Source organism: Staurois parvus, unplaced genomic scaffold (genome assembly GCF_062004578.1).
Source record: "Staurois parvus isolate SC_StPar_1 unplaced genomic scaffold, SC_StPar_1.0 ptg001080l, whole genome shotgun sequence".
Taxonomy (NCBI): domain Eukaryota; kingdom Metazoa; phylum Chordata; class Amphibia; order Anura; family Ranidae; genus Staurois; species Staurois parvus.
Genome location: NW_028318876.1, coordinates 6866 through 78954, shown reverse-complemented (window position 1 = coordinate 78954; position 72089 = coordinate 6866). Strand labels below are relative to the sequence as shown.

General features: G+C 49.3%; 1 protein-coding gene across 1 annotated transcript; it reads left to right on the top strand.

Annotated features, from left to right (window-relative positions):
• The first annotated feature begins 45321 nt into the window (after positions 1 to 45321).
• Positions 45322 to 63135, top strand: LOC149440456 (uncharacterized). Its single transcript, XM_089658588.1, has 2 exons — positions 45322 to 45686; positions 59841 to 63135. The coding sequence occupies exon 2, from the start codon at positions 60080 to 60082 to the stop codon at positions 60500 to 60502; it is 423 nt and encodes a 140-aa protein (XP_089514714.1). The 5' UTR covers positions 45322 to 45686; positions 59841 to 60079; the 3' UTR covers positions 60503 to 63135.
• The last annotated feature ends 8954 nt before the right edge of the window (positions 63136 to 72089 follow it).

Here is a 72089-nt window from a genome sequence, read left to right as displayed (position 1 = left end):
GGTATTCAAACTTCACACCAGCAGACAGTCCCATCAGGAGGGAGGGCTGCTGGAGACACCCCCCACCAACCAATACACACAAACACATACATCCCATAATAGTTTACTCCCAAGCCAGACAGACAATAGAACAATGGGATGCAATCACATGGCATTAAACAATGAACAACCCCCCCACCCTACCTATACATGTCTACACAATATCAGGACATCTCACCCTGAACCCCTAACAGGCACAGGGTGACTTACACATAAGAGGGATATGGGTGCTGAGACAGGGGTCTCCCCATCTCTCAAAAGTGAGCTGGGTTCCATGGGCCCCGCACCCAAAAAGCCCTCCCCAACTTCTCACCCCTCCTCCATACACATCCCTCCCAGCTTCTCACCCCTCCCCCATACATATCCCCTCCTAGCTTCTCACACCTCCCCCATACATATCCCCTCCCAGCTTCTCACCCCTCCTCAACTTCTCACCCCTCCCCATATACATTAATCCCCATCTTCTCCCCTCTCCCCCCATTCACATACCTCCCATCTTCTCACCCCTCTCCCATACATATCCCTCCCAGCATCTCACCCCTCTCCCATACATACCTGGTGTCTCTCCTGTTATTCTGTCTCGGACACATCAGAGGAACATGGTGGGAGATCGGCCTGAATGTCCTTCCTAGGAGGGAATACCGGAGCCATTCTGAGGCCCATTTAATGGCCGGCAATGAGGAGGAAACCAACACTGAGAAGTAGATGCTGAGATATATACAGCACGGGGCAGCACAGTGGCTGAGTGGTTAGCACTTCCACCTGGCAGTACTCGGGTTGTTGGTTCAAATCCCAACCATGGCACCACCTGCCTGGAGTTTGCATGTTGTCCCTGTGCTTGCGTAGGTTTCGTCCGGGTACTCCGGTTTCCTCCTATACTACAAAGACATGCTGGGAGGTGAATTGTCTCCTAAGTTGTCCCTAGTATGTGTATGTATGAATGTGAGTTAGGGCCCCTAGATTGTACGCTCCTCGGGGGCGGGGACTTATGGGAATTATTATTATTATTATACAGTATTTATATGGCGGCAGAAGGTTCGCTCAGCGCTGTACATTATAGTGGGGACAGAACATGAGACAATACAGTAACAATACAATACACGAGGGGGGGGAGGGCCCTGATCCTGGGAGCTTACAATCTAGGAGGGAGGGGAGAGTGGTACAGGAGGAAGTGGTTGTGGGGGATGGAGTGGTAGGAGATCGGCTGTTAGGTGAGGGTGGGGTAGGCTTCCCTGAAGAGATGGGTTTTCAGGGTGCGCCTGAAGGTGAGGAGGGTGGGTGACAGTCTGATGGATTGGGGTAGGGAGTTCCAGAAGATGGGGGAAGTCCTGCAGTCGGGCGTGGGAGGTGGAGACCAGTGGAGGGAATGACAGAGGGGGGTGGCAGAAGCAGAGCGGTTGGTGAGGTGGATGAGTCTGGTCGCTGAGTTCAGGATAGACTGAAGCGGGGATAGTCTGTGAGGAGGGAGGTGAGGGAGGTGTCTGGGGTGAGGAATGAACGTATTTTGGAGATGTTGCGGAGGTGGAGCCTGCATGAGTTTGCCAACGATTGGACATGAAGTTGGAAGGACAGGTTTGAGTCCAGGGTGACACCCAGGACTTTGGCTTGTGGGGTGGGACTGATGGTGACGTTGTTAGTCGTGATGGAGAGTATGGGGGTGGGGGCACGGGCTGGGGGGAAAATCAGGAGCTCGGTTTTGGAAAGGTTCAATTTGAGGAAATGGAGCGACATCCAGTTTGATATGTCGTTCAGTAGGTGGGTGATACGGGCAGAGACTGAAGGGGTGAGGGGTGAAGAGATAGATTTGTGTGTCGTCGGCATAGAGGTGGTAGTTGAAGCCGTGGGAGTGTATCAGTTTGCCGAGGGAGGAGGTGTAGATGGAGAAGAGGAGGGGCCCGAGGACAGAGCCTTGAGGGACCCCAACAGAGAGGGGGAGGTGGTAGCGTTATAGGTAACGCTGAAGGAGCGCTGGGATAGATAGGAGGAGAGCCAGGAGAGGGCGGAGTCTCTGAGGCCGAGAGAGTGTAGTTTATTAAGGAGGAGGGGGTGGTTGACGGTGTCGAAGGCCGAGGAGAGGTCGAGGAGTAGGAGGACTGAGTGGTGGCCATTGGCTTTAGTGGTTAGCAGGTCGGTGATTTGAGTAAGGCGGTTTCGGTGGAGTGTAAGGCAGTTTCGGTGGAGTGTAGGGCGGGTTCGGTGGAGTGTAGGGCGGGTTCGGTGGAGTGTAGGGGGGTTTCGGTGGAGTGTAGGGCGGGTTCGGTGGAGTGTAGGGCGGTTTCGGTGGAGTGTAGGGGATGGAAGCCGGACTGTAGGGGATCGAGGAGGTTGTTGTCAGTGAGGTGGGAGCTCAGATGATTGTAGACGAGGCGCTCAAGGAGCTTGGAAGTAAATGGCAGCAGGGAGATGGGTCTGAGGTTGTTCAGGTCGGTGGAGTCCAGGGAGGGATGAGTATGGGGGTGATGTGCACGTGCTTTAGGGGGGAGGGGAATGCTCCAGTAGAGAGGGAGAGATTGAAGATGTGGGTGAGGGAGCGTAGGATGGAGGGGGAAGGAGGTCGTAGGAGTTGTGAGGGGATGAGGTCAAGGAATGTACAATATAGATATAAACTGACGGCGCTATACAAGTACCTGGAATAAATAATAATAATACACCCAGATCATCGATGACGAGGAGGAAGGTTCGGTCACAGATGATTGGTCCGTCTATAGCAGGGACAGGAGCCGGGACCAGGAATAGGAGATCCACCTGACTTACCCGTGTGCTCTGACATGGAGAAGATCCCATGCTGGCCCTATGGTGGCCGTGTGTTCAGGATGGAGACCGACAATCACAGGACCTTCTAGAAGCCGATCTAAAATGGCTGAGAGGAGGAAAGTGTTCCCGGGACAGGAAGTGACACAAGACAGGAAGTGACCCCAGACAGATTTATACAGAGGGTGCAGTATGGAGAGCAGACACTAGATGGTGCTGGTCGAAAAAACCTCTGAATAGCATAAAACAGGGAAAGCCATCAAGTCATCTCATTACAGTGCAGTGGATTAGAGCTTTGTCCTCCATTCTGTTGTAGCCCGCCTGTCCCTCCTCCGGCAGCCATTTTTCCTTGGTCTGATATCTATGACACACCGTTATCACATTACAGTGCAGTGGATTAGGTCTCCCGCCTCCATTTTGTTGTAGCCCGCCTGTCCCTCCTCCGGAGGCCATTTTCCCTTAGTCTGATATGAATGCTGGCACATTTTGTCCCCTGATATTAGACATTAGCCGGGTGATTGTATACACACAGCGGGCAGATCTCAATCAATGTCACCCACTAGTCTATACTGTCACGGGGTTGGCCAGCCAATCATGTGGCTCCAATTCTGTCCTTCCAATGACCATTCCTAGTACATAGGACTCATCTTCCATACTACATTCATGATACAACAAGATGGAAACTCCCAATATACAGAGAAAATCTCCCATAAAATACATAGAAATCACATCTGCCCTAAAGGGCCATAAACATAAGAAGATTGCCCCCGACGCCCCCAGATTCATCTACAATACTAGCCAAGGTGTCATTGGTCCCCCTAATACACGGATAGTACCCCAATCCTGCATTCATACATGTGACAATACACCATGGATTCCTCCCGCTCTATATTATGTCTCCATACAAATCAGTCGCCATCCAATCCATCCATCTCACAAAAGCTCCAATACCCAGCAAATGTTTCCGTCTCCTCCTAGTAATAACCATGTGATCTCCATGAGAATAAAGCGCCAATTTGTGTCCTTATCCCCTCCCCCTACGCAGGATGTACACCCCTTCATGGCCACGCCTCTTTATGTAACTGACAATTGCGCGGTCGTGCAACGCTGCACCCAAACTAAATATCCGTCCTTTCTTCACACAAATAGAGCTTTCTGTCGGTGGGATGTCATCACCTGTGCGCTTTTTATTTTTCACGCTATAAACAAAGGAAGACCAAAAGTTTTGAAGAAAAACGATATTTTTTACTTTCGTCTATAAAATATATAAAGTAACCTCAAAATTAGTTATAAATTTCACCAAAATGTCTCCCACTCCATGTTGTCCTCAAATACAACTCCAACCTCCATGCTGCTAAGCAAACCTACTACAACTCTCATCAAGACCCTCTCATCCAATCCTCATCACTCTTCTCTACCCTTAATCCCTTACTCCGCCCCCCACTTCCTCCGCCCACCAACTTACTGCACAGGAGATTGCCAGTCACTTCAAGAAGATGGACACAATTCGTGACGAGATCTCCAGTGTCAAGCTTCCTCCTCCAACCAACATACCAGACCCAACACCAAACTCAAGTGTCGCGGTGTGCCAGGCTGTGCGCTCTCCCTCCTCTCAGCTCCACCCACCTCTCCCTCCTCTCAGCTCCACCCACCTCTCCCTCCTCTCAGCTCCACCCACCTCTCCCCCCTCTCATCATGTCACGGCCCTTTGAAGCCGGGCCATCCAGGGTGAGAGGTGTGACTCCTGTCACCTCTCTATCCCTATCCAGAGCAGCTGGAGGGGGAGAGATGGTTCCCTGAGGTGAGGTTCACACCCCTCCAGTCATCCAGCAGGAGAAGGGGCGGACCCCCCGCAGGGATGTTCTGGGCCGTGGCAGTCAGCATGGCCCCGGCGAGTACAGCATGGGCTCAGGAGTTTCCCATGCCTGCACTCACCGACTGAAAAAGGCCGTGCTCTCGTGAGCGTGGCCCATGTCATGGGGGTGTGCCTCGTTGCCGGGCAATGCGGCACACCGCCCCACGGTTGCCAGGATGACTGGGAGCGCCCTACACTGGTCTTAAGAAGGCCGGTGAGGAGCGTCCCAGGTCGTTCTGTTCACTACACAGCTGCTGGGAGGTCCGCGGTGAAGCAAGACCCCCACAGCCACTCTGCAAAGACCCCGGGATCGGGAGGATTATTACCAGCCGACACTCTGCAGTAATACCGGGATCGGGAGGATTATTACCCGCCGACACTCTGCGGTAATACCGGGATCGGGAGGATTATTACCCGCCGACACTCTGCGGTAATACCGGGATCGGGAGGATTATTACCCGCCGACACTCTGCGGTAATACCGGGATCGGGAGGATTATTACCCGCCGACACTCTGCAGGAATACCGGGATCGGGAGGATTATTACCAGCCGACACTCTGCGGTAATACCGGGATCGGGAGGATTATTACCAGCCGACACTCTGCGGTAATACCGGGATCGGGAGGATTATTACCAGCCGACACTCTGCGGTAATACCGGGATCGGGAGGATTATTACCAGCCGACACTCTGCGGTAATACCGGGATCGGGAGGATTATTACCCGCCGACACTCTGCGGTAATACCGGGATCGGGAGGATTATTACCCGCCGACACTCTGCGGTAATACCGGGATCGGGAGGATTATTACCGGCCGACACTCTGCGGTAATACCGGGATCGGGAGGATTATTACCGGCCGACACTCTGCGGTAATACCGGGATCGGGAGGATTATTACCGGCCGAAACTCTCCGGTAATACCGGGATCGGGAGGATTATTACCGGCCGACACTCTCCGGTAATACCGGGATCGGGAGGATTATTACCGGCCGACACTCTGCGGTAATACCGGGATCGGGAGGATTATTACCGGCCGACACTCTGCGGTAATACCGGGATCGGGAGGATTATTACCGGCCGACACTCTGCGGTAATACCGGGATCGGGAGGATTATTACCGGCCGACACTCTGCGGTAATACCGGGATCGGGAGGATTATTACCGGCCGACACTCTGCGGTAATACCGGGATCGGGAGGATTATTACCGGCCGACACTCTGCGGTAATACCGGGATCGGGAGGATTATTACCGGCCGACACTCTGCGGTAATACCGGGATCGGGAGGATTATTACCGGCCGACACTCTGCGGTAATACCGGGATCGGGAGGATTATTACCGGCCGACACTCTGCGGTAATACCGGGATCGGGAGGATTATTACCGGCCGACACTCTGCGGTAATACCGGGATCGGGAGGATTATTACCGGCCGACACTCTGCGGTAATACCGGGATCGGGAGGATTATTACCGGCCGACACTCTGCGGTAATACCGGGATCGGGAGGATTATTACCGGCCGACACTCTGCGGTAATACCGGGATCGGGAGGATTATTACCGGCCGACACTCTGCGGTAATACCGGGATCGGGAGGATTATTACCGGCCGACACTCTGCGGTAATACCGGGATCGGGAGGATTATTACCGGCCGACACTCTGCGGTAATACCGGGATCGGGAGGATTATTACCGGCCGACACTCTGCGGTAATACCGGGATCGGGAGGATTATTACCGGCCGACACTCTGCGGTAATACCGGGATCGGGAGGATTATTACCGGCCGAAACTCTGCGGTAATACCGGGATCGGGAGGATTATTACCGGCCGAAACTCTGCGGTAATACCGGGATCGGGAGGATTATTACCGGCCGACACTCTGCGGTAATACCGGGATCGGGAGGATTATTACCGGCCGACACTCTGCGGTAATACCGGGATCGGGAGGATTATTACCGGCCGACACTCTGCGGTAATACCGGGATCGGGAGGATTATTACCGGCCGACACTCTGCGGTAATACCGGGATCGGGAGGATTATTACCGGCCGACACTCTGCGGTAATACCGGGATCGGGAGGATTATTACCGGCCGACACTCTGCGGTAATACCGGGATCGGGAGGATTATTACCGGCCGACACTCTGCGGTAATACCGGGATCGGGAGGATTATTACCGGCCGACACTCTGCGGTAATACCGGGATCGGGAGGATTATTACCGGCCGACACTCTGCGGTAATACCGGGATCGGGAGGATTATTACCGGCCGACACTCTGCGGTAATACCGGGATCGGGAGGATTATTACTTGCTGACACTCTGCGGTAATACCGGGATCGGGAGGATTATTACCGGCCGACACTCTGCGGTAATACCGGGATCGGGAGGATTATTACCGGCCGACACTCTGCGGTAATACCGGGATCGGGAGGATTATTACCAGCCGACACTCTGCGGTAATACCGGGATCGGGAGGATTATTACCAGCCGACACTCTGCGGTAATACCGGGATCGGGAGGATTATTACCGGCCGACACTCTGCGGTAATACCGGGATCGGGAGGACTATTACCAGCCGACACTCTGCGGTAATACCGGGATTTACAGTATTATTACCCGCTGGGCACGCTGCCATACTCCAAGGACTGCTCTGCTGTGGCCCCACGATACTCTGCCTAATACTCTGGGGCCCGGATTATCCGCTGTTGCTGTTTTATAAGACTACCTGTTGTGGGCCCCCCTATACTCTAATACTCTGGGGCCCGGATTACCCGCTGTTGCTGTGTGCTGAGGAGGGTCGCCCCCTGCTGTCGTCTGCTGTGAGCCAGGACATCCCTGCTGGACCCGTGAGTGTCTGCACCCGTTTTATTCCCCTATGGACTGTCCATGAACTCTCCCCCCTTTCTCTTCCCTGTTTGGATTACAAACTGCCAGAGACTCTGACTTTGCCCCCTGGGGCCGGATTACAATTGTTTTGGGCCCTCTCCCTGCTCTTCCCCTACACTGGGCACTGAGACGCTACCTGCTGACCCCAATTGAGTGATTGTCATTCTTTCAATAAAGCTTTGTGTGTTTATCATCTGCTCTGTGTCTTCTGTCCTGCCCCCCCCCTGTCACAGGGGGTGTGTACTGTCCTGTCCTGGTATTTGGGGGTGTTTGTCCTGTCCTGCCTACCCCCCATCACAGGGGGTGTGTACTGTCCTGTCCTGGTATTTGGGGGTGTTTGTCCCATCCTGGTATTTGGGGGTGTTTGTCCCATCCTGGTATTTGGGGGTGTTTGTCCCATCCTGGTATTTGGGGGTGTTTGTACCATCCTGGTATTTGGGGGTGTTTGTCCTGTCCTGCCTACCCCCCGTCACAGGGAGTGTGTACTGTCCTGTCCTGGTATTTGGGGGTGTTTGTCCTGTCCTGGTATTTGGGGGTGTTTGTCCTGTCCTGCCTACCCCCCGTCACAGGGGGTGTGTACTGTCCTGTCCTGGTATTTGGGGGTGTTTGTCCTGTCCTGCCTACCCCCCATCACAGGGGGTGTGTACTGTCCTGTCCTGGTATTTGGGGGTGTTTGTCCTGTCCTGGTATTTGGGGGTGTTTGTCCTGTCCTGCTTACCCCCCGTCACAGGGGGTGTTTGTACTCTCCTGGTATTTGGGGGTGTTTGTCCTGTCCTACCTACCCCCCGTCACAGGGGGTGTGTACTGTCCTGTCCTGGTATTTGGGGGTGCTTGTCCTGTCTACCCCCGTCACAGGGGGTGTGTACTGTCCTGTCCTGGTATTTGGGGGTGCTTGTCCTGTCCTGCCTGCCCCCCATCACAGGGGGTGTGTACTGTCCTGTCCTGGTATTTGGGGGTGCTTGTCCTGTCTGCCCCCCATCACAGGGGGTGTGTACTGTCCTGTCCTGGTATTTGGGGGTGCTTGTCCTGTCCTGCCTGCCCCCCATCACAGGGGGTGTGTACTGTCCTGTCCTGGTATTTGGGGGTGCTTGTCCTGTCTGCCCCCCATCACAGGGGGTGTGTACTGTCCTGTCCTGGTATTTGGGGGTGTTTGTCCTGTCCTGCCTACCCCCCATCACAGGGGGTGTGTACTGTCCTGTCCTGGTATTTGGGGGTGCTTGTCCTGTCCTGCCTGCCCCCCATCACAGGGGGTGCTTGTCCTGTCCTGCCTACCCCCATCACAGGGGGTGTGTACTGTCCTGTCCTGGTATTTGGGGGTGCTTGTCCTGTCCTGCCTGCCCCCCATCACAGGGGGTGTGTACTGTCCTGGTATTTGGGGGTGCTTGTCCTGCCTGCCCCCCATCACAGGGGGTGTTTGTCCCGTCCTTATTTCAATGATACAACAACATGGTGACCTCATTCTCCTCATGACTGCACTGTGTCTGGTATGGTGCTCTGTATATATATATATAGTAAAGCATATAAACACTTCATACGTTAGGGACGGGGCGTATTTACCGCAAACAAGGCGCTTGCCTTGGGCGGCATTTTTTAGGGACTCATGTGACAGGTGACAGAAAATGGGGACCAAGTGAGCTCAGCCATGGGATGGGAGAGAGTCTGTGGGCTTCTGGAGGGTGTAGAGGCCGACTCTGGTTCCCACACATGGGTGACACTGGGGATGGCTGGCTGCTTTATTTCCGGAGAGGTGCAGGTGAGTGCTAGAAGAACGCATCTCTAGAAAAGAACTATGAACTGTTTTGTCTCATAAACAGTGAAAGAAGTGGAGTTCTCTCTCAGCCGACCTCTCTCTGTATTTGTTTCTCCCATAGAGAGAACCCCGAGAGTCCTGGATGGGAACGATTGGTTTCCCGTTTCCACAGACAATCAGCAGAGCTCTGCATACAAAGAGTGTCGTTTTCTCACCGAGAGATGAAGAGATTTTGTCTCTTAGTTATAAAACTGGTTGGTTGGCTAATGACTGCAAACAGAGAAAGATTTGGGATTTGTTTCTGCTTCAACAAATGCCTGAATTAGTTCCAAGCAGGGGCGGACTGACAACTCATGGGGCCCCCCGGGAAACAGGAGATCATGGGGCCCCTGGGAAACAGGAGATCATGGGGCCCCTGTGTCCTTGCCCACACTCAAAAAAGCCTATAAAAAAGGTACCAGGAGCATTTCATGGGGCCCCCTACTGACCCCGGGCAGTGCCCGAGTGCTGGAATGGCCAGCCCGCCCCTGGTTCCAAGTTACAAAAAGCAATGGAGCCGTGAAAAAAGCAAAACTTGGACAAAGACCAGAGACTCTGTTTGCTGACTTCTCCGGTAATGATGATGAGAGAAGTAAATGTATTTCCTATTCCATCCTGAGAACATGGCGGCGGGGCCTACAGCTTTCTGCAAATACTACAGGAATATTACAAAGGACGGTGTCAGCAAGGGCCGGCAGACCAAGGTCAGGGATGAGGAAGATGAATGTGCGGTACTCTCCCTGAACATACACCACAATGGCACCATCAGGGCACAAGGCACCCAGGAAAATTAGAGGTCTTCCCCTAAATTAAAGGTCAGGCCAACATCTAGAAGGTACAACAACTGGCCACTGCCCCAGTCTATAACTGGCCTTCACAGGAACACATGGAAGGGCGACGCATGTCAGACAATAAAAGAGAACAATTCCCAGCTCAACGTACCAACCAGCCTGCAAACAAACCGCATTGTCCTGTCTAACAGTATGTGTTACACACAGGGGTTCACTTAGCACACATTTACAAATACATGTAGAAGCTGCACAGCCTCTTTGCTGCACCCCGATATTCTGCACTTCCAAACTCTACAAATTTTGAGAGCCCCCATAGTAGAGGCACATGTATTGGATGGATAGACCGAGGGCAGGTGAACCTGAGGGAGCCCACCCCTCCTTAAAGGTACAGGAGCGCACTGGACACCCAGCATATAGCACAATGGCAGCTAAGGTGTCCAGTGCGCCCCCCTCACCAACATCTAGAAGGATCTACAAACTTCAGATAGAAATTGTGAGGAAAGATGCCAACTGAGACATTGTCCAAAGACATGCCTGCCTCATGTCCCAAATAGCAATGCCCCCCAACTCCTCAGACTGCTTACCTCATATAGGGAGAGACATTGTACAATACATGGAATGACTTTATAGACAGGTGACATAAATGTAAGGCAGCCCATACATGCTGGGATTTTCTTTCCTGCAACCATGGAAAATGACTTGATTCCCCTATCCACATAGTAAGTATTGATGGGGCAATCCATCCCGTGGAGCGATTGTGTTCTCCCAGTGGCACTCCCAGGGTCTTGTAGGATAGACACAGGTCTGTCCTACAGGAAATTCCACCTACAATGTAACTATTCCAACAAGAAAATACTCAATTGATGGAAGAGACAATGACCCTGAAAACACAAATGCAGCTCCACAGTCAGGAAGACAAAGTGCCCCTCAAGGAACAACAGACCGGTGAGACTAATCAATGTCCAACAATGACCGAGACAAAGATCAGCGACAGCCAAGACAAGTCCGATAATCCTGAGACCACAGACAGACAATCACCAAACCACAAGAACAGACAACATACTCCTGAAATTGTCCTAATAATAGACTCCAATGGGAAATATCTAAACACCAAACGCCTCTTCCCAGGAAGAAGAGTCTCCAACATTCACCGTTCAACAATTGAATGATTAGTAGGAGTCATTAATAATCCATATTTCACCAACACCAAACATATCATCATACACACAGACCCGAACATCATCCAGGGACAACAGGAAGTCATCGGCCACAAACTGTCACAACTAGCAGACATTGCACAGCAAAAATGTCCCCATTCCAAAGTAATCCTGTCCTCCCGACTTCTGAGGAAGGACACAGCAAACACCATAATCCAACGTATCAACACAGAGCTGGCAGACAAAACCAGGTCAGAGCCTGCCATTCACCTGGCACACCATCCCTCCATATACCCCAACACCTGATACACACCAGTCTCTTGTTGTTTCATCACATCAGCAGCAGTGCACCACAAGGACCAGCCAGCCTGCTCTGTTTATAGACCTGCTCAAGGTATGTGCTCTTGTTCCTGAACTTTCTGCAGTCATCACATGTGAACTGATTGCCCCGCTATCTGCTCCTGGCCTGACATTATCACCGGCCTTATCAATAAGACTCGGTCCCAAGGTGAATAAGGCCGGGATCAATAAATTATCATCTTCTTGAGGAGCAGAAGACTTAAAGCGGAGCTCCACCCAAAAGGGGAAGTTCTGCTTTAAGGACTGCTCCCCCGCTCCCCATTAAGGATTGGCACCTTTGGGGGCGGGGGGAGGAGCGGTACCCGAATTTGACAGGTACCCGCTCCCACTTCCGGACTTATCGCCTGGCTGATCGGAAACGGAAGGTGTCCTCCCTCCCTGTAGTCTTTTGGGACACGTGACAGGTCCCAGAAGACTACAGGACCATTCATGAAGCGAAGCACTACTCGTGAATGCGCAGTGGGTACCCGGCTGTGAAGCCGCAAGCTATCACAGCCGGGTGCCCACACTGAAGATGCCGGCCTCCTGGAATACAGGACAACTGGTGAAACGGGCTGAGGGGGACACACCGCGGGACCGAGGGACAGGTAAGTGGCTGATTTTTAGAAGTCAACAGTTACAGTTTTTGGAGCTGCTGACTTAGTTTTTGACAGGGTGAGTGGACTCCACTTTAAGCTGACCTCCCCACCATCACCTACGTCCTGGATTTTACCGGATGTGTGGGGCAAGAGCGAGGTATATCACCCTTGAGGCCACAATATACACAGAGTCCTATGTTGTGTTATAATCACAGATATGAACCCTTCACTCATCAATGTCCTTACAGTGGTAGACTATGCCATCACAGATATGAGGCCTTCACTCATCAATGTCCTTACAGTGGTAGACTATGTCATCACAGATACGAGGCCTTCACTCGTCAATGTCCTTACAGTGGTAGACTATGTCATCACAGATATGAACCCATCACTCGTCAATGTCCTTACAGTGGTAGACTATGCCATCACAGATATGAGGCCTTCACTCATCAATGTCCTTACAGTGGTAGACTATGTCATCACAGATATGAACCCATCACTCGTCAATGTCCTTACAGTGGTAGACTATGCCATCACAGATACGAACCCTTCACTCATCAATGTCCTTACAGTGGTAGACTATGCCATCACAGATATGAACCCTTCACTCATCAATGTCCTTATAGTGGTAGACTATGCCATCACAGATATGAGGCCTTCACTCATCAATGTCCTTACAGTGGTAGACTATGCCATCACAGATATGAGGCCTTCACTCATCAATGTCCTTACAGTGGTAGACTATGCCATCACAGATATGAAGCCTTCACTCGTCAATGTCCTTACAGTGGCAGACTATGCCATCACAGATATGAGGCCTTCACTCGTCAATGTCCTTAGAGTGGTAGACTATGCCATCACAGATATGAAGCCTTCACTCGTCAATGTCCTTACAGTGGCAGACTATGCCATCACAGATATGAGGCCTTCACTCATCAATGTCCTTACAGTGGTAGACTATGCCATCACAGATATGAACCCATCACTCGTCAATGTCCTTACAGAGGTAGACTATGTCATCACAGATACGAACCCTTCACTCATCAATGTCCTTACAGTGGTAGACTATGCCATCACAGATATGAACCCTTCACTCATCAATGTCTTTACAGAGGTAGACTATGCCCTCACAGATACGAACCCTTCACTCATCAATGTCCTTACAGAGGTAGACTATGCCATCACAGATGTGAGCCCTTCACTCGTCAATGTCCTTACAGTGGTAGACTATGCCATCACAGATACGAACCCTTCACTAGTCAATGTCCTTACAGTGGTAGACTATGCCATCACAGATGTGAGCCCTTCACTCGTCAATGTCCTTACAGTGGTAGACTATGCCATCACAGATACGAACCCTTCACTCATCAATGTCCTTACAGTGGTAGACTATGCCATCACAGATATGAACCCATCACTCGTCAATGTCCTTACAGAGGTAGACTATGTCATCACAGATACGAACCCTTCACTCATCAATGTCCTTACAGTGGTAGACTATGCCATCACAGATACGAACCCTTCACTAGTCAATGTCCTTACAGTGGTGGACTATGCCATCACAGATACGAGGCCTTCACTCATCAATGTCCTTACAGTGGTAGACTATGCCATCACAGATATGAACCCATCACTCGTCAATGTCCTTACAGAGGTAGACTATGTCATCACAGATACGAACCCTTCACTCATCAATGTCCTTACAGTGGTAGACTATGCCATCACAGATATGAACCCTTCACTCATCAATGTCCTTACAGTGGTAGACTATGCCATCACAGATATGAACCCTTCACTCATCAATGTCCTTACAGTGGTAGACTATGCCATCACAGATATGAACCCTTCACTCATCAATGTCCTTACAGTGGTAGACTATGCCATCACAGATACGAACCCTTCACTAGTCAATGTCCTTACAGTGGTGGACTATGCCATCACAGATACGAGGCCTTCACTCATCAATGTCCTTACAGTGGTAGACTATGCCATCACAGATACGAGGCCTTCACTCATCAATGTCCTTACAGTGGTAGACTATGCCATCACAGATATGAGGCCTTCACTCATCAATGTCCTTACAGTGGTAGACTATGCCATCACAGATACGAACCCTTCATTCATCAATGTCCTTACAGAGGTAGACTATGCCATCACAGATACGAACCCTTCACTCATCAATGTCCTTACAGTGGTAGACTATGTCATCACAGATATGAAGCCTTCACTCGTCAATGTCCTTACAGTGGCAGACTATGCCATCACAGAGATGAGGCCTTCACTCATCAATGTCCTTACAGAGATAGACTATGCCATCACAGATATGAGGCCTTCACTCATCAATGTCCTTACAGAGGTAGACTATGCCATCACAGATATGAACCCATCACTCATCAATGTCCTTACAGTGGTAGACTATGCCATCACAGATATGAGGCCATCACTCATCAATGTCCTTACAGTGGTAGACTTTGCCATCACAGATATGAGGCCTTCACTCGTCAATGTCCTTACAGTGGTAGACTATGCCATCACAGATACGAAACCATCACTCGTCAATGTCCTTACAATGGTAGACTATGCCATCACAGATACGAACCCTTCACTCATCAATGTCCTTACAGTGGTAGACTATGCCATCACAGATATGAACCCTTCACTCGTCAATGTCCTTACAGTGGTAGACTATGCCATCACAGATACGAACCCTTCACTAGTCAATGTCCTTACAGTGGTGGACTATGCCATCACAGATACGAGGCCTTCACTCATCAATGTCCTTACAGTGGTAGACTATGCCATCACAGATACGAGGCCTTCACTCATCAATGTCCTTACAGTGGTAGACTATGCCATCACAGATACGAGGCCTTCACTCATCAATGTCCTTACAGTGGTAGACTATGCCATCACAGATACGAGGCCTTCACTCATCAATGTCCTTACAGTGGTAGACTATGCCATCACAGATACGAGGCCTTCACTCATCAATGTCCTTACAGTGGTAGACTATGCCATCACAGATATGAGGCCTTCACTCATCAATGTCCTTACAGAGGTAGACTATGCCATCACAGATATTAACCCATCACTCGTCAATGTCCTTACAGTGGTAGACTATGCCATCACAGATATTAACCCATCACTCCTCAATGTCCTTACAGTGGTAGACTATGCCATCACAGATACGAACCCTTCACTAGTCAATGTCCTTACAGTGGTGGACTATGCCATCACAGATACGAGGCCTTCACTCATCAATGTCCTTACAGTGGTAGACTATGCCATCACAGATACGAGGCCTTCACTCATCAATGTCCTTACAGTGGTAGACTTTGCCATCACAGATATGAGGCCTTCACTCGTCAATGTCCTTACAGTGGTAGACTATGCCATCACAGATATGAGGCCTTCACTCGTCAATGTCCTTACAGTGGTAGACTATGCCATCACAGATATTAACCCATCACTCGTCAATGTCCTTACAGTGGTAGACTATGCCATCACAGATATGAGGCCTTCACTCATCAATGTCCTTACAGAGGTAGACTATGCCATCACAGATATTAACCCATCACTCGTCAATGTCCTTACAGTGGTAGACTATGCCATCACAGATATGAGGCCATCACTCATCAATGTCCTTACAGTGGTAGACTATGTCATCACAGATATGAGGCCATCACTCATCAATGTCCTTACAGTGGTAGACTATGCCATCACAGATACGAAACCATCACTCGTCAATGTCCTTACAGTGGTAGACTATGCCATCACAGATACGAACCCTTCACTCATCAATGTCCTTACAGTGGTAGACTATGCCATCACAGATATGAACCCTTCACTCGTCAATGTCCTTACAGTGGTAGACTATGCCATCACAGATACGAACCCTTCACTAGTCAATGTCCTTACAGTGGTGGACTATGCCATCACAGATACGAGGCCTTCACTCATCAATGTCCTTACAGTGGTAGACTATGCCATCACAGATACGAGGCCTTCACTCATCAATGTCCTTACAGTGGTAGACTATGCCATCACAGATACGAGGCCTTCACTCATCAATGTCCTTACAGTGGTAGACTATGCCATCACAGATACGAGGCCTTCACTCATCAATGTCCTTACAGTGGTAGACTATGCCATCACAGATACGAGGCCTTCACTCATCAATGTCCTTACAGTGGTAGACTATGCCATCACAGATATGAGGCCTTCACTCATCAATGTCCTTACAGAGGTAGACTATGCCATCACAGATATTAACCCATCACTCGTCAATGTCCTTACAGTGGTAGACTATGCCATCACAGATATTAACCCATCACTCCTCAATGTCCTTACAGTGGTAGACTATGCCATCACAGATACGAACCCTTCACTAGTCAATGTCCTTACAGTGGTGGACTATGCCATCACAGATACGAGGCCTTCACTCATCAATGTCCTTACAGTGGTAGACTATGCCATCACAGATACGAGGCCTTCACTCATCAATGTCCTTACAGTGGTAGACTATGCCATCACAGATACGAGGCCTTCACTCATCAATGTCCTTACAGTGGTAGACTATGCCATCACAGATACGAGGCCTTCACTCATCAATGTCCTTACAGTGGTAGACTATGCCATCACAGATATGAGGCCATCACTCATCAATGTCCTTACAGTGGTAGACTTTGCCATCACAGATATGAGGCCATCACTCATCAATGTCCTTACAGTGGTAGACTATGCCATCACAGATACGAGCCCATCACTCGTCAATGTCCTTACAGTGGTAGACTATGTCATCACAGATATGAGGCCTTCACTCGTCAATGTCCTTACAGTGGTAGACTATGCCATCACAGATACGAGGCCTTCACTCGTCAATGTCCTTACAGTGGTAGACTATGCCATCACAGATATGAACCCTTCACTCATCAATGTCCTTACAGTGGTAGACTATGCCAGCACAGATATGAGGCCTTCACTCATCAATGTCCTTACAGTGGTAGACTATGCCATCACAGATACGAACCCTTCACTAGTCAATGTCCTTACAGTGGTAGACTATGCCATCACAGATGTGAGCCCTTCACTCGTCAATGTCCTTACAGTGGTAGACTATGCCATCACAGATACGAACCCATCACTCGTCAATGTCCTTACAGAGGTAGACTATGTCATCACAGATACGAACCCTTCACTCATCAATGTCCTTACAGTGGTAGACTATGCCATCACAGATACGAACCCTTCACTCATCAATGTCCTTACAGAGGTAGACTATGCCATCACAGATACGAACCCTTCACTCATCAATGTCCTTACAGTGGTAGACTATGCCATCACAGATATGAACCCTTCACTCATCAATGTCCTTACAGTGGTAGACTATGCCATCACAGATACGAACCCTTCACTAGTCAATGTCCTTACAGTGGTGGACTATGCCATCACAGATACGAGGCCTTCACTCATCAATGTCCTTAAAGTGGTAGACTATGCCATCACAGATACGAGGCCTCCACTCATCAATGTCCTTACAGTGGTAGACTATGCCATCACAGATACGAACCCTTCACTCAATGTCCTTACAGTGGTAGACTATGCCATCACAGATACGAACCCTTCACTCATCAATGTCCTTACAGTGGTAGACTATGCCATCACAGATACGAACCCTTCACTAGTCAATGTCCTTACAGTGGTAGACTATGTCATCACAGATATGAGGCCTTCACTCATCAATGTCCTTACAGTGGTAGACTATGCCATCACAGATATGAACCCATCACTCATCAATGTCCTTACAGAGGTAGACTATGTCATCACAGATACGAGGCCATCACTCGTCAATGTCCTTACAGTGGTAGACTATGCCATCACAGATACGAACCCTTCACTCGTCAATGTCCTTACAGAGGTGGACTATGCCATCACAGATACGAACCCTTCACTCGTCAATGTCCTTACAGTGGTAGACTATGCCATCACAGATACGAACCCTTCACTCGTCAATGTCCTTACAGTGGTAGACTATGCCATCACAGATACGAACCCTTCACTAGTCAATGTCCTTACAGTGGTAGACTATGCCATCACAGATACGAGGCCTTCACTCATCAATGTCCTTACAGTGGTAGACTATGCCATCACAGATATGAGGCCTTCACTCATCAATGTCCTTACAGTGGTAGACTATGCCATCACAGATACGAACCCTTCACTCATCAATGTCCTTACAGTGGTAGACTATGCCATCACAGATATGAGGCCTCCACTCATCAATGTCCTTACAGTGGTAGACTATGCCATCACAGATACGAACCCTTCACTCATCAATGTCCTTACAGTGGTAGACTATGCCATCACAGATACGAACCCTTCACTCATCAATGTCCTTACAGTGGTAGACTATGCCATCACAGATATGAGGCCTTCACTCATCAATGTCCTTACATTGGTAGACTATGCCATCACAGATACGAACCCTTCACTAGTCAATGTCCTTACAGTGGTAGACTATGCCATCACAGATACGAGGCCTTCACTCGTCAATGTCCTTACAGTGGTAGACTATGCCATCACAGATACGAACCCTTCACTCGTCAATGTCCTTACAGTGGTAGACTATGCCATCACAGATACGAACCCTTCACTAGTCAATGTCCTTACAGTGGTAGACTATGCCATCACAGATACGAGGCCTTCACTCATCAATGTCCTTACAGTGGTAGACTATGCCATCACAGATATGAGGCCTTCACTCATCAATGTCCTTACAGTGGTAGACTATGCCATCACAGATACGAACCCTTCACTCATCAATGTCCTTACAGTGGTAGACTATGCCATCACAGATATGAGGCCTTCACTCATCAATGTCCTTACAGTGGTAGACTATGCCATCACAGATATGAACCCTTCACTCATCAATGTCCTTACAGTGGTAGACTATGCCATCACAGATATGAGGCCTTCACTCATCAATGTCCTTACAGTGGTAGACTATGCCATCACAGATACGAACCCTTCACTCATCAATGTCCTTACAGTGGTAGACTATGCCATCACAGATACGAGGCCTTCACTCATCAATGTCCTTACAGAGGTAGACTATGTCATCACAGATACGAGGCCATCACTCATCAATGTCCTTACAGTGGTAGACTATGCCATCACAGATACGAGGCCTTCACTCATCAATGTCCTTACAGTGGTAGACTATGCCATCACAGATACGAGGCCTTCACTCATCAATGTCTTTACAGTGGTAGACTATGCCATCACAGATATGAACCCATCACTCATCAATGTCCTTACAGTGGTAGACTATGCCATCACAGATATGAGGCCTTCACTCATCAATGTCCTTACAGTGGTAGGCTATGCCATCACAGATATGAACCCTTCACTCATCAATGTCCTTACAGTGGTAGACTATGCCATCACAGATATGAGGCCTCCACTCATCAATGTCCTTACAGTGGTAGACTATGCCATCACAGATATGAACCCTTCACTCATCAATGTCCTTACAGTGGTAGACTATGCCATCACAGATACGAACCCTTCACTCATCAATGTCCTTACAGTGGTAGACTATGCCATCACAGATATGAGGCCTTCACTCATCAATGTCCTTACAGTGGTAGACTATGCCATCACAGATACGAACCCTTCACTAGTCAATGTCCTTACAGTGGTAGACTATGCCATCACAGATACGAGGCCTTCACTCGTCAATGTCCTTACAGAGGTAGACTATGCCATCACAGATATGAGGCCTTCACTCATCAATGTCCTTACAGTGGTAGACTATGCCATCACAGATACGAACCCTTCACTCGTCAATGTCCTTACAGTGGTAGACTATGCCATCACAGATATGAACCCATCACTCGTCAATGTCCTTACAGTGGTAGACTATGCCATCACAGATACGAACCCTTCACTCGTCAATGTCCTTACAGAGGTAGACTATGCCATCACAGATACGAACCCTTCACTCGTCAATGTCCTTACAGTGGTAGACTATGCCATCACAGATACGAACCCTTCACTAGTCAATGTCCTTACAGTGGTAGACTATGCCATCACAGATACGAGGCCTTCACTCATCAATGTCCGTACAGTGGTAGACTATGCCATCACAGATATGAACCCTTCACTAGTCAATGTCCTTACAGTGGTAGACTATGCCATCACAGATACGAGGCCTTCACTCATCAATGTCCTTACAGTGGTAGACTATGCCATCACAGATATGAGGCCTTCACTCATCAATGTCCTTACAGTGGTAGACTATGCCATCACAGATACGAACCCTTCACTCATCAATGTCCTTACAGTGGTAGACTATGCCATCACAGATATGAGGCCTTCACTCATCAATGTCCTTACAGTGGTAGACTATGCCATCACAGATATGAACCCTTCACTCATCAATGTCCTTACAGTGGTAGACTATGCCATCACAGATACGAGGCCTTCACTCATCAATGTCCTTACAGTGGTAGACTATGCCATCACAGATATGAGGCCTTCACTCATCAATGTCCTTACAGTGGTAGACTATGCCATCACAGATACGAACCCTTCACTCATCAATGTCCTTACAGTGGTAGACTATGCCATCACAGATACGAGGCCTTCACTCATCAATGTCCTTACAGAGGTAGACTATGTCATCACAGATACGAGGCCATCACTCATCAATGTCCTTACAGTGGTAGACTATGCCATCACAGATACGAGGCCTTCACTCATCAATGTCCTTACAGTGGTAGACTATGCCATCACAGATACGAGGCCTTCACTCATCAATGTCTTTACAGTGGTAGACTATGCCATCACAGATATGAACCCATCACTCATCAATGTCCTTACAGTGGTAGACTATGCCATCACAGATATGAACCCATCACTCATCAATGTCCTTACAGTGGTAGACTATGCCATCACAGATACGAACCCTTCACTCAATGTCCTTACAGTGGTAGACTATGCCATCACAGATATGAACCCATCACTCGTCAATGTCCTTACAGTGGTAGACTATGCCATCACAGATATGAACCCATCACTCATCAATGTCCTTACAGTGGTAGACTATGCCATCACAGATACGAACCCTTCACTCAATGTCCTTACAGTGGTAGACTATGCCATCACAGATATGAACCCATCACTCGTCAATGTCCTTACAGTGGTAGACTATGCCATCACAGATGTGAACCCTTCACTCATCAATGTCCTTACAGTGGTAGACTATGCCATCACAGATGTGAACCCTTCACTCATCAATGTCCTTACAGTGGCAGACTATGCCATCACAGATGTGAGCCCTTCACTCATCAATGTCCTTACAGTGGTAGACTATGCCATCAAAGATATGAGGCCTTCACTCATCAATGTCCTTACAGTGGCAGACTATGCCATCACAGATGTGAGCCCTTCACTCATCAATGTCCTTACAGTGGTAGACTATGCCATCACAGATATGAGGCCTTCACTCATCAATGTCCTTACAGTGGCAGACTATGCCATCACAGATGTGAGCCCTTCACTCATCAATGTCCTTACAGTGGTAGACTATGCCATCACAGATATGAGGCCTTCACTCATCAATGTCCTTACAGTGGTAGACTATGCCATCACAGATATGAACCCTTCACTCATCAATGTCGTTACAGTGGTAGACTATGCCATCACAGATATGAACCCTTCACTCATCAATGTCCTTACAGTGGTAGACTATGCCATCACAGATATGAGGCCTCCACTCATCAATGTCCTTACAGTGGTAGACTATGCCATCACAGATACGAACCCTTCACTCATCAATGTCCTTACAGTGGTAGACTATGCCATCACAGATACGAACCCTTCACTCATCAATGTCCTTACAGTGGTAGACTATGCCATCACAGATACGAACCCTTCACTCATCAATGTCCTTACAGTGGTAGACTATGCCATCACAGATACGAACCCTTCACTCGTCAATGTCCTTACAGAGGTAGACTATGCCATCACAGATATGAGGCCTTCACTCATCAATGTCCTTACAGTGGTAGACTATGCCATCACAGATACGAACCCTTCACTCGTCAATGTCCTTACAGTGGTAGACTATGCCATCACAGATACGAACCCTTCACTCGTCAATGTCCTTACAGAGGTAGACTATGCCATCACAGATACGAACCCTTCACTCGTCAATGTCCTTACAGTGGTAGACTATGCCATCACAGATACGAACCCTTCACTAGTCAATGTCCTTACAGTGGTAGACTATGCCATCACAGATACGAGGCCTTCACTCATCAATGTCCTTACAGTGGTAGACTATGCCATCACAGATATGAACCCTTCACTAGTCAATGTCCTTACAGTGGTAGACTATGCCATCACAGATACGAGGCCTTCACTCATCAATGTCCTTACAGTGGTAGACTATGCCATCACAGATATGAGGCCTTCACTCATCAATGTCCTTACAGTGGTAGACTATGCCATCACAGATACGAACCCTTCACTCATCAATGTCCTTACAGTGGTAGACTATGCCATCACAGATATGAGGCCTTCACTCATCAATGTCCTTACAGTGGTAGACTATGCCATCACAGATATGAACCCTTCACTCATCAATGTCCTTACAGTGGTAGACTATGCCATCACAGATATGAGGCCTTCACTCATCAATGTCCTTACAGTGGTAGACTATGCCATCACAGATACGAACCCTTCACTCATCAATGTCCTTACAGTGGTAGACTATGCCATCACAGATACGAGGCCTTCACTCATCAATGTCCTTACAGAGGTAGACTATGTCATCACAGATACGAGGCCATCACTCATCAATGTCCTTACAGTGGTAGACTATGCCATCACAGATATGAGGCCTTCACTCATCAATGTCCTTACAGTGGTAGACTATGCCATCACAGATACGAGGCCTTCACTCATCAATGTCTTTACAGTGGTAGACTATGCCATCACAGATATGAACCCATCACTCATCAATGTCCTTACAGAGGTAGACTATGTCATCACAGATACGAGGCCATCACTCATCAATGTCCTTACAGTGGTAGACTATGCCATCACAGATACGAGGCCTTCACTCATCAATGTCCTTACAGTGGTAGACTATGCCATCACAGATACGAGGCCTTCACTCATCAATGTCTTTACAGTGGTAGACTATGCCATCACAGATATGAACCCATCACTCATCAATGTCCTTACAGTGGTAGACTATGCCATCACAGATATGAGGCCTTCACTCATCAATGTCCTTACAGTGGTAGGCTATGCCATCACAGATATGAACCCTTCACTCATCAATGTCCTTACAGTGGTAGACTATGCCATCACAGATATGAGGCCTCCACTCATCAATGTCCTTACAGTGGTAGACTATGCCATCACAGATATGAACCCTTCACTCATCAATGTCCTTACAGTGGTAGACTATGCCATCACAGATACGAACCCTTCACTCATCAATGTCCTTACAGTGGTAGACTATGCCATCACAGATATGAGGCCTTCACTCATCAATGTCCTTACAGTGGTAGACTATGCCATCACAGATACGAACCCTTCACTAGTCAATGTCCTTACAGTGGTAGACTATGCCATCACAGATACGAGGCCTTCACTCGTCAATGTCCTTACAGAGGTAGACTATGCCATCACAGATATGAGGCCTTCACTCATCAATGTCCTTACAGTGGTAGACTATGCCATCACAGATACGAACCCTTCACTCGTCAATGTCCTTACAGTGGTAGACTATGCCATCACAGATATGAACCCATCACTCGTCAATGTCCTTACAGTGGTAGACTATGCCATCACAGATACGAACCCTTCACTCGTCAATGTCCTTACAGAGGTAGACTATGCCATCACAGATACGAACCCTTCACTCGTCAATGTCCTTACAGAGGTAGACTATGCCATCACAGATACGAACCCTTCACTCGTCAATGTCCTTACAGTGGTAGACTATGCCATCACAGATATGAACCCTTCACTAGTCAATGTCCTTACAGTGGTAGACTATGCCATCACAGATACGAGGCCTTCACTCATCAATGTCCTTACAGTGGTAGACTATGCCATCACAGATACGAACCCTTCACTCATCAATGTCCTTACAGTGGTAGACTATGCCATCACAGATATGAGGTCTTCACTCGTCAATGTCCTTACAGTGGTAGACTATGCCATCACAGATACGAACCCTTCACTAGTCAATGTCCTTACAGTGGTAGACTATGCCATCACAGATACGAGGCCTTCACTCATCAATGTCCTTACAGTGGTAGACTATGCCATCACAGATATGAGGCCTTCACTCATCAATGTCCTTACAGTGGTAGACTATGCCATCACAGATATGAGGCCTTCACTCATCAATGTCCTTACAGTGGTAGGCTATGCCATCACAGATATGAGGCCTTCACTCATCAATGTCCTTACAGTGGTAGGCTATGCCATCACAGATATGAGGCCTTCACTCATCAATGTCCTTACAGTGGTAGACTATGCCATCACAGATATGAGGCCTTCACTCATCAATGTCCTTACAGTGGTAGGCTATGCCATCACAGATATGAACCCTTCACTCATCAATGTCCTTACAGTGGTAGACTATGTCATCACAGATACGAACCCTTCACTCATCAATGTCCTTACAGTGGTAGACTATGCCATCACAGATATGAGGCCTCCACTCATCAATGTCCTTACAGTGGTAGACTATGCCATCACAGATACGAACCCTTCACTCATCAATGTCCTTACAGTGGTAGACTATGCCATCACAGATACGAACCCTTCACTCATCAATGTCCTTACAGTGGTAGACTATGCCATCACAGATATGAGGCCTTCACTCGTCAATGTCCTTACAGTGGTAGACTATGCCATCACAGATACGAGGCCTTCACTAGTCAATGTCCTTACAGTGGTAGACTATGCCATCACAGATACGAGGCCTTCACTCGTCAATGTCCTTACAGAGGTAGACTATGCCATCACAGATACGAGGCCTTCACTCATCAATGTCCTTACAGTGGTAGACTATGCCATCACAGATACGAGGCCTTCACTCATCAATGTCCTTACAGTGGTAGACTATGCCATCACAGATATGAGGCCTTCACTCATCAATGTCCTTACAGTGGTAGACTATGCCATCACAGATATGAACCCATCACTCATCAATGTCCTTACAGAGGTAGACTATGTCATCACAGATACGAGGCCATCACTCGTCAATGTCCTTACAGTGGTAGACTATGCCATCACAGATATGAGCCCTTCACTCATCAATGTCCTTACAGTGGTAGACTATGCCATCACAGATACGAGGCCTTCACTCATCAATGTTTTTACAGTGGTAGACTATGCCATCACAGATATGAACCCATCACTCATCAATGTCCTTACAGTGGTAGACTATGCCATCACAGATATGAACCCATCACTCATCAATGTCCTTACAGTGGTAGACTATGCCATCACAGATATGAACCCATCACTCATCAATGTCCTTACAGTGGTAGACTATGCCATCACAGATGTGAACCCTTCACTCATCAATGTCCTTACAGTGGTAGACTATGCCATCACAGATACGAACCCTTCACTCATCAATGTCCTTACAGTGGCAGACTATGCCATCACAGATGTGAGCCCTTCACTCATCAATGTCCTTACAGTGGTAGACTATGCCATCACAGATATGAGGCCTTCACTCATCAATGTCCTTACAGTGGCAGACTATGCCATCACAGATGTGAGCCCTTCACTCATCAATGTCCTTACAGTGGTAGACTATGCCATCACAGATATGAGGCCTTCACTCATCAATGTCCTTACAGTGGTAGACTATGCCATCACAGATATGAACCCTTCACTCATCAATGTCGTTACAGTGGTAGACTATGCCATCACAGATATGAGGCCTTCACTCATCAATGTCCTTACAGTGGTAGACTATGCCATCACAGATATGAACCCTTCACTCATCAATGTCGTTACAGTGGCAGACTATGCCATCACAGATGTGAGCCCTTCACTCATCAATGTCCTTACAGTGGTAGACTATGCCATCACAGATATGAGGCCTTCACTCATCAATGTCCTTACAGTGGTAGACTATGCCATCACAGATATGAACCCTTCACTCATCAATGTCCTTACAGTGGTAGACTATGCCATCACAGATATGAGGCCTCCACTCATCAATGTCCTTACAGTGGTAGACTATGCCATCACAGATATGAGGCCTTCACTCATCAATGTCCTTACAGTGGCAGACTATGCCATCACAGATGTGAGCCCTTCACTCATCAATGTCCTTACAGTGGTAGACTATGCCATCACAGATATGAGGCCTTCACTCATCAATGTCCTTACAGTGGTAGACTATGCCATCACAGATATGAACCCTTCACTCATCAATGTCGTTACAGTGGCAGACTATGCCATCACAGATGTGAGCCCTTCACTCATCAATGTCCTTACAGTGGTAGACTATGCCATCACAGATACGAACCCTTCACTCATCAATGTCCTTACAGTGGTAGACTATGCCATCACAGATACGAGGCCTTCACTCATCAATGTCCTTACAGTGGTAGACTATGCCATCACAGATATGAGGCCTTCACTCATCAATGTCCTTACAGTGGTAGACTATGCCATCACAGATATGAACCCTTCACTCATCAATGTCCTTACAGTGGTAGACTATGCCATCACAGATATGAACCCTTCACTCATCAATGTCGTTACAGTGGCAGACTATGCCATCACAGATGTGAGCCCTTCACTCATCAATGTCTTTACAGTGGTAGACTATGCCATCACAGATATGAGGCCTTCACTCATCAATGTCCTTACAGTGGTAGACTATGCCATCACAGATATGAACCCTTCACTCATCAATGTCCTTACAGTGGTAGACTATGCCATCACAGATGTGAGCCCTTCACTCATCAATGTCCTTACAGTGGTAGACTATGCCATCACAGATATGAGGCCTCCACTCATCAATGTCCTTACAGTGGTAGACTATGCCATCACAGATACGAACCCTTCACTCATCAATGTCCTTACAGTGGTAGACTATGCCATCACAGATACGAACCCTTCACTCATCAATGTCCTTACAGTGGTAGACTATGCCATCACAGATACGAACCCTTCACTCATCAATGTCCTTACAGTGGTAGACTATGCCATCACAGATATGAGGCCTTCACTCGTCAATGTCCTTACAGTGGTAGACTATGCCATCACAGATACGAACCCTTCACTAGTCAATGTCCTTACAGTGGTAGACTATGCCATCACAGATACGAGGCCTTCACTCGTCAATGTCCTTACAGAGGTAGACTATGCCATCACAGATATGAGGCCTTCACTCATCAATGTCCTTACAGTGGTAGACTATGCCATCACAGATATGAACCCTTCACTCATCAATGTCCTTACAGTGGTAGACTATGCCATCACAGATACGAGGCCTTCACTCGTCAATGTCCTTACAGAGGTAGACTATGCCATCACAGATATGAGGCCTTCACTCATCAATGTCCTTACAGTGGTAGACTATGCCATCACAGATATGAACCCTTCACTAGTCAATGTCCTTACAGTGGTAGACTATGCCATCACAGATACGAGGCCTTCACTCATCAATGTCCTTACAGTGGTAGACTATGCCATCACAGATATGAGGCCTTCACTCATCAATGTCCTTACAGTGGTAGACTATGCCATCACAGATACGAACCCTTCACTCATCAATGTCCTTACAGTGGTAGACTATGCCATCACAGATATGAGGCCTTCACTCGTCAATGTCCTTACAGTGGTAGACTATGCCATCACAGATACGAGGCCTTCACTCATCAATGTCCTTACAGTGGTAGACTATGCCATCACAGATACGAGGCCTTCACTCATCAATGTCCTTACAGAGGTAGACTATGTCATCACAGATACGAGGCTATCACTCATCAATGTCCTTACAGTGGTAGACTATGCCATCACAGATATGAACCCTTCACTCATCAATGTCCTTACAGTGGTAGACTATGCCATCACAGATGTGAACCCTTCACTCATCAATGTCCTTACAGTGGTAGACTATGCCATCACAGATGTGAACCCTTCACTCATCAACGTCCTTACATTGGTAGACTATGCCATCACAGATATGAGGCCTTCACTCATCAATGTCCTTACAGTTAATCCACAAACACCTATCAGACCACAACCAACTACTTCTATATAAAATAAATCTTCAAACAAACCATCTCTAAACCTCCAGACTTATCTCTGCAACCTGCCACTATTATTTAAATGGTCCAAACAAACAGTCTACCACAAAATACAGAGAGGTAACTGAAACTGAAAATCAAAAAACTGCCAGAAAACTACACCTATGAGGTAAGTGCACGAGGTGTGAACCCAGCAGCAAAGAACCTCCATAAAATATCACACACCATTGTAGAAACATCCCAGCTGAGAAAAGTCATCCACAAGAAACCATCCAACAAACAACCCAATAAATGGATCAACAGAGAATACAAAGCATTAAGGAACACCTTACAGACTGTCTCCAATAACAAACACTGAGACCCCGACAACACCGACCTAAGGAGAGCCCATGGCATCCTACAGAAAGATAAAACACGGAGACCCCGACGACACCGACCTAAGGAGGGCCCATGGCATCCTACAGAAAGATACAAACACCGAGACCCCGACGACACCGACCTAAGGAGAGCCCATGGCATCCTACAGAAAGATACAAACACCGGGACCCCGACGACACCGACCTAAGGAGGGCCCATGGCATCCTACAGAAAGATACAAACACCGGGACCCCGACGACACCGACCTAAGGAGAGCCCATGGCATCCTACAGAAAGATACAAACACTGAGACCCCGACGACACCGACCTAAGGAGAGCCCATGGCATCCTACAGAAAGATACAAACACCGGGACCCCGATGACACCGACCTAAGGAGGGCCCATGGCATCCTACAGAAAGATACAAACACCGAGACCCCGACGACACCGACCTAAGGAGAGCCCATGGCATCCTACAGAAAGATACAAACACAGGGACCCCGATGACACCGACCTAAGGATGGCCCATGGCATCCTACAAAAAGATATAAACACCGGGACCCCGACGACACCGACCTAAGGAGGGCCCATGGCATCCTACAGAAAGATATAAACACCGAGAAACTGACAACACTGACCTAAGGAGAGCCCATGGCATCCTACAGAAAGATACAAACACCGAGACCCCGACAACACCGACCTAAGGAGAGCCCATGGCATCCTACAGGAGGATACAAACACCGAGACCCCGACAACACCGACCTAAGGAGAGCCCATGGCATCCTACAGGAGGATACAAACACTGGGACCCCGACGACACCGACCTAAGGAGGGCCCATGGCATCCTACAGAAAGATACAAACAAATCCTTCCATAAATGTCCAAATCTCCCAGGAATAGAGATCTCATCTTACTAAACAAATCTGCTGCACCCTGACATAGGCTTTAGTTTTCTGTACCAGAGGTGACGGCACCTTATCAGGTAAAGTATCTGCTGGAAAATATAAAGATCCCCCTCCCCCCACTACTGACCTACCTGGTGGGAAGGGTGGAGGTTTCTGTATCTTAGGTAATGTATATAATAGCAGTGTAATGGGATGTTGTGTCCATAAATCCTCTGAAATATCCTTTGAAATGCCCCCCTTCCTCAGCCCTCCATCTAATATAGATCTCAATGTTCTCTGTAGACCTAATACAGGGTCACCTGACAATTTCTCATATACATGTAAATCAGATGATTGTCACATGACCTCATTGTCATCATATGCTGTGTCCAGAATGACAACCCATCCCCCTTATCAGCTGGCTTCATTGTTATATCTCCCCTTGCTGCTAATGATGACAATGCACCTTTCTCCTCAATGGTCCCATGATTAGGACATGACCCCATAGTTCCTGATTATAGACTGTCATACTTTACCATCCAAATGAAGGAACATTTCTGCTGCTGCATATGTAGTGGGTGGTGGAAACTTCCATTTTGTGTGTAAACCTCAGACAGACCTACTCAGTGGTGTGACTACAGGTGGTCCCTCAATATGGCCTCTCCAGGAATAATGTCCCTTCAATCTAATATTCCTGAAACATCTATACAAGTTCTGTGCCAACAAAACTTCATGATACCTTTAGGGCTAAAGCCCAAACCTTTCCCCAGAAGGTCCATCTTACCCAATGTCAGTCCAGCGGAGGTGAAGGTGACAATTCCGTCTATTTCTGTTGATGATGAATCATCTGTTGGGATGGTGGGATGAGTGGGAGATCCCTTGTTGCAGCGTTGATGTTTCCTACCTCCCCTATGGCCGGATCTCTGCTGTTTCCTTGATTCTGATGGACAATACAAGGTGGGTGTCGTCCCTCTATAGATCCTAATAAAGCTCCACCAGCAGAGGAGGGAAGTGATGGCTCAGAGGCTGTAGAAGAAGGTCTAGTGAGCAGTCTAGATGGACGAGGTGAGTCTTGTGTAGGTGGTGCTCCAAGAGTACGCCTGATTAGTAGACGTTTAGATGTTGGACTCCTTCAGCTGCTCGGCTGACAATGCAGACTGCAGTGTAGACTCCACCTGTGTGATCTGTACAGCCAGAGCAGCTTCTTCCTTCTTGGGAAATGAGAACAATGGAGCTTTTGTTCAGGACTTGTGCAAACAGACCATTGGACTCCTCCCTGTCCACAAACAGACCATTGGACTCCTCCCTGTCCGCAAACAAAGCTGGGTTCAGTTGGCCTCCTAGCCCCCTTGGAATACGCGGTGCTGTCTAATGTTCAGCTAAAGTTCTGCCATGTCACCCCAATGACCCTTGTCTTCTCAGGAACTTCTCAGGAGGATTTAAATCTGGTGTTATTTCCCCCCAAGAAAACCTCCATCTCCTCCACTGAAGACACCCCCTCTCCCCCCCACAGAAGACACCCCTCCCCCATCTTTTCCTGCACTAGAGGACACCCCTCCCCCTCTTACATGGAGCTGCAGTCGGAGACAGACAAGAAGCTGAAGAAGAAATGTCTGGAGAGATCAGGATGGAAGAAGCCATAGAGGGAGACTACTGGGGTCACAGCAGCTATTGAAGGGAAAGAGGGGAACCATGGGGGGGCAATGTTGTGTCACTAAGTGGGGGGGCAATGTGGTGTCACTAAGTGGGGGGGTACCATGGTGGGGCAATGTGGTGTCATTAAAAGAAAAGGAGAGAGGAACTATGGAGGGCAAAGTAGGGTCATCATAATGGAGGGAAGGAACTATGGAGGATAATGTGGGGGGTCATCATAATGGAGGGGAGGAACTATGGAGGACAATGTGGGGTCATCATAATGGAGGGGAGGAACTGTGGAGGACAATGTGGGGGTCATCATAATGGAGGGGAGGAACTATGGAGGACAATGTGGGGTCATCATAATGGAGGGGAGGAACTGTGGAGGACAATATGGGGTCATCATAATGGAGGGGAGGAACTGTGGAGGACAATGTGGGGGTCATCATAATGGAGGGGAGGAACTATGGAGGACAATGTGGGGTCACTCATAATGGAGGGGAGGAACTGTGGAGGACAATGTGGGGTCATCATAATGGAGGGGAGGAACTGTGGAGGACAATGGGGGATCATCATAATGGAGGGGAGGAACTATGGAGGACAACGTGGGGTCATCATAATGGAGGGGAGGAACTATGGAGGACAATGGGGGATCATCATAATGGAGGGGAGGAACTATGGTGGACAATGGGGGGGTCATCATAATGGAGGGGAGGAACTATGGAGGACAATGGGGGTTAATATAATGGGGGGGAAGGAACTATGGAGGACAATAGTGGATCATCATAATGAAGGGGAGGAACTATGGAGGATGATGTGGGATCATAATAATGAAGGGGAGGAACTATGGAAGACGATGTGGGGTCATCATAATGGAGGGAAGGAACTATGGAGGACAAAGTGGGGTCATCATAATGGAGGGGAGGAACTATGGAGGACAACGTGGGGTCATCATAATGGAGGGGAGGAACTATGGAGGACGATGTGGGGTCATCATAATGGAGGGAAGGAACTATGGAGGACAACGTGGGGTCATCATAATGGAGGGAAGGAACTATGGAGGACAACGTGGGGTCATCAGAATGGAGAGGAGAACTATGGAGGACAACGTGGGGTCATCATAATGGAGGGGAGAATTATGGAGGACAACGTGGGGTCATCATAATGGAGGGAAGGAACTATGGAGGACAACGTGGGGTCATCAGAATGGAGGGGAGAACTATGGAGGACAACGTGGGGTCATCATAATGGAGGGGAGAATTATGGAGGACAACGTGGGGTCATCATAATGGGGGGAAGGAACTATGGAGGAAAATGGGAAGGTCATCATAATGGAGGGGAGGAACTATGGAGGACGATGTGGGGTCATCATAATGGAGGGGAGGAACTATGGAGGAAAATGGGAAGGTCATCATAATGGAGGGGAGGAACTATGGAGGACGATGTGGGGTCATCATAATGGAGGGGAGAACTATGGAGGACAATGTGGGGTCATCATAATGGAGGGGAGGAACTATGGAGGACAATGTGGGGTCATAATAATGAAGGGGAGGAACTATGGAGGACAATGTGGGATCACTATGGGGGGAGGGGCAATGCAGGGAACATAGGAGGGGTGACAAGGTACATATTGGGGGGTTCTGGAACAGAAAACTATTTCTTTTTACTTTCCCCAAACGATGTAATAGGAGGACCCCCAGACACCCCATCAGTCTGTATGGAATGGGGCAGATCCTTGTACTATGGAGGTGATGGCGGATGTAAAGGAGATTGTACAATCAGATTGTATCGTGTATGGTCACCTTTAGGGCTCATTCACACCAACAGTCCATCTGGCCATACACTAGTAGGTTTTCCAATGACCGTCCGTACAAACATTCATGTGACAATTGTCATCAGTACCTCGGATGACATGACCAATGTCCTTCTCATTTCCTGGGGAAAACCTTTGTTTTGGAATGAATGGACTTTCCTGAATGAAACCTCATTCACTGCTAGAAATGTCTTCATTCCGGAAACGTCTTCCATCATCTTCTCACTGCTAGAAACGTCTTCATTCCGGAAACGTCTTCCATCATCTTCTCACTGCTAGAAATGTCTTCATTCCGGAAACGTCTTCCATCATCTTCTCACTGCTGGAAACGTCTTCATTCCAGAAACGTCTTCCATCATCTTCTCACTGCTGGAAACGTCTTCATTCCGGAAACGTCTTCCATCATCTTCTCACTGCTAGAAATGTCTTCATTCCGGAAACGTCTTCCATCATCTTCTCACTGCTGGAAAAGTCTTCATTCCGGAAACGTCTTCCATCATCTTCTCACTGCTAGAAATGTCTTCATTCCGGAAACGTCTTCATTCATCTTCTCACTGCTGGAAACGTCTTCATTCCGGAAACGTCTTCCATCATCTTCTCACTGCTGGAAAAGTCTTCATTCCGGAAACGTCTTCCATCATCTTCTCACTGCTGGAAACGTCTTCATTCCGGAAACGTCTTCCATCATCTTCTCACTGCTGGAAACGTCTTCATTCCGGAAACGTCTTCCATCATCTTCTCACTGCTGGAAACGTCTTCATTCCGGAAACGTCTTCCATCATCTTCTCACTGCTGGAAACGTCTTCATTCCGGAAACGTCTTCCATCATCTTCTCACTGCTGTCAGAAGTCCCCTTCTATTGGATGTCACTAATGATTGGAGAATGGATGGAAGGATCTTCCAGGGAGAATGTTGGCAGGAGATTGTCCTAGTGTATGGGAGCTGAACAAGGCCATGTTCCCGATGTTCTCTGACTTCCATCCCGTTCCAAAAAACCAATGTGAGGTTGTATTGTGTGTGCAGAGCGTCCCCACACCTTGTATGATATGACACAGAGCCCCGCCCACAGCATTCTATAGAGGAAAGCAAGCTCCGCCCTGTGTCCTAACACCTCATTACACCGCACAACAGCGCCCCCCCCCCACTGCACACCAGAGAACACGCATTCTACACACAATACCATGGGCTGTGTGCTGGGAATGAGCCCAATGAGTCCTTACACCCCCTCCCCCATACATACCCATCCTTGGCTTCTCACCCCTCCCCCATACATACCCATTCCAGACTTCTCACCCATCCCCGGCTTCTCACCCCTCCCACATACATACCCATCCCCGACATCTCACCCCTCCCCCATACATACCCGTCCTTGGCTTCTCACCCCTCCCCCATACATACCCATCCTTGGCTTCTCACCCCTCCCCCATACATACCCGTCCTTGGCTTCTCACCCCTCCCCCATACATACCCGTCCTTGGCTTCTCACCCCTCCCCCATACATACCCGTCCTTGGCTTCTCACCCCTCCCGCATACATACCCATCCTTGGGTTCTCACCCCTCCCCCATACATACCCCTCCTTGGCTTCTCACCCCTCCCCCATACATACCCATCCTTGGCTTCTCACCCCTCCCCCATACATACCCATCCTTGGCTTCTCACCCCTCCCCAATACATACCCATCCTTGGCTTCTCACCCCTCCCCCATACAAACCCATCCTTGGCTTCTCGCCCCTCCCCCATACATACCTGCCTCCGGCTTCTCACCCCTCCCCCATACATACCCGTCCCCGACTTCTCGCCCCTCCCCCATACATACCTGCCCCCGGCTTCTCACCCCTCCCATACATACCTATCCCGAGCTTCTCACCCCTCCCCCATGCATACCCATCCCCAGCTTCTCACCCCTCCCCCATACATACCCGTCCATGGCTTCTCACACCTCCCCCATACATACCCCTCCCCCATACACATCCCTCCCCAGCTTCTCACCCCTCCTCCATACACATCCCTCCCAGCTTCTCACCCCTCCCCCACACACACCCCTCCCAGCTTTTCACCCCTCCCCCACACACATCCCTCCCATCTTCTCACCCCTCCCCCACACACATCCCTCCCATCTTCTCACCCCTCCCCCACACAAATCCCTCCCATCTTCTCACCCCTCCCCCACACACATCCCTCCCATCTTCTCACCCCTCCCCCACACACATCCCTCCCAGCTTCTCACCCCTCCCCCACACACACCCCTCCCAGCTTCTCACCCCTCCCCCACACATACCCCTCCCAGCTTCTCACCCCTCCCCCACACACACCCCTCCCAGCTTCTCACCCCTCCCCCACACACACCCCTCCCAGCTTCTCACCCCTCCCCCACACACACCCCTCCCAGCTTCTCACCCCTCCCCCACACACATCCCTCCCATCTTCTCACCCCTCCCCATATACACCCTCCACCCCTCTCTGCCAATCCCTCCACTGACCTCCGCTCAGTGTCCTCCACCCCTCTACACCAATCCCTCCACTGGCCTCCACTCAGTGTCCTCCACCCCTCTACACCAATCCCTCCACTGGCCTCCATTCAGTGTCCCCCACCCCCTCTCTGCCAATCCCTCCACTCAGTGTCCTCCACCCCCCTCTGTCATTCCCTCCACTGGCCTCCACTCAGTGTCTTCCACCCCTCTCTGCCAATCCCTCCACTGGCCTCCACTCAGTGTCCTCCACCCCCCTCTGCCAATCCCTCCACTGGCCTCCTCTCAGTGTCCTCCACCCCTCTCTGCCAATACCTCCACTGACCTCCACTCAGTGTCCTCCACCCCCCTCTGTCATTCCCTCCACTGACCTCCACTCAGTGTCCTCCACCCCTCTCTGCCAATCCCTCCACTGACCACCACTCAGTGTCCTCCACCCCTCTCTGCCAATCCCTCCACTGGCCTCCATTCAGTGTCCTCCACCCCTCTCTGCCAATCCCTCCACCGGCCTTCGCTCAGTGTCCTCCACCCCCCTCTGCCATTCCCATCATTGGCCTCCACTAACCCAATGTATAAAATTCAGAATACTAACCACAGCTTACAAAGCCATCCACAACCCCGCCCCCGACTACATCACCAACCTCATCCGCAGATATTGCCCACATCGCCCGCTCCTCCCAAGGCATCTTCCTCTCTGGTTCCCTCATCACCTCCTCCCTCGCTCACCTCCAGAGCCTCTCCCATCCTCTGGAACTCCCTACCCCAGTATGTCCGGTCAGCCCCCACCCTGTCTGCCTTTAGGTGATCTTTGTAAACTCACTTATTCAGGGAAGCCTACCCCACCCCCACCTAAGAACTGTACTTGTGTCACCTCCACCAGACCATCCCCCACAGCCATCACCTTCTGTACCACCTCCCCCTTCCTCTAGATTGTAAGCTCCACGGGCCGGGCCCTCCTATCCCTTCTGCACTGAAATGTACTGTAATTGTACCGCCCCCCTTATATTGTACAGTGCTGCACAGACTGTTGGCGCCATATCCATCCTGTATAATAACATGGTGGGAGATCGGCCTGAATGTCCTTCCTAGGAGGGAATACCGGAGCCATTCTGAGGCCCATTTAATGACCGGCAATGAGGAGGAAACCAACACTGAGAAGTAGATGCTGAGATATATATATACATGTATACACGCAGATCGTCTATAGCCGGGACAGGAGCCGGGACCAGGAATAGGAGATCCACCTGACTTACCCGTGTGCTCTGACATGGAGAAGATCCCATGCTGGCCCTATGGTGGCCGTGTGTTCAGGATGGAGACCGACAATCACAGGACCTTCTGGAAGCCGATCTAAAATGGCTGAGAGGAGGAAAGTGTTCCCGGGACAGGAAGTGACACAGACAGGAAGTGACACAGACAGGAAGTGACACAGACAGGAAGTGACATGAGCAGGAAGTGACAGACAGGAAGTGACACAGACAGGAAGTGACATTACCCGGAAGTGACACAGACAGGAAGTGACACACACAGGAAGTGACACAGAGAGGAAGTGACTCCAGACTGATAATACAGAGGGTGCAGTATGGAGAGCAGACACTAGATGGTCCAATTAGATAAACAAAATATAAAAACAAAAATTGATAAAAGAAGAGAAAAAAGGGGAAATGTGTGAAAGGAACACAGAAAAAGGACAAAGCACAACCCCCGCTGGGACTCCATGCTGTCCGCACTGAACTGTTGGGGAACCAAAACAGTAAAAGGATGAAAATGAAAATAACAAAGAAAAATCAATCAGAGGACAGAGCGGTGAGCGGGTTGTTGCTATTAGTGACGAGGTGAGCTGCGCTGTGTCCCGGATACAACACACGCCCACGGCGACTAGCTATCTCTGAGTGATCCTAAAGGGTCTGGATCAGAAGTGGCCAGCAGATCGCCCTGCAGATCCACTTCATCCACTGGCCACCGACTACCTACTGGAAGGGTACAGGCAAACCTGTCATTGTGTGCTGTCATCATCTTCATCCCCTGGCCATGGTCACCTGGTGGGTCTCTATTAGTTACCGCACCCAGATGTTTGAGCCTGGCATAAGGTCGTTCCTGGGTGATCGGTCAATGTTCCCCCATCATCCTGCGGACCTTCCTCTGCTGTGCACAGCAATGAATCCTCAATCATGATACTCATAGCTGTGGGGACAAAGGATAAATCCACAGAAGACTTTATTCCACCAGAAGTCATCCTCTGACCCGTGCCACACCCTTCTACTCTGTCCTCCTCAGCAGGATGTCTGTCAGCACAACACCTGAGCTCCTCCGGGCCAACCTCAAACCTATCAGCCTGGAAGTCCTCAGTGATGTCAGCTGCAGCTCCTGAGGTGGAAGACACTGATTGGGCTGAATTTGCCCCAACATCCTGTAGACTTCCCTCTGCAACACACAGAAATGAGTCTGCACTGGCAGCACCCTCGACTGGTGACAGAGGGGAAAGAGACAGGAGAAAGGATTCCACCAAGGGTTGTCCTCCGACCCACGTCACACACCAGGGGTTGTCCTCTGACCCACGTCACACACCAGGGGTTGTCCTCTGACCCACGTCACACACCAGGGCTTGTCCTCCGACCCACGTCACACACCAGGGCTTGTCCTCCGACCCACGTCACATACCAGGGGTTGTCCTCCGACCCACGTCACATACCAGGGCTTGTCCTCCGACCCACGTCACACACCAGGGGTTGTCCTCCGACCCACGTCACACACCAGGGCTTGTCCTCCGACCCACGTCACACACCAGGGGTTGTCCTCCGACCCACGTCACATACCAGGGCTTGTCCTCCGACCCACGTCACACACCAGGGGTTTTCCTCCGACCCACGTCATACACCAGGGGTTGTCCTCTGACCCACGTCACACACCAGGGGTTGTCCTCCGACCCACGTCACACACCAGGGGTTGTCCTCCGACCCACGTCACACACCAGGGCTTGTCCTCCGACCCACGTCACACACCAGGGCTTGTCCTCCGACCCACGTCACACACCAGGGGTTTTCCTCCGACCCACGTCACACACCAGGGCTTGTCCTCCGACCCACGTCACACACCAGGGCTTGTCCTCCGACCCACGTCACACACCAGGGCTTGTCCTCTGACCCACGGCACACACCAGGGCTTGTCCTCTGACCCACGTCACACACCAGGGCTTGTCCTCCGACCCACGTCACACACCAGGGGTTTCCCTCCGACCCACGTCACACACCAGGGGTTGTCCTCCGACCCACGTCACACACCAGGGGTTGTCCTCCGACCCACGTCACACACCAGGGGTTGTCCTCCGACCCACGTCACACACCAGGGCTTGTCCTCTGACCCACGTCACACACCAGGGCTTGTCCTCCGACCCACGTCACACACCAGGGCTTGTCCTCTGACCCACGTCACACACCAGGGCTTGTCCTCTGACCCACGTCAAGCACCAGGGGTTGCCCTCCGACCCACGTCACACACCAGGGGTTGTCCTCCGACCCACGTCACACACCAGGGGTTTTCCTCTGACCCACGTCAAGCACCAGGGGTTGTCCTCTGACCCACGTCACACACCAGGGGTTGTCCTCTGACCCACGTCACACACCAGGGGTTTTCCTCTGACCCACGTCACACACCAGGGGTTGTCCTCTGACCCACATCAAGCACCAGGGGTTGTCCTCTGACCCACGTCACACACCAGGGGTTGTCCTCTGACCCACATCAAGCACCAGGGCTTGTCCTCTGACCCACGTCAAGCACCAGGGGTTGTCCTCTGACCCACGTCACACACCAGGGGTTGTGTTCCGACCCACGTCACTCACTTCTACCCCGTCCTTAGCCGACCTTCTGTTGGCACAACACCTGAGCTCCTCTGGGCTGGCATCAAATATATCCACCTCTGGAAACTCAGTGCCGTCAGCCGCAGCTGCTGAGGGAGTAGAGTCAGATTTAAACCCTCACCGTGTGGTCCCTCCTCTGTGCTCCACAGTCCAGGATCCAAAATGGCAGTACTGGTATCTGTGGGAACAGGGGAGCAGACAAAAGAAAACTTCCTCCCACAAGGGGATAGAGGCACACAATACGGGTCTATACCAGGACTTACTGAAACACAATGTGCCTCTTCACCAGGTACTTCAGAAGAACATTCTATTTCTTTACAAATGGGTAAAAAAACTAATTCCTGTTGCCTGTACATCCTCATCCTGCCATCCACTGCTGGTGGTCCTTCAGCCAGAACCCCGAGATCCTTCTCTCCTGCCATCAATTTTTACAGCCTCAAGGGACTCAGAGCTATCTGCCACAGGTGCCAGGTGGACAACATTCTGAGGAGACCTCAGGCTCTCTGGGCCAGGTTCAGAGGGGTCTGACCTGAACTGATCAGCTCCCTCTTCAGACAGTTCCTCTGTAGCAGTGGGCAGGGGCCAGTGTGAGGATGACTGGTGGGCGCTGAGGGTCCTCACTGCAACAGAGGGAGGGTCTGCACTGCACACGTCATGATATTTTACATCACACAAAACATTGTCATTTCAGAGTCTGTTGTGGTTTTAGGTTCTTCCCCAGGCCTTGACTTCAGAGAGCCACTAGGGCCAGGACCCGGTACATGGTCATTCACCCCCTGACCCTCCCCAGAATTCTCAATGCGCACTGAATCAGCCAACAGTACGTTACATGAATCTGGGGCCTCAGGTGGAGATGTAGACCTCAGAGGGGTTGACTTTGGCTTGTTTTGGGCTACCAACTCCCCCAGGTCAGTACCCGACAGTATGTTAGTGGCATCTGCTCCGCCCACTTCTCTCACTTTGTTTCTGGATCCTAGGGGCAAAGCAACACAAGCTGTAGGTAGCACAGAGGTGACTCCTCCCACCCCACCCCTGTGATAACTGTGGCTTCCTTTGTGACCACATCCTCACAACGCCCCAATCCTGGAAGAGCTAGGACATCCTCAGGTCCCGTATCTCAGAGTCCAGCTGAAACATTGTTACCTGCTGTAACTGGCTGCATACTATCCACACGGCCTCCTTCATTGGTTGGATCTGCTCCGCCCACTTCTGTCACTTGACTTTCAGATTGGATCAAAGAAAGTCATAGACACAGTAGGGATGGCTCCTCCACCCCGTGTGACAACCATGGCTTCCACTGGGATCACAGCTCAACTACCCTACTCCTACTTTTATGTTACACCCCTCCCCCTCTCTGAGCTACCAGAATATGGAGGACACCCCTCCCCCTCTCTGAGCTACAAGAACATGGAGGACACCCCTCCCCCTCTCTGAGCTACAAGAACATGAAGGACACCCCTCCCCCTCTCTGAGCTACAAGAATATGAAGGAAACCACTCCCCTTCACTGAGCTGCAAGAACATGGAGGACACCCCTCCCCCTCTCTGAGCTACAAGAACAGGAAGGACACCCCCTCTCTGAGCTACAAGAACATGAAGGACACCCCCTTCCCCTCTCTGAGCTACAAGAACATGGAGGACACCCCCTTCCCCTCTCTGAGCTACAAGAACGGACACAGACAAGAAGCTGAAGGAGAAACTTCTGGAGAGATCAGGAAAGAAGGGGGGCCATGGAAGGGGGTACAGGGGGGACACTGGGGTGGGAGGAAAGGAACCATGGGGGGGCAATGTGGTGTCACTATGGGGGGAGGGGCAGTATAGGGAAGATCAAAAACAATCAGCTGATGGAGAACTTTTCACACAGGACGTCCTAAGAGAGAAACATTATAATCCCCCATACAGTGCAGGAAATGCGTATTTGCTCCCCGGCTGATGCTGAATGTTCGCCCCTCACACAGAAATGATCGGTCTAACAATGGAATGTTCGCCCCTCACACAGAAATGATCGGTCTAACAATGGAATGTTCGCCCCTCACACAGAAACGATCGGTCTAACAATGGAATGTTCACCCCTCACACAGAAATGATCGGTCTAACAATGGAATGTTCGCCCCTCACACAGAAATGATCGGTCTAACAATGGAATGTTCGCCCCTCACACAGAAATGATCGGTCTAACAATGGAATGTTCGCCCCTCACACAGAAATGATCGGTCTAACAATGGAATGTTCGCCCCTCACACAGAAACGATCGGTCTAACAATGGAATGTTCGCCCCTCACACAGAAATGATCGGTCTAACAATGGAATGTTCGGTGTAACACTGAGAGACAGAATACAACAACAAATTCAGCAGAAATGCGTCTAACAAATGATGACGGATCTGCATGTTCATGAGGGAAAGAAGGATTTGATCCCCTATCATTCAGCAGGATTTCTGGCTCCCAGGTGTCTCTCATACAGGTAACAAGCTGAGATTAGAAGCAGTCCCTTAAAGGGAGTGCTGCTAATCTCATTGTGTTCCCTGTAAAAAAGACACCTGTCCACATGAGCCATCAAACCATCAGATTCCAAACTCTCCACCATGGCAAAGACCAAAGAGCTGTCCAAGGATGTCAGGGACAAGATGGTAGACCTACACAAGGCTGGACTGGGCTACCAAACTATGGCCAAGCAGCTTGGTGAGAAGGTGACAACAGTTGGTGCAATCATTCACAAATGGAAGAAACACAAAACAAGTGTCAGTCTCCCTAGGTCTGGTGCACCATGCAAGATCTCACCTCGTGGAGTGTCAATGATCATGAGAACAGTGAGGAATCATCCCAGAACTACACGTGAGGATCTTGTCAATGATCTCCAGGCAGCTGGGACCACAGTCACCAAGAAAACAATTGGTAACACACTACGCCGACAAGGACTGAAATCCTGCAGTGCCCGCACGGTCCCTCTGCTCAAGAAAGCCCATGTCCAGGCCCGTCTGAAGTCTGCCACTGAACATCTGAATGATGCCGAGGAGGACTGGTGGGAAGTGTTGTGGTCAGAGGAGACCAAAATCCAGCTCTTTGGGATCAACTCAACTCGCCATGTTTGGAGGAGGAGGAATGCTACCTATGACCCCAAGAACACCATCCCGACTGTGAAACATGGTGGTGGAAACATTCTGCTTTGGGGGTGTTTTTCTGCTAAGGGGACAGGACAACTACACCGCATCAAAGGGATGATAGACGGGGCAATGTACCATCAAATCTTGGGTGAGAACCTTCTTCCCTCAGCCAGGGCATTGAAAATGGGTGGTGGATGGGTGTTCCAGCCTGACAATGACCCAAAACACACGGCCAAGGCAACAAAGGAGCGGCTCAAGAAGAAGCACATTAAGGTCCTGGAGGGGCCTAGCCAGTTACAAGACCTTCATCCAATTGAAAATCTGTGGAGGGAGCTGAAAGTTCGAGTTGCCAAACGTCAGCCACCAAACCTTAATGACTTGGAGAGGATCTGCCAAGAGGAGTGGGCCAAAATCCCTCCTGAGATGTGTGCGAACCTGGGGGCCAACTCCAGGAAACATCTGACCTCTGTGATGGCCAACAAGGGATTGGCCACCAAGTACTAAGTCATGTTTTGTGAAGGGGATCAAATCCTTCTTTCCCTCATGAACATGCAGATCCGTCATCATTTGTTAGACGCATTTCTGCTGAATTTGTTGTTGTATTCCGTTTCTCAGTGTTACACCGAACATTCCATTGTTAGACCGATCATTTCTGTGTGAGGGGCGAACATTCCATTGTTAGACCGATCATTTCTGTGTGAGGGGGAACATTCCATTGTTAGACCGATCGTTTCTGTGTGAGGGGCGAACATTCCATTGTTAGACCGATCATTTCTGTGTGAGGGGCGAACATTCCATTGTTAGACCGATCATTTCTGTGTGAGGGGCGAACATTCCATTGTTAGACCGATCATTTCTGTGTGAGGGGCGAACATTCCATTGTTAGACCGATCATTTCTGTGTGAGGGGCGAACATTCACCATCAGGGGGGAGCAAATACGCATTTCCTTTACTGTACATTGTATTATCCCTCCAACTGTACTGTATTACCCAGGAGGAGGGAGGGCTGCTGGAGGAACCCCCCCCCCCACCAAGCCAATACACAAACACATTCATCCCATAATAGTATGCTCCCAAGCAAGACACACAATAGAACAATGGGATGCAATCACATGGCATTAAACAATGAACAACCCCCCCCCCCCAATATTAGGACAGATCACCCTGCACCCCTAACAGGCACAGGGTGACTTACACATACAAGGGATATGGGGAGCTCAGACAGGGGTCTCCCCACCTCTCCTCACCCAAAGTGACTCCCATCACAAATTGTTTTTTTTTTTAATTTCAAAACTGTTTTTGTTTATAGCACCAAAAATAAGAAGCGCACAGGAGATCAAATACCAAAAAAAAGCTCTATTTGTGTGAAAAAAGTGCATACATTTCATTTATGTATCGTATTGCACGACCGCGCAATTGTCAGTTAAACTAGTGCAGTGCTGTATAGCAAAAAAAAGTCATGAATTCCATGATCTCCCCATAGTCTGCAGACGATATAACGGTCACACACAGCAATCAATACCCACTTATTGGGGTCCTTTTCCCATAAACATGGAGCGGGAGACATTTTGGTGAAATTTATAACTAACTTTGAGGTTACTTTATATATTTTATAGCTGAAAGTACAAAATATCATTTTTCTTCTAAATTTTCGGTCTTCCTTTGTTTATAGCGTGAAAAATAAAAAGCGCGCAGGTGATGACATCCCACCGACAGAAAGCTCTATTTGTGTGAAGAAAGGACGGATATTTAGTTTGGGTGCAGCGTTGCACGACCGCGCAATTGTCAGTTACAGAAAGAGGCATGGCCATGAAGGGGTGTACATCCTGCGTAGGGGGAGGGGATAAGGACACAAATTGGCGCTTTATTCTCATGGAGATCACATGGTTATTACTAGGAGGAGACGGAAACATTTGCTGGGTATTGGAGATTTTGTGAGATGGATGGATTGGATGGCGACTGATTTGTATGGAGACATAATATAGAGCGGGAGGAATCCATGGTGTATTGTCACATGTATGAATGCAGGATTGGGGTACTATCCGTGTATTAGGGGGACCAATGACACCTTGGCTAGTATTGTAGATGAATCTGGGGGCGTCGGGGGCAATCTTCTTATGTTTATGGCCCTTTAGGGCAGATGTGATTTCTATGTATTTTATGGGAGATTTTCTCTGTATATTGGGAGTTTCCATCTTGTTGTATCATGAATGTAGTATGGAAGATGAGTCCTATGTACTAGGAATGGTCATTGGAAGGACAGAATAGGAGCCACATGATTGGCTGGCCAACCCCGTGACAGTATAGACTAGTGGGTGACATTGATTGAGATCTGCCCGCTGTGTGTATACAATCACCCGGCTAATGTCTGATATCAGGGGACAAAATGTGCCAGCATTCATATCAGACTAAGGGAAAATGGCCGCCGGAGGAGGGACAGGCGGGCTACAACAGAATGGAGGAGGGAGATCTAATCCACTGTAATGTGATAACTGTACGAACATTGTATTAGACTAAGGGAAAATGGCCGCCGGAGGAGGGACAGGCGGGCTACAACAGAATGGAGGAGGGAGATCTAATCCACTGCAATGTGATGTGTATAACTGCGAGAACATTGATATCAGACTAAGGGAAAATGGCTGCTGGAGGAGGGACAGGAGGGCTACAACAAAATGAAGGAGGGAGATCTAATCCACTGTGATGTGATAACTGTGTTTCATTGATAATAGAAGGGTTCGATCCGCCATCGTCTTTTGTTTTTCAGCTTTTTATCCTGTTGTTTTATGATATTCAGCTTTTTTTGGGCCAGCACCATCTAGTGTCTGCTCTCCACACTGCACCCTCTGTATGAATCTGTCAGGTGTCATTTCCTGTCTGGGTCACTTCCTGTCTGTGTCACTTCCTGTCCTGTATCACTTCCTGTCCCGGGAACACTTTCCTCCTCTCAGCCATTTTAGATCGGCTTCCAGAAGGTCCTGTGATTGTCGGTCTCCATCCTGAACACACGGCCACCATAGGGCCAGCATGGGATCTTCTCCATGTCAGAGCACACGGGTAAGTCAGGTGAATCTCCTATTCCTGGTCCCGGCTATAGATGATCTGCGTGTATACATGTATATATATATATCTCAGCATCTACTTCTCAGTGTTGGTTTCCTCCTCATTGCCGGCCATTAAATGGGCCTCAGAATGGCTCCGGTATTCCCTCCTAGGAAGGACATTCAGGCCGATCTCCCACCATGTTCCTCTGATGTGTCCGAGACAGAATAACAGGAGAGACACCAGGAGAACCCGCTGGGACCTGACACTCCGAGAACCAGAGTTATGGTGGAGTATAGACCCTTCCTGAGATACTCCTCCCTGGGAACCGTCATACCTCCGTACTCCTCTCCTGTACATACCAATCACTGTCATACCTCCGTACTCCTCTCCTGTACATACCCATCACTGTCATACCTCCGTACTCCTCTCCTGTACATACCCATCACTGTCATACCTCCGTACTCCTCTCCTGTACATAACCATCACTGTCATACCTCCGTACTCCTCTCCTGTACATACCCATCACTGTCATACCTCCGTACTCCTCTCCTGTACATACCCATCACTGTCATACCTCCGTACTCCTCTCCTGTACATACCCATCACTGTCATACCTCCGTACTTCTCTCCTGTACATACCCATCACTGTCATACCTCCGTACTCCTCTCCTGTACATACCCATCACTGTCATACCTCCGTACTCCTCTCCTGTACATACCCATCACTGTCATACCTCCGTACTCCTCTCCTGTACATACCCATCACTGTCATACCTCCGTACTCCTCTCTTGTACATACCCATCACTGTCATACCTCCGTACTCCTCTCCTGTACATACCCATCACTGTCATACCTCCGTACTCCTCTCCTGTACATACCCATCACTGTCATACCTCCGTACTCCTCTCCTGTACATACCCATCACTGTCATACCTCCGTACTCTCCTGTACATACCCATCACTGTCATACCCCCCACACTCCTCTCCTGTACATACCCATCACTGTCATACCTCCATACTCCTCTCCTGTACATACCCATCACTGTCATACCTCCGTACTCCTCTCCTGTACATACCGATCACTGTCATACCTCCGTACTCCTCTCCTGTACATACCCATCACTGTCATACCTCCGTACTCCTCTCCTGTACATACCGATCACTGTCATACCTCCGTACTCCTCTCCTGTACATACCGATCACTGTCATACCTCCGTACTCCTCTCCTGTACATACCCATCACTGTCATACCTCCATACTCCTCTCCTGTACATACCCATCACTGTCATACCTCCGTACTCCTCTCCTGTACATACCGATCACTGTCATACCTCCGTACTCCTCTCCTGTACATACCGATCACTGTCATACCTCCGTACTCCTCTCCTGTACATACCGATCACTGTCATACCTCCGTACTCCTCTCCTGTACATACCCATCACTGTCATACCTCCGTACTCCTCTCCTGTACATACCCATCACTGTCATACCTCCGTACTCCTCTCCTGTACATACCCATCACTGTCATACCTCCGTACTCCTCTCCTGTACATACCCATCACTGTCATACCTCCGTACTCCTCTCCTGTACATACCCATCACTGTCATACCTCCGTACTCCTCTCCTGTACATACCGATCACTGTCATACCTCCGTACTCCTCTCCTGTACATACCCATCACTGTCATACCTCCGTACTCCTCTCCTGTACATACCCATCACTGTCATACCTCCGTACTCCTCTCCTGTACATACCCATCACTGTCATACCTCCGTACTCCTCTCCTGTACATACCCATCACTGTCATACCTCCGTACTCCTCTCCTGTACATACCGATCACTGTCACACCTCCGTACTCCTCTCCTGTACATACCCATCACTGTCATACCTCCACACTCCTCTCCTGTACATACCCATCACTGTCATACCTCCGTACTCCTCTCCTGTACATACCCATAACTGTCATACCTCCGTACTCCTCTCCTGTACATACCGATCACTGTCATACCTCCGTACTCCTCTCCTGTACATACCCATCACTGTCATACCTCCGTACTCCTCTCCTGTACATACCCATCACTGTCATACCTCCGTACTCCTCTCCTGTACATACCCATCACTGTCATACCTCCGTACTCCTCTCCTGTACATACCGATCACTGTCATACCTCCGTACTCCTCTCCTGTACATACCGATCACTGTCATACCTCCACACTCCTCTCCTGTACATACCCATCACTGTCATACCCGCCACACTCCTCTCCTGTACATACCGATCACTGTCATACCTCCGTACTCCTCTCCTGTACATACCCATCACTGTCATACCTCCGTACTCCTCTCCTGTACATAACCATCACTGTCATACCTCCGTACTCCTCTCCTGTACATACCCATCACTGTCATACCTCCGTACTCCTCTCCTGTACATACCCATCACTGTCATACCTCCGTACTCCTCTCCTGTACATACCCATCACTGTCATACCTCCGTACTCCTCTCCTGTACATACCCATCACTGTCATACCTCCGTACTCCTCTCCTGTACATACCCATCACTGTCATACCTCCGTACTCCTCTCCTGTACATACCGATCACTGTCATACCTCCGTACTCCTCTCCTGTACATACCGATCACTGTCATACCTCCACACTCCTCTCCTGTACATACCCATCACTGTCATACCTCCGTACTCCTCTCCTGTACATACCCATCACTGTCATACCTCCGTACTCCTCTCCTGTACATACCCATCACTGTCATACCTCCGTACTCCTCTCCTGTACATCCTAGGGTGTCAGGATGGGGGGCGGTTATATTTGAATCTGCAGCCACTTGCTGGAGATTTGGATTGGTATCAATGCTGCAGACGTGTTTTTCCCCCACAGTGCCCACCGTTATACAGCTGGGAGTGTGAGGACTTTAGTAATTCCGAATGTCGGCTGTCATGTGGAAGTGATACAAGTGGCTGTAAAGCCACCTATCATTCCCACACCCACCACTGAGATGTGCCCCTCCCCCCATTACACCATGTGGGACAGCAGAGCCCGGTGCTGTCATGGTGGGTGTCACTGGGAAGGGTGGCGGGAGCTCAGCGGACCTCCTGTACACAGACCAGGAAGTGACATGTATGACGTGGATGACATCACTTCCTGGACTGGAGCTGTCATTCTCCGGGATCAGTGCCGGGGAAGCAGCTGATGGAAGGCGGTCTGTGTTCCATCATCTGCAGTGGAGTAGACAGGAGACATCCAGAGTCTAATAGACCCCGGGGGTCTCCATAAAGAGAACCTGTCACCTATATGCCATCATACAGGAGGCTATTGGTCCTTTACATGATAGCAATACACATTACAGTGCCTTGAAATGCCCCCCCATGTTGTCATGTTACATTGTATTTATCGGGATTGGATGTGATGGACACAAAGTGGCACATAATTGTGAAGTGGAAGGAAAATGAGAAATGGTTTCCAACATTTGTGACCAATAAACCTGTGAAAAGTGTGGCGGCATTTGTATTCGGCCCCCCGGAGTCAGTACTTTGTAGGACCCCCTTTGGCTGCAATTCCAGCTGCAAGTCTTTTTGGGGATGTAACTGAACCGACCCCAGACTGCGCTTAACTACTTTCATTAGAATACCGCTTCCCCCTCCGAACACCGACCACGGACACCACAGCCGACCATACAAGACCAGACGACACCAGTCCTGAAGTAAACCAGGAGGTAGACTACTTTATTTGAACACAGATACAAGATATACACACCGCAGACAATCCCCCCTCCCTGCATAATGACCCTGGGGCGGGGCAATCTACATTTAGTAACAAGAAACACGCAGGTATTCAAACTTCACACCAGCAGACAGTCCCATCAGGAGGGAGGGCTGCTGGAGACCCCCCCCCACTAAGCTAATACACATAAACACACACATCCCATAAACGTTTGCTCCCAAACCAGACAGACAATAGAACATTGGGATGCAACCACACAACACCAAACAATCCACAACCCCCCCACCCCACCTGTCTCCTAGACATGTCTACACAATATTAGGACAGATCCCCCTGTACCCATAACAGGCACAGGGTGACTTACACATAAGAGGGATATGGGGAGCTGAGAAAGGGGTCTCCCCACCTCTCCAAAGGGGGCTGTGTTCCATGGGCCCCGCACCCAAAGTCACTCCCATCATATATCGCACCTTTTGGCAGGGGACTAACACAGGAGGAGACCCCAAACGGGTTGACTCTGAAGTTAGTCGGTACCTCCAGTCCCCCAATGCAGCACCGACACAGTACCCCAAATAAATTGTCCCACACAAAGCATTACACACCGAGCCAACCTCTGCCTCTCTCGTAGAACATACCCGCCGCTGGGAAGAAGTATGGACTGGTTCTTCTACCTGATGTTCTCTCAGCCACTGGTGAGAAGACAGGGTGGCTGGGCCGGCTCCATCATGCTGTTGGGGATCTGGGCGACTCCATCATGCTGTGGGGGATCTGGGCCGACTCCATCATGCTGTGGGGGATCTGGGCCGACTGCCCAGCATCCCTGTGGTGACTGTAGTCTCATCCACTTTGACTTGATGGACACCCCCCAGTGTTTGCAAAGTAAGGCTGACATCCTCCTGTCCCAATGCCAGACCCTTTTCTGGGGTTGTGTCAGTGGAGACCGAAGTCCCATCCACGGTCATCAGCTCAAACTGCCGTTGTGAGGTGCCGATTGCATCCTCTTCCTGTAGCTCCTGCGGTGCTGATTGTTGTGGGCAGAGGTCAACCACGCCATGCCCTGATGCCAGCTCTTCTGCTGGAGGCATGCCGGCTGGTTCCTCCTCAGCAGAAAAGTCAATCAAGTCCCCAGTTTCTGGAACTGGTGTCTGGGGATAGGGGTTCACCATCTCCTATCCATGGAACCCAGAAGATGTTACCAGTGCTGGGCAGAGGCTAGCAGAGCTCTGCCCTTTTGTTAGCACTTCAGGTTTGAGGATGGCAATCTCTGGAATTTCCACTGCCGATTCTTGGGCATGCTGCTGAACATGTTTTAGCAGTTGCCTGTATGCCCTTTCCAGATCCTGTTCTTTCATCAGTAGGTATTCCAGATCTGGTTCAAGCTCTGAGACTCCTGTGAGACTGAACATAGCCTCTCTGTCTTCTCGCAGGTCCTCAAGGGTAGGTTCTCCTTCATTGCCAATCACAAAATGATCTGTAAGGCTCTCCCACAGCAATCCAGGACCACCAAAGTCATATCCCTCCGGAGATCTTTCTTTTGTCACTCCTAAATATTTCTGCTCTGCATGCCATTGCAGAGCCCAATATCGGTTGTCCAGCTTTGTCTCCTGCTGGACCAGCCTGTCCAACTCAGTCACCCATTGCTCCTGGGGTCGCTCTCCCAGGAATGGCATCCGTAACTTCCGATGGTTCCTGGCCCGTTCCCCTGGGGTTGGATAGCGCTTGTCCTTGTACATACCAGCAACCTGGAGGGTTCCTCTCCAAAGCACCTCCCAAATCCACTGCCTGAGCTCCAAGTACTCATCCGCAGACACAGTCCTGGGGTATGATGCAAGAACAATCCGCAGCAGCCCCGGGAACTCTGATGCCAGGTCCACATCTCCACTGGGGTGACCAACATCTACTTTCCTGATCTTGAATCCCGGTAGTGGTTTGGACGTGTTCACAGCCAGGAAGCACAACCTTGCCACCAATGTAACGGAACCGACCCAGACTGCGCTTGAGTACTTCCGTTAGACTACCACTTCCCCCTCCGAACACTGACCACGGACACCACAGCCGACCATACAAGACTAGACGACACCAGTCCTGAAGTAAACCAGGAGGTAGACTTTTTGATTTGAACACAGATACAAGATATATACACTCAGGGGACAATCCCCCCTCCTTGCATAATGACCCTGGGTGGGGCAATCTACATTTAGTAACAAGAGACACCAGCAGACAGTCCCATCAGGAGAGAGGACTGCTGGAGACACCTCCCCCACCAAGCCAATACACATAAACACATACATGGCGGGTCAATCTACATTTAGTAACAAGAGACACACAGGTATTAAAACTTCACACCAGCAGACAGTCCCATCAGGGGGGAGGGCTGCTGGAGACCCCCCCCCCCACTAAGCTAATAAACTAATACACACAAACACATACATCCCATAATATTTTGCTCCCAAGCCATACAAACAACAGAACAATGGGATGCAGCCACATGTCATTAAACAGTCAACAACCCCCACACAATATTAGGACAGATCACCCTGTACCCCTAACAGGCACAGGATGATTTACACATAAGAGGGATATGGGGAACTGAGACAGGGGTCTCCCCACCTCCACCCAAAATGACCCCCGTCACAGATGTGTATGGGGGAGGGGTGAGAAACTTGGAGGGCTATGTATGTGTATGGGGGAAGGGTGAGAAGCTGGGAGAGATGTGTATGGGGGAAGGGTGAGAAGCTGTGAGGGGATTTGTATGGGGGAGAGGTGAGAAACTTGGAGGGAGGGGTGAGAAGATGTGGATTGATGTGTATGGGGGAGGGGTGAGAAGATGGGGATGGATGTGTATGGGGGAGGGGCGAGAAGCTTGGTAGGGGTGGGAAGTTGGGGGAAAAATGTGTATGGGGGAAGGGTGAGAAGCTGGGAGGAATGTGTATGCGGGAGGGGTGAGAAGTTTGGGAGGGATGTGTATGGGGGAGGGGTGAGAAGTTTGGGAGGGATGTGTATGGGGGAGAGGTGAAAAGCTGAGGAGGGATTTGTATGGGGAAGGGGTGAGAAGTTGGGGAGGGATGCAAATGGTGGAGGGGTGAGAAGTTGGGGGGAAAAATGTGTATGTGTATGGGGGAGGGGTGAGAAGCTGGGGAGGGATGTGTATGTGGAAGGGGTGAGATGTTAAGGAGGACTTTTGTGACGGGAGTCACTTTGGGTGCGGGGCCCATTGAGCCCAGCTCACTTTGGAGAGGTGGGGAGACCCCTGTCTCAACACCCCATATCCCTCTCCCTGTGCCTGTTGGGGGTGCAGGGTGAGAGTGTCAGGGAGCGAGGAGCCAGACACACAAGGAGGTGCAATTAAAGGTAGGTTTATTATACAAAAACAAGACAGAGTCTGCAAGTCCAACAGCAACAGCGGATGACTTGGTAGAACAGTAGCCAGGAAGGATGGTCGCCAGAGCCGGGGTCAGAAGCCAGGAAGGATGATCGCCAGAGCCGTGGTCAGAAGCCAGGAAGGATGATCGCCAGAGCCGTGGTCAGAAGCCAGGAAGGATGATCGCCAGAGCCGTGGTCAGAAGCCAGGAAGGATGATCGCCAGAGCCGGGGTCAGAAGCCAGGAAGGATGGTCGCCAGAGCCCGGATCAGGAGCCAGGAAGGAGTCTTGCCAAAGCCGAGTCGGTATCCAGGAGAGCAATGAGAAACTAAACAAGAGGTTGCTGCTGTGCAACAGACAGGACACAAATGCAATGGACAGCTACAAACAGCAGACTTATATGTGATAAGCCGCCACCTTCTGGGGGAGGAGCCGCAGGGGGCTGAAAGCATGAAGGATCCCACAATGATTTGCAGACACCTAAGATGGATGCCAGCACATGGAGCAGCACAAGCCCTGAGGAAAGGTAGGACCTTGACAGTACCTCCTCCTCAAGGGCCCCTCCCCGGCTCAACATAGGGCTTCTGGGGAAAGCGGGCGTGAAAAGTGCGGAGGAGGGCAGGAGCATGAACATCCGCTGAAGGAACCCAGGAACGCTCCTCGGGACCATAACCACGCCAATGGACCAGGAACTGCACCCGACCTCGGACCAACCGAGAGTCCAGGATGCGGCTCACCTCATACTCCTGATGACCGTCGACCCGGATAGGACGAGGCCGAGGCGGAGAGGCAGTAAAGAAATTACAGACTAGAGGCTTCAACAGGGATACGTGGAAGACATTGGAGATACGCATCCCAGGAGGAAGAGCAAGGGCATAGGCAACCGGGTTCACCCTGCGGAGAATGAGGAAAGGACCAACAAAACGGGGAGCCAGTTTCTGTGCGGGCACCCACAGATTGAGGTTACGAGTGGACAACCACACCCGATCTCTGACCTGGTAAGAAGGAGTGGGCAACCGTCTACGGTCAGCCTGGAGCTTCTGGCGCTGAGCTGAGTCCCTCAAGGACCTCTGGATCTGCCCCCAGGAGGAAAGTGGTTATCCACAGCTGGAATGTCCTGTGGCGAGAACAACTCGGGCAATACAGCGGGTTGGAACCCATAGTTGGCCATGAAGGGAGACATCCCGGAGGAGGAGTTGACAGCCGAGTTCCTCGCAAACTCTGCCCATGGCAGGAGATCGACCCAATTGTCTTGATGGTCTGATATATAGCAGCGAAGGAATTGTTCCAGGGCCTGGTTGGAACACTCCGCAGTCCAATGGGGGGGTGGTAGACCGAAGAGAAAGAGAGCTTGATACCCAACTGGGAGCAGAATGCACGCCAGAACCTGGAAACAAACTGGCTCCCACGGTCCGAGACAATCACCTTCGGCAACCCATGCAAGCGAAAGATCTCCCTTGCGAAAATCGTAGCCAGTTCTTGCGCAGTCAGCAATTTCTTGAACGGGACACAATGGCACATCTTGGAGAAACGATCAATGACCATAAGAATGACCGTATGGCCTCAAGACGCAGGGAGGTCTACAGTAAAATCCATGCCCAGGTGTGACCAGGGATGCTCCCCATTGGGAATGGGTTGCAGAAGGCCCAATGGAAGATGCCGAGGAGATTTATTCTGGGCACAGACAGAACATGCCGCTACATATGAGGCGATGTCGGAACGGAGAGATGGCCACCAGAATAAACGAGAAATGACCCAGGACAACTGGTTCCTCCCTGGATGACCGGCAGTCTTGGAATTATGGTAGGTACTCAGCAAGCGGGTGCACAATCCCTCAGGTACAAAACATCTACCAGCCGGTCTCTCAGAGGGAGCATCAGTTTGAGCCACCAAAATCTGCTCCCAAAGGGGAGAAGTCAGGCTGGTACGAATGGCAGCAAGGATCTGATCCGGAGGTATGACCGAGGTCGGCTCAGAGTCCTCCCGAGACAGCTTAGAGTATTGCCGCAACAAGGCATCAGCCCTGACATTCTTGGAGCCAGACAAAAAGGAGACCACATAGTTAAAATGCGACAAGAACAGAGTCCATCTGGCCTGATGGGGCGTCAACCTCTTACCTTCCGAGAGATACGTCAGGTTCTTGTGGTCAGTGAGAATGAAGACCGGAACCGCAGAACCCTGGAGCAGGTGCCTCCATTCCTTGAGAGCCTGAATAATGGCCAACAACTCCCTGTCTCCAATCTGGTAGTTGCATTCTGCAGAGGAAAGCTTCCTGGAGTAGAACCCACAGGAAAGTAGGGGTCCATCAGGTGACCGACGCTGAGACAAGAGGGCGCCTACTCCCGTCTCAGAAGCATCAACCTCGAGGACAAAAGGCAACCCAGGATTGGGATGAGACAGTATCGGAGCCGAAGTGAAGGCGGATTTCAGAGCTTCAAAAGCTAAGATGGCCTCGGATGACCAATCGGGATTACTACCCTTCATGGACAAATCTGAGAGAGGATTGGCCAGCGTGGAGAAGTTCCTGATAAACTTTCAATAATAGTTGGGGAATCCCAAAAAGCGCTGAATGGACCGAAGACCACTGGAACAAGGGCACTGCAGAACCGCCAAAACTTTCTGAGGGTCCATGGAAAATCCCATGGCGGAAATGATGTCGCCCAAAAAGGCAACCTGGGATCGGTGAAATTCACACTTCTCGAGTTTACAGAAAAGCTTGTTCTCACGTAATTGTTGCAGCCGCTTAACATCCTGAATATGAGACTCCATGGACGCAGAGTAAACCAGGATGTTGTCCAAGTAAACCACCACGCACTGCTGCAACAAGTCACGAAAGACATCATTAATGAACTCCTGAAAGACCGCGGGAGCGTTACACAACCCGAAGGGCATAACCAGGGATTCATAGTGGCCGATTCTGGTGCTGAACGCGGTCTTCCAGTCGTCGCCCTCCTTGATCCGTACGAGGTTGTACGCAGCCCTAAGGTCGAGTTTAGTAAAGACCGTTGCTCCCTTGAGGCGGTCGAACAACTCGGTAATCAACAGAATTGGGTAAGCATTCTTAATCGTGATTCGATTGAGACCCCTAAAATCAATGCAAGGCCTCAACTCACCGCCCTTCTTTTTCACGAAGAAAAAGCCAGCTCCTGCTGGAGAAGTAGACTTGCGAATGTGCCCCCGGGAAAGCTCATCCGCAACGTACTCCTCCATGGTCTGATTATCCACAACCGAAAGAGGATACACCCTGCCACGTGGAGGAGTGGCACCGGGTTGTAAGGTTATGGCACAATCGTATGGACGATGAGGAGGCAGAGCACCGGCGCACACCTTGTCAAACACGTCCAGGTACTCCCCATAGTCAGTAGGCAACACAGAGTCCGAGGAGGCACACAACACCTTAACAGGTCCACGTATGCAACCGGCCCCACACTGTGGAGACCACGAGAGAATCTCAGCCGACTACCAATCAAAGGTCGGATTGTGCTTCTGAAGCCAGGGATATCCCAAAACCACGGAGTAGTGCGGGGAAGAAATTACCTAGAAACAGGCCAACTCCCTGTGAACAGCCCCAATAGCTACTTCAACCAGCAGGGTGTCGTGGGTAACCTGCGGCAGTTGCAGAGGCCTGCCATCTATCGCCTTGAGGACCAATGGAGTAACTCGAGCCTGTAGAGGAACGGAGTACTGAGCAGCAAACTAACTGTCCATAAACAACTCGCCAGCACCAGAGTCTACCAATGCCTGGGCCGTCACCGAGCCTTCCGCCCAAGAGAGGACAACGGTGATTAGCGGTTTATCTTTATGGGAAACCGGGGACAAGGAAACTCCACCCAAGATCTGCCCCCAACAGGATCTCAGGTGCGAGCGTTTCCCGGAAGGACCGGACAGGACTGTCGAAAATGCCCACCGAGACCACAGTGCAGGCAGCGACCCTCCCGATGCCGAAATGCCTGCTCCCCCTCAGAAAGGCGAGCAAACTCCAGCTGCATGGGCTCACCGCCAGACAAGCCATCCCCAGGAGGCGTGGGAGGAGAGGGAGGAATTAGTGGGACAGAAAACGTAGGTGCCAATCTGTTAGGAGGCCTCCGCAGGCACTCCTTAAGTGAAGGCCTCTCCCTGAGCCTGGTGTCAATCAGGATTAGGAAGGAAATGAGTGCTTCGAGCTCCACAGGCAGTTCTTTGGCTGCAATCTCGTCCTTCAACGCATATGAGAGAAAGCAGCCACCAGAGCCTCATTGTTCCAACCCACCTCTGCTGCCAGGGTACAAAATTCTATGGCGTACTCGGCAACGGTTCGTGAACCCTGATGCATGGACATGAGTAGCTTAGCAGCAGAGGCGGAGTGAGCAGGCACATCGAATACCGTACCGTCAGAAGCCAGGAAGGAGTCTTGCCAAAGCCGAGTCGGTATCCAGGAGAGCAATGAGAAACTAAACAGGAGCTTGCTGCTATGCAACAGACAGGACACAAATGCAATGGACAGCTACAAACAGCAGACTTATATGTGATAAGCCGCCACCTCTTGAGGGAGGAGCCACAGGGGGCTGAAAGCATAAAGGATCCCACAATGCTTTGCAGACACCTAAGATGGATGCCAGCACATGGAGCAGCACAAGCCCTGAGGAAAGGTAACACCTTGACAGAGATGTCCTGATATTGTGTAGACATGTATAGGTGGGGTGGAGGAGTTTTCATTGTTTAATGCCATGTGATTGCATCCCATTGTTCTATTGTTTGTCTGGCTTGGGAGCAAACTATTATTGGATGTATGTGTTTGTGTGTATTGGTTGGTGGGGGAAGGGGTGTCTCCAGCGGCCCTCCCTCCTGATGGGACTGTCTGCTGGTGTGAAGTTTGAATACCTTTTGTGTCTCTTGTTACTAAATGTAGATTGCCCCGCCCCAGGGTCATTATGCAGGGAGGGGGGGATTGTTCCCCTGAGTGTATATATCTTGTATCTGTGTTCAAATAAAGTAGTCTACCTCCTGGTTTACTTCAGGACTGGTGTCGTCTAGTCTTGTATGATCGGCTGTGGTCGGTGTCCGGATGGGGAAGTGGTATTCTGATGGAAGTTTTCAAGCGCAGTCTGGGTCGGTTCTGTTACAGTTGTGTATGGGGGAGGGGTGAGAAGCTAAGGAAGATATGTATGGGGGATGGGTAAGAAGCTGGGGAGGGGTGAGAAGTTAAAGAGGGATGTGTATGGGGGAGGGGTGAGAAGCCCAGAAGGGATGTGTATGGGGGAGGGGGTGAGAAGCTGGGAAGGGATATATATGGGGAAGGGGTTAAAAGCTGGGAGAGGATATGTATGAGGGAGGTTTGAGAAGCTTGGAGGGATGTGTATAGGGGAGGGGTGAGAAGCTGAGGAGGGATGTGTATAGGGGAGGGGTGAGAAGCTGGGAGGGATGTGTATAGGGGAGGGGTGAGAAGCTGGGAGGGATGTGTATAGGGGAGGGGCGAGAAGCTGGGAGGGATGTGTATAGGGGAGGGGCGAGAAGCTGGGGAGGGATGTGTATGGGGGAGGGGCGAGAAGCTGAGGAGGGATGTGTATAGGGGAGGGGCGAGAAGCTGAGGAGGGATGTGTATGGGGGAGGGGCGAGAAGCTGGGGAGGGATGTGTATGGGGGAGGGGTGAGAAGCTGGGAGGGATGTGTATAGGGGAGGGGTGAGAAGCTGGGGAGGGATGTGTATGGGGGAGGGGTGAGAAGCTGGGAGGGATGTGTATGGGGGAGGGGTGAGAAGCTGAGGAGGGATGTGTATAGGGGAGGGGAGAGAAGCTGGGAGGGATGTGTATAGGGGAGGGGTGAGAAGCTGGGGAGGGATGTGTATAGGGGAGGGGTGAGAAGCTGAGGAGGGATGTGTATAGGGGAGGGGTGAGAAGCTAGGAGGGATGTGTATGGGGGAGGGGTGAGAAGCTGAGGAGGGATGTGTATGGGGGAGGGGTGAGAAGCTGAGGAGGGATGTGTATAGGGGAGGGGTGAGAAGCTGGGAGGGATGTGTATAGGGGAGGGGTGAGAAGCTTGGAGGGATGTGTATAGGGGAGGGGTGAGAAGCTTGGAGGGATGTGTATAGGGGAGGGGTGAGAAGCTTGGAGGGATGTGTATGGGGGAGGGGTGAGAAGCTGAGGAGGGATGTGTATGGGGGAGGGGTGAGAAGCTAGGAGGGATGTGTATAGGGGAGGGGTGAGAAGCTGAGGAGGGATGTGTATAGGGGAGGGGTGAGAAGCTGGGGAGACCTTGTAACACAAACAAGTCACATGACTCCGGGGAGGGAAAATGGCTAATTGGGCCCAATTTGGACCTTGTCACTTAGGGGGGGGACTCACTTTTGTTGCCTTCGGTTTAGACATGAATGGCGGTGTGTTGAGTTATTTTGAGGGGACAGCAAATTTCCATGTTATACAAGCTGTACACTGACTACGTCACATTGTAACAAAGTGTCATTTCTTCAGTGTTGTCACATGAAAAGAGAGAATCAAATATTTACAAAAATGTGAGGGGGGGGCTCACTTCTGTGAGATACTGTATGTCTCTGGCAGAACTGGCTGGATATTCTGGGTCTTGCTCCCCCCAGGTAAGTCTTCAGAGACTTTACAGGTTTAACTTTTATCCACAAAAAAAGGACCAAACCAGTTCCATCCTCCTACTAGGTAACTACTTTACAGACCCATACTTGGGGTAGACACGGGCCTCATTGATCGGTGTCAGCTATCTATGTATGGGGGGGGAGTTACTTGCCGTGTACAGCTGAATTGTTCTAAGTTGTTTCTTCTTTTCTCTGTTCATTTGTTTATAAAAGGTAAAAGTGACACCATAGACAAAGCAAGTTATTGTTCTGTATGATCTGTAACAGTGCCACAACCGCCTATACGTGAGAATGTATGACTCCATTGTCTGGGCTGAATGTTGGGAATACTGTGCGCACTTAGAAACTTTATTAATAAAATCTATTTGATTAAACATTTCTATAATGCTGTACATATGCTTTGTATGTATAAGATACATTTTTAATAATTAACAGAACCTTTATTTAGTCCTTTTATATAGAATTCTGATATTTATTTTTTATGCAGGTGGATGGGTGAACCAAGTTTTCGGTCTTGTTGATCTTCCTGAATACAACTAAGTCACATGGAAACAAGCCATATGGGTGTCCTAATTGACTGAAAGTCTTAATTGCAGTTCACTGGAGGATTCACACAGGACACAAGTCAGATCCACGTTCTAAGTCATAAAGGTTTTGGATCCTCTTCAACATTGATCCAGCCTCAGAGGTCAACAGAGAAGTGTTTTCAGTGTTCTGGATGTGACAATGGAGGCAAAATATATCACTGTAGAGAAGCCATATCAGTGTTCTAATTGTGGCAAAGCTTTTACATCGAAGTCAAACGTTATCAGACACCAGAGGATTCACACTGGAGAGAAGTCATATCAATGTTCTGAATGTGAGAAAGCTTTTACAGGGAAGTCAGAGCTCATCATACACCAGAGGATTCACACTGGAGAGAAGCCATATCAGTGTTCTGAATGTGACAAAGCTTTTGCAAAGAAGTCCTATCTTATTGCACACCAGAGGATTCACACTGGAGAGAAGCCATATCAGTGTTCTGAATGTGATAAAGCTTTTACACAGAAGTCACATCTTATCAGACACCAGAGGATTCAAACTGGAGAGAAGCCATATCGGTGTTTTGAATGTGACAAAGCTTTTACAGTTAATGCCTGGCTAATCTAACATCAAAGGTTTCACAAATTTCAGCTGCAGAGATGAAAGGGGATATTAAAGTAGTGTCCAGTGTCCCATTAGTTTCACAGCCCCAATGTCACCCCACAAGCTAGAGAAGAAGTGAACAGATAAAATGTTACTCTAAAAAACAAACTGGAATGTAATGACTGAGTGCATTGTGTTTAGTGATTATGTCCATCAGAAACACAACTAGAAGGTCTGTGAATATTTTACCTTTTGACTTTTTTTTAGATAAGCACCAATGACTGAGCTGTTTCCCTCTTGGTTCTCATCTTTATTTTTTAAGGAGCTTTGACTAAACATGTACTGCATTTTCATCATTCACCAACTGAGATGTGTTCCAAATGTTTTCTTCATTGCCAGATCCTGAGCTAATACATGACCAACACTGATACATTCAAGCATTATCAATGCTTCCTTTCCATGTTTCATCTCCTCTTATAGATGACAGCTTTGCAGGCAGGTCTGTAGCTTGGACCCCATCCAGGGAGAAGTCTCTGGTCAGTGAAAAAGAAACTCCCTAAGCGGCCAGAAGGCTTCCAACACTGATTTTCTGCTGTTTATTGGATGCATTCAACAGTACCATTTAAGTTCAGCTGCCCACTTGTGTTCCATCTGGTTTTGCTGAAAGACTCAGGGATACCATCAGGTGAAGAATGGATGTCCTTGTTGTCTTCTTCTTCTGTCCAGATATTACTCATCTCCTTAGAATATTAACACAGCACAACTGCAAGAGATCTGAATTTACAAAGTTCTACACGTGCGGTCATATTCCCGCCACTTCTGGGGACTGAAACTCCTCCAATTGGGGTTCAATTTCATGACTATGAAAGGAGGTCTCTCTTTGGGGTAAAGTTTGCAAAGAGCACTTCTTGTCTCTGGAAACGTTAGGACATTGGCAGTACCATGGGTAAAATCAATCATTACATACATTTATTTCAGGTACTTATATAGTGCCGTTAATTTATGCAGCACTTTACATATATATTGTACATTCACTTCAGTCCCTAACCCTCAAGGGGCGTACAATCTAAGGTCCCTACCTTACATTCATACACACACATACCAGGGCCAATTTAGACAGAAGCCAATGAACCTACCAGCATGTCTTTGGAGTGTGGGAGGAAACTGGAGAACCCAGAGGAAACCCACACAGGCACAGGGACAACATGCAAACTCCAGGCAGGAGGTGCCGTGGCTGGGATTCGAACCAATGACCCTAGTACTGCCAGGCGGAAGTGCTAGCCATTTAGCCACTGTGCTGCCCGTATATGGTGCATTCTGCCATTCGCATAGCAGTTTTTGTTTTTCCTAGTCTCCCCTTGTAACATTATTTGTTGATTTTCCCAGTAGATCGTTTTTTTCTACTTCCTGTAGAAGGCCAAGCATTTTGGCAAAAATGGCAGTTGGAGGGATTGGGGCAAATCCTATAACACTGCTGGGGGTGCTCACAACTGTCAGTTGTCATTCATATGGGGGGTTGGACCTTATAGAGAACCTGTTGCTGTAACTGCTGTAGAAGCGTTAGCTGAAGTTGGGCTTTACTTGTTGTGTGTCTTATAATCTAACACTTCCCTGTACAGGGTGACAACGCTGCTCTGTAATGTTCCTGCAGAATGACACAGGGCGGGGCAATCTATACTTGGCAACAAGAGACACACACCAACAGACAGACTCATCAGGAGGGCTGCTGGAAACACCCCCCACCAAGCCACTATACAAACACATACATCCCATAATAGTTTGCTCCCAAGCAAGACACACAATAGAACAATGGGACCACATGGCAGTAAACAATGAACAACCCCCACACCAATATTAGAACATTTCACCCTGTACCCCTAACAAGCACAGGGTGACTTACACATAATAGGGATATGAGGAGCTGACACAGGGGTCTCCCCACCCCTCCAAAGAGGGCTGTGTTCCATGGGCCCCCCACCCAAAGTGACTCCTGTCACATGGGGGCTTTAAAATGTGTTTTGTGTGTTTTTTCATTTACAGTGTGTTACTTTACACTTTTCTTTCTCTGAACTTTATTATTGCCATATAGGGGGTTAATAGCCTCGCATGTGATAACATATTGCTGGTCACAGATCCTCTTTAATGAAACACAAGAGGTCTATCAGACCCCTAATGTCACCTCTGGTCCCCAAAAAAGATAGTCAAGCACAGATCATGTTTGATCAGCTCCTTGAAGACACGAATGTACATCTGCCAAATCTGTATCTGAGTAGACCATAGAAGCAGCATTAGAAAGAAATGTGAGCATGGCTTCAGTCAGGCGATGGTCCTGGTGGTCATGGTCTTGTTCTCCTTCAGGTCCTCTCACCTTGTAGATGGTGACATGGACTTGTGTGGGAATGAGCAGGAGGGGCTCGGGGTTCTCTTGTACCCAATCAGCTTGTTATGGATAAAAGATGAAAGTGTCTTCTGGGAAGTTACAGGGATTTGGATGTTTAGAGGGTTACATAAGTGGGCGGGGCTGGTATTAATGAGGGGCGTGTCATATGTTAATCAGTTTCTTAGCATAGATGATATAAATGGTATAAATAGATCCTTGAAATGTAAACAATCTATCTCTTTCCTTCTGTTGTTAAAGTGTCACATGTATATGATGAATAAAGTTGGATGATATTTTCACCGCACAATACCGTGGTCTGGGTTCTTCTACAACATCCCCCCAAAAATGTCCTCTTCCAGTTCTAGGAGTCTGATGGAATGGGACACAAGCTGACGGTATCTCTTAGGCCCCTTGTACATGGGACGTGGGGTGACTCCTTTTTTGCACAGTAGACCCCACAAGGTATTTGCAGAGAGGCATGTTGAGTGCATGGAAGATTTTATGTTTTGCCACAAATGTTATGGAAAATTACAAAAAACATTTTTTTTTTACAAAGTTGTCAAAGATGAGATATTTCTCTCACAAGACATGGATATATGTGGAATTACACCCCCAACACACATTCTGCTACTTCTCCTGGGGATACCACATGTGAGAGCATTTTTGGAAGCCTAGCCACGTAAGGGGGTCCAAAATCTAATGACCACCTTCAGGCTTTCAAAGGTCATATTTAGCTTCCTTACTACCTATCCCAGTTTCAAAGGTCCTGAATTGCCAGGAAAGTTCACACACCTCCCAAATGACCCTTTTTTAGAAAGTAGACACCCCAAAGTATTTGATCAGAGGCACGGTATTTTGCAGATCTAATTTTTATCACAAGATTTTGAAAAAAAATTAAAAATCCTGCCTGGGTTATATAGCTGCAGCAGATGCTGCTCCTCCAATTAGGCATCCACCGGTCCAGCACCGTGCAGAGGGATCATCACATCCAAAGAGGGATCTCCATACAGGTGCACATTAAAGATTAAGCTGTGGGATTGATGAGCCTTTAAACACTTTTTACGGTCCTGCTCATAAGAGCTTACAATCTAAAAGATTATACCTATTTATTTATTTCAGGTACTTCTATAGCGCCGTCCCTAACCCTCAAGGGGCGTACAATCTAAGGTCCCTAACCCTCAAGGGGCGTACAATCTAAGGTCCCTAACCCTCAAGGGGCGTACAATCTAAGGTCCCTAACCCTCAAGGGGCGTACAATCTAAGGTCCCTAACCCTCAAGGGGCGTACAATCTAAGGTCCCTAACCCTCAAGGGGTGTACAATCTAAGGTCCCTAACCCTCAAGGGGCGTACAATCTAAGGTCCCTAACCCTCAAGGGGCGTACAATCTAAGGTCCCTAACCCTCAAGGGGCGTACAATCTAAGGTCCCTAACCCTCAAGGGGCGTACAATCTAAGGTCCCTAACCCTCAAGGGGCGTACAATCTAAGGTCCCTAACCCTCAAGGGGTGTACAATCTAAGGTCCCTAACCCTCAAGGGGTGTACAATCTAAGGTCCCTAACCCTCAAGGAGTGTACAATCTAAGGTCCCTAACCCTCAAGGGGTGTACAATCTAAGGTCCCTAACCCTCAAGGGGTGTACAATCTAAGGTCCCTAACCCTCAAGGGGTGTACAATCTAAGGTCCCTAACCCTCAAGGGGTGTACAATCTAAGGTCCCTAACCCTCAAGGGGTGTACAATCTAAGGTCCCTAACCCTCAAGGAGTGTACAATCTAAGGTCCCTAACCCTCAAGGGGCGTACAATCTAAGGTCCCTAACCCTCAAGGGGCGTACAATCTAAGGTCCCTAACCCTCAAGGGGCGTACAATCTAAGGTCCCTAACCCTCAAGGGGTGTACAATCTAAGGTCCCTAACCCTCAAGGGGCGTACAATCTAAGGTCCCTAACTCACATTCATACATACACATACTAGGGCCAATTAGACAGGAGCCAATTCACCTACTTCTAATGAACTGCTTTCACAGGTTACAGCAGGAAACAAACAGTTATTATAAATCACATAGTAGGCTTATCTATCCACAAAACTGGCTGCAGATCAAAATATCAATATAAAAATACATACGTGCCAAAATATAAACACCTCCCCCCTCCCCAAATCCCCCACACATACATTTCTCATCAGGTTTGTCTGAAAACTGCATTTCATTCTAAATAAAGCAAACTTGGAAGAGCAGAGCGATGGACATGTGTTAGGATTACAATGCAAAGATAATAAACACAATCATTGTACAATAACACACAAACACACCTTAGAAGGAAGAACATGCAAAACATTTACAGCCCACATCAACACACAGCGTGAGTGTGACCTGGGGCAATTCACCACAATATCTCTTCCTCCCCCCCAAACACAGCGTGAGTGTGACCTGGGGCAATTCACCACAATATCTCTTCCCCCCCCCCGAAACACAGCGTGAGTGTGGCCTGGGGCAATTCACCACAATATCTCTTCCCCCCCCCGAAACACAGCGTGAGTGTGGCCTGGGGCAATTCACCACAATGTCCCCCCCCAAACACAGCGTGAGTGTGGCCTGGGGCAACTCACCACAATATCTCTTCCCCCCCCCAAACACAGCGTGAGTGTGACCTGGGGCAATTCACCACAATGTTCCCCCCCCCAAACACAGCCTGAGTGTGACCTGGGGGGCAATTCACCACAATATCTCTTCCTCCCCCCCCCAAACACAGCGTGACTGTGACCTGGGGCAATTCACCACAATAACTCTTCCCCCCCCAAACACAGCGTGAGTGTGGCCTGGGGCAATTCACCACAATATCTCTTCCTCCCCCCCAAACCACCACAGATAAGGAATTGCAGAAATAATGTGCCTGTACAAGGAAATAATCAGCCACTACTGCAACTCTTTATATAAGGTAGGCCACACCCATTACTGCATCTGTTTATATAACATAGGCCACACCCACCACTACAACTCTTTATATAAGGTAGGCCACACCCACCACTACAACTCTTTATATAAGGTAGGCCACACCCACTACTGCATCTGTTTATATAACATAGGCCACACCCACCACTACAATTCTTTATATAAGGTAGGCCACACCCACCACTGCATCTCTATATATAAGGTAGGCCACACCCACCACTGCATCTCCTTATATAAGGTAGGCCACACCCACCACTACAACTCTTTATATAAGGTAGGCCACACCCACCACTGCAACTCTTTATATAACATAGGCCACACCCACCACAGCATCTCTATATATAAGGTAGGCCACACCCACCACTGCAACTCTTTATATAACATAGGCCATATCCACCACTGTCATTCATTGGGTCAGAGAAAGTTTTTGCACCTGATGAATCCTCTTCCCACCTGTGGTAACCCTTGGTATACAGGCCCCACCCCCAATGAAGGCCACACCCACCACTGTCATTGATTGGGTCAGAGAAAGTGTTTGCACCTGATGAATCCTCTTCCCACCTGCGGTAACCCTTGGTATACAGGCCCCACCCCCAATGAAGGCCACATCCACCACTGTCATTCATTGGGTCAGAGAAAGTGTTTGCACCTGATGAATCCTCTTCCCACCTGTGGTAACCCTTGGTATACAGGCCCCACCCCCAGTGAAGGCCACACCCACCACTGCAACTCTTTATATAAGGTAGGCCACACCCACCACTGCAACTCTTTATATAAGGTAGGCCACACCCACCACTGCATCTGTTTATATAACATAGGCCACACCCACCACTGTCATTCATTGGGTCAGACAAAGTGTTTGCACCTGATGAATCCTCTTCCCACCTGCGGTAACCCTTGGTATACAGGCCCCACCCCCAATGAAGGCCACACCCACCACTGCAACTCTTTATATAAGGTAGGCCACACCCACCACTGCAACTCTTTATATAAGGTAGGCCACACCCACCACTGCATCTGTTTATATAACATAGGCCACACCCACCACTGTCATTCATTGGGTCAGAGAAAGTGTTTGCACCTGATGAATCCTCTTCCCACCTGCGGTAACCCTTGGTATACAGGCCCCACCCCCAATGAAGGCCACACCCACCACTGTCATTGATTGGGTCAGAGAAAGTGTTTGCACCTGATGAATCCTCTTCCCACCTGCGGTAACCCTTGGTATACAGGCCCCACCCCCAATGAAGGCCACACCCACCACTGTCATTCATTGGGTCAGAGAAAGTGTTTGCACCTGATGAATCCTCTTCCCACCTGCGGTAACCCTTGGTATACAGGCCCCACCCCCAATGAAGGCCACACCCACCACTGTCATTGATTGGGTCAGAGAAAGTGTTTGCACCTGATGAATCCTCTTCCCACCTGCGGTAACCCTTGGTATACAGGCCCCACCCCCAATGAAGGCCACACCCACCACTGTCATTCATTGGGTCAGAGAAAGTGTTTGCACCTGATGAATCCTCTTCCCACCTGCGGTAACCCTTGGTATACAGGCCCCACCCCCAATGAAGGCCACACCCACCACTGTCATTGATTGGGTCAGAGAAAGTGTTTGCACCTGATGAATCCTCTTCCCACCTGCGGTAACCCTTGGTATACAGGCCCCACCCCCAATGAAGGCCACACCCACCACTGTCATTGATTGGGTCAGAGAAAGTGTTTGCACCTGATGAATCCTCTTCCCACCTGCGGTAACCCTTGGTATACAGGCCCCACCCCCAATGAAGGCCACACCCACCACTGCAACTCTTTATATAAGGTAGGCCACACCCACCACTGCAACTCTTTATATAAGGTAGGCCACACCCACCACTGCATCTGTTTATATAACATAGGCCACACCCACCACTGTCATTCATTGGGTCAGAGAAAGTGTTTGCACCTGATGAATCCTCTTCCCACCTGCGGTAACCCTTGGTATACAGGCCCCACCCCCAATGAAGGCCACACCCACCACTGTCATTGATTGGGTCAGAGAAAGTGTTTGCACCTGATGAATCCTCTTCCCACCTGCGGTAACCCTTGGTATACAGGCCCCACCCCCAATGAAGGCCACACCCACCACTGTCATTCATTGGGTCAGAGAAAGTGTTTGCACCTGATGAATCCTCTTCCCACCTGCGGTAACCCTTGGTATACAGGCCCCACCCCCAATGAAGGCCACACCCACCACTGTCATTGATTGGGTCAGAGAAAGTGTTTGCACCTGATGAATCCTCTTCCCACCTGCGGTAACCCTTGGTATACAGGCCCCACCCCCAATGAAGGCCACACCCACCACTGTCATTCATTGGGTCAGAGAAAGTGTTTGCACCTGATGAATCCTCTTCCCACCTGCGGTAACCCTTGGTATACAGGCCCCACCCCCAATGAAGGCCACACCCACCACTGTCATTGATTGGGTCAGAGAAAGTGTTTGCACCTGATGAATCCTCTTCCCACCTGCGGTAACCCTTGGTATACAGGCCCCACCCCCAATGAAGGCCACACCCACCACTGTCATTGATTGGGTCAGAGAAAGTGTTTGCACCTGATGAATCCTCTTCCCACCTGCGGTAACCCTTGGTATACAGGCCCCACCCCCAATGAAGGCCACACCCACCACTGTCATTGATTGGGTCAGAGAAAGTGTTTGCACCTGATGAATCCTCTTCCCCCCTGCGGTAACCCTTGGTATACAGGCCCCACCCCCAATGAAGGCCACACCCACCACTGTCATTCATTGGGTCAGAGAAAGTGTTTGCACCTGATGAATCCTCTTCCCACCTGCGGTAACCCTTGGTATACAGGCCCCACCCCCAATGAAGGCCACACCCACCACTGTCATTGATTGGGTCAGAGAAAGTGTTTGCACCTGATGAATCCTCTTCCCACCTGCGGTAACCCTTGGTATACAGGCCCCACCCCCAATGAAGGCCACACCCACCACTGTCATTCATTGGGTCAGAGAAAGTGTTTGCACCTGATGAATCCTCTTCCCACCTGCGGTAACCCTTGGTATACAGGCCCCACAAATCAGAGTCAGAAAGAAAGCCGCAGTGACGTGTACCTGTGCAGCATACAACAGAACATTGAACAGGGATGTGAAGGGAACCCTATTGGTAATATTTCTTGGCCCTATGGGCACAATTCCCTCCAGATTATCGCATGAGTTAAGGCAGTCACATGACCACATCTCGCATGCAATACTGAAAATGTCAATTCACTTTTGCTAGTATGCGGCATTTCCCATAAATCGGAAAAACACTCAGGAAATCAAACATAAAAAGGCCTCACACCGCGGTCACATCACAGCCGATTTACAAATTGTGCGACGTCCAGCGAAGATGCCGATTTCCTTGCGACTTGCAAGACATCTGACACAGATATCTATGCAAATCGCCACAAAAGTAGTCCATGTACTACTATAGAAATCCGTGTCGGAAACGCACCCATGTGACCCTCTAATAGCAGACAATTGGGTGCGACTCGGCATACGATTTGTAAGTCGCATGTCATGCAGATCACAAGCCAAGTCGCACTCCATGTGACCGCTATTAGAGCGTTCATATTGGGGTTCAAACTTGGTTGGAGCCGCAACAATCTCTATAGTAATGAATACACGACTTTTCATGCGATTTGCAGAGAGATCTGTCAGATGTCTTGTAAATCGCACTTTAAATCAGCATATCCCCCGACTTTGAGATCATGTGACTTCGCTGTAAGTCCCATGATGTGACCGTAGTGTAAGTGACACCACTTAGAAATCTGCTTTAATCTGACCGGGTGGCCCCCACTAACATTGTTTGCCATTTGCCATGCAATCGGCATGACAGGCGACTTGCAAATCGTAGACCAAGTCGCACCCTATTGGCCACTGTAGGCTCTCTTCACATCCAATTGGATTGTGAAATCGTGCAACTTCACTGTAAGTTGGGCAATTGCCACATCGGATTAGATGTGACAGTGGTGTTGGCCCCCAGTATCATTGGGTGCAATTAGCCATGCAAATGGAAAGTTACTGGCCATGCCGATCACATGACAAGTCACATCCAGGGTGTGCAATTTCAGGTGTGATTTGTGACTTGACATGGTACCTGATATCGGATATAATGACTGGGAATGTGAGGGGAGGAACATTCGCCATTTGTTGCAGCGCCACTTCAAGGGGAGTTCTTGGTGACGTTTTGGGCCATTTAGTAGCGATTTCACATCTAGACTCCAATAGAAATCGCAATGCTGAACAATTGGAATCACAACTAGTCTGAAAATCTCTAGAAAACGGGGAAATTGGCAACTAAAAGCGCAATTTTCAATCGCATCGAATGTGAGCGAAGCAGGAAAATCAACAAAGGAAATAAATCATTGAAGGCGTGCGATACCTGCCTGCTGGGAGGAGGGTATGCTATGCATTTGGGGGGAATCCACCCCAGTATTTGTAACAATCCCCACCCAAGACTTCTCTCTCTCACTCTTCAGTATGTATCTCTCACTCTTCTGTATGTCTCTCTTTATCACTCTTCAGTATGTATCTCTATATCACTCTTCTGTATGTCTCTCTTTATCACTCTTCTGTATGTCTCTCTTTATCACTCTTCAGTATGTATCTCTCACTCTTCAGTATGTATCTCTCACTTTTCAGTATGTATCTCTTTATCACTCTTCAGTATGTATCTCTGTATCACTCTTCAGTATGTATCTCTCTCTTCAGTATGTCTCTCTTTATCACTCTTCAGTATGTATCTCTCTCTCACTCTTCAGTATGTATCTCTATATCACTCTTCTGTATGTCTCTCTTTATCACTCTTCTGTATGTATCTCTCACTCTTCAGTAAGTATCTCTCACTTTTCAGTATGTATCTCTTTATCACTCTTCAGTATGTATCTCTGTATCACTCTTCAGTATGTATCTCTCTCTTCAGTATGTCTCTCTTTATCACTCTTCAGTATGTATCTCTCACTCTTCTGTATGTCTCTCTTTATCACTCTTCAGTATGTAATCTCTCACTCTTCAGTATGTATCTCTTTATCACTCTTCAGTATGTATCTCTCACTCTTCTGTATGTCTCTCTGTATCACTCTTCAGTATGTATCTCTCACTCTTCAGTATGTATCTCTCACTCTTCAGTATGTATCTCTGTGTAGGTCAGTCTTTATCTCTCTTTATCACTCTTCAGTATGTATCTCTCACTCTTCAGTATGTATCTCTCACTCTTCTGTATGTCTCTCTTTATCACTCTTCAGTATGTATCTCTCACTCTTCAGTATGTATCTCTCGCTCACTCTTCTCTCTCTCAGCTCTTTGCTTGACAAATCCTTCACAAAAGGGGGCGGAGTGTAAACCAGCATTATCCAATCAATGATTAGTCCCGGCCCTTATCTCCTCCCATGGTTTGACATTCACATAAGGTGCAGCATTGAAGGTGATTGAACAGACAAGGCCTCATTCTAATTCACATTCTGGGGATCATTTAGACAGAAAGCAAAGATGCTGCCAGAACATGTATGTGAAGACAGCCACACACGGAGATCATGCTACTTTCTTGCCGGGGTTGGGATTCAAACCAACAACCCCAGAGCTGTGAGGCAGCAGTGCTAACCACTAATCCATGGAGCTGTGACACTAATCCTGCCTGTATTTCTGTGGTGTCAATCAATCCTAGGTCCCTGGGCAAGGTCAGTGTAACTACCAGATATCTCCCATGTGACACAAATGTTGTGCTATGTTACCAATTCACATGTATGTTGGTTGTATGTATCCCAATACAAAGGATTACAATACTAATACAGGGGTCCCAACGCCTCGGGGAACGTCAGATTTGGGGTACAAATGACAAGCCATTTCCATGAATTGGTCGGTTTACAAATGTTGGGATCATTTGGTTCCCAATACGAAGTGTATGTCGGCGATGATTCTTCAATACAAATGCCGCCATTTCTTGTCCCTCACTATAGTTCACCAGCTCAGCTGTCACTTTCCCCGAATTACACAACAATTTCTGCATTTTATTAACTAAAAGTCTTGTTACCTTTAAGGAAATAAACTCAAAACTTTCTCCTTCAGTCGGGGGAGGTGACAGCTGAACTTCTGAGCCAAAGTGAGGACCGAAAAAGACACAATTACATTTAAAAACCAGCACCATAAAAAAAAACAGCGTGGGGTCCCCCCCATCCACACCAAGCCATTCGGGGGTCCCCCTCCCATCCACACCAAGCCATTCGGGGGTCCCCCTCCCATCCACAC

Coding starts and splice junctions, on each gene's coding strand:
- LOC149440456 (XM_089658588.1), top strand. CDS start 60,080: ATGGAGGCAAAATATATCACTGTAGAGAAGCCATATCAGTGTTCTAAT.